Source organism: Eucyclogobius newberryi, unplaced genomic scaffold (genome assembly GCF_026437365.1).
Source record: "Eucyclogobius newberryi isolate DKJ021-1_F unplaced genomic scaffold, fEucNew1.0.hap1 SCAF_12, whole genome shotgun sequence".
NCBI classification, from domain to species: Eukaryota; Metazoa; Chordata; class Actinopteri; order Gobiiformes; family Gobiidae; genus Eucyclogobius; species Eucyclogobius newberryi.
In genome coordinates, this window is record NW_027315746.1 from 21,114,747 (window position 1) to 21,186,573 (window position 71,827).

Here is a 71,827-nt window from a genome sequence, read left to right on the forward strand (position 1 = left end):
TGTGTAGTATGTATGTTATATGTATGTTTGTATGTATGCATGTATGTAGTTGTAGTAAATGGTCACATTTATATAGCGCTTTTCTACCGTCAAGGTACTCAAAGCGCTTTACATCAAGGAACCAGTCACCCATTCACACATTCACACACACATTCACACCCCAGATGTACACAGACACTGGGGGGCAAGTTGGGTTAAGTGTCTTGCCCAAGGACACAACGGCAGTATTCACATGAGGCAGCTGCGATCGCACCGCCAACCTGCGGGCCAGTGGATCTGACCGCTCTGACTAAGCGGGGAGTCGAACCGCCGACCTTTGGATCAGAAGACGAGCACTCTACCACTGAGCTACTGCCGCCCAGTATGTATGTATGTATGTATGTAGTTGTAGTATGCATGTATGTAGTTGTAGTATGTATGCATGTATGTATGTATGTATGTATGTAGTTGTAGTATGCATGTATGTAGTTGTAGTATGTATGTATGTAGCTGTAGTATGTATGTATGTTTGTAGTTGTAGTATGTATGTATGTATGTATGTAGTCGTAGTATGTATGTATATAGTTGTAGTATGTATGTATGTAGTATGTATGTATGTAGTTGTAGTATGTATGTATGTAGCTGTAGTATGTATGTATGTTTGTAGTTGTAGTATGTATGTATGTATGTATGTATGTAGTCGTAGTATGTATGTATATAGTTGTAGTATGTATGTATGTATGTAGTATGCCGACACTGGGGTGACAATGACCTGTAGGAGCTGGGATCAGATCAGCAGCCTGTGGATCAGTCTCCGCTCTACCAAACAAAAGGGCCCCTGTTAAACCTTAAGGTTTCTTTTTACTAATGTATAGCTTAAAAAAAAGGTGCTTTCTCAATGAAGTCAGTAACATGCTAAATCACTCACTCTTCGAGATGTCACAATGTCAAATCCGAATGTTACGATTAGTGTGACATCATTTTTTTTACTATTTTTCATGATTACAGACACCATGATCAACAGTGAAATCCTCACTTTCGTTCATATTGTCTTAAAAAAAACATTCTTTTAGCTTCATGTAATTAATCTTTCGTGAAAAAAAACTAAAAAAGGCACAATTATGATATTGATATATTGATCATTTGAATTATCGTGACATCTCTCCTCACATTATAGATGCAATACTTATTCGTAATTAATTCTTAGTCTGCTGTCAAATTGTTGACAGCATATATATATATATATATATATATATATATATATATATATATATATATATATATATACATACACACACACACACACACATACACAAAACTTCTGAAGTCACACAGGTACAGCAGTAATAACTTTGAGCCAGACTTCAGTGGAAGTGGGGAGTGGTGGGTTTGAGTGGGGATTAGTGAGAACAAAAGGATCCTTCTCTGTCATCAAAGAGGATCTGCTCCCAACTCATCCACAGCTCTGTGGCGACAGCTTTTTATTTGTGAGGAGTGGGAGTGACGGCTGCAGGGAAGGAGGGAGCATAGCAGGAGGAGATGAGTTTAATGCAGATTTCAAAGTAATCTTTAACTTTAAGCCCTGCGGTCCCTCTCAGATGAAGCCCTTTGGTCCAAGCACACTGACGCCTATTGGCTCCTGCGTTGAGGCCCAACACCACAGATTTATTTTTTTCTCACAGGCTTTTCACTGGCATTTAAGGGGCATTACTGGCCAAGAGAAGATGGCGCAGTGAAGGAGTCACGATGGCAAAGGAAAAAGTGATTTATCTTACCTCATATTGAAAAATATCAGTCAGAATTTGGAGAACCTCTTTGGAGAATAGTGCTCATGTAAAAGAGTGTGTTTTAAAGTACTTGCAAACAATTTCTAGATTACTTCTTACAATTTCATTATAACTTGACTCAAAGTACAGAACAAACACACACCAAATCGTATTTGATACTGGTCGTATCGGTACAAGGTGATGTCAAAGTATTTATTGATATTACAGGTTTTTTTTTCTTGAACTTTCTGTGTTATAAATCCAAATCCACTTTATTAATATGGAACATATTATAAACAAAACAAACGCCACAGTACTGTACATACACACACAAAAAAGTTGTAATAAGTGCTCAATTAGATATTTCTAATCCTAAAACAATCAAACCAGTCAAAGCAAAGCAACAGCATATCATCTTGTAGGTATCAAATTGGTATTAATACAATAAGGCTTACTTAATTATATTCATATTGTGGGTCGTGTATTTCCCCCTCAGTTTTTATTGATCTTTGATTAATCTAACGCAGTGCCTCTTTTCACACAAGGACCCCTAAGAAAATATTTAGCCCTCCGAGTTCCACCAGATCCATACCAGGTCAAAAACAGGACTATTCTAGGTCCAAACTATGGCTTAAAGGGATTTAAAATGGGAGTACACAATTGCTTTACTTACTCTAAACGAGGACTAACCCAAAAAAGTACCAAGGAGCACCACCGTTTGAGAAACGCTGATCTAACGCCTTTAAAAATGGATGTGGTTGCAATCATTAATAGCGTGTATACACATTCTACATTATAACTTGGGAAAGTACACTTAAGTCCATCAGATGATTGAAAGCCTACAGGAGGTCATATGCACATCTATTGTCCCTAGTATTTTAGAGCAGCTCTTATTGGGACCCCCTACCTCCAAAGTTATTCCTCTCATCTCAAGTAAGCCCACTGTCCCCTCAGGGTCATTGGCCTGGGACCCCCTGCTGGCATGGCCCACTGCGGGGAGCCTGGAGGGAGCACACAGGGGAGGATATGGGGCAGGTAGTTTCTGTCATGGCCACAATGCAGTGACAGAAAGGTTGATTGAACAGGAAGTGTGTAGGTCATCAGTCAAATTCTAGAGGACGCACGCGGAGTCATTTTTAGTCTAGTGGGTGTAATCCCTCATTCGTCCAGGAGTGGCCCATGTATCAGAGGTCGTCATCTGGACAATGTTTTTCAATCTCAATAGATTGAAATATCTTTGAGCCTCGAACTTTGAAGATTAATATTCTGTAAGGTTAAAACGTCTATGTACGTATACACATCATACAAACAATAGTACAGGTGGTTCCAGCACTTCAGATTGATCAACTTTAAAATTATCAGTATTTGACACTTGAGAATCGCTAGATAAAGGCCCTAAGCTAAATGCGCCTCTAACAGTAAACTGTATAGCCAACTTTTATCTGGAATTATCCTTGCCCTATACAAACACATCATCTTCATCTTTTATCTTAGCCAGTTGACGTGCCATATGTACGTGATAAGGCCTATCAGATCTGTTAGCATATAATTCAGATTTATCGCTTGTGAGGGAAACGGTAGGCTCTGGTTTCAGCACCCTGGGACTGGACAGCGCTGAGGGCTCAAATGTTCTGCGAGTGCACAGACCACAAAGAAACTCTTCATCAGGTAAACTCTGGAAGTGACCGTTCTTCGGATAGACTGTAATAATGGAATACACTCACCACACAGTTCAATTTGAGCATGGATAATACTATTAAGCTATTAACCTTCGAGTCATGACTGTTTCATGACTATTGGCAACAGAAAAAATATCTTTATTGGATGTCACCAAAACAAGTGCAGCAGATATCTGACATTTTTTTGTTTACAAGTGCCCTCTAGTGGATGAATATTCAAAATACAACACATTTAAGTAAAAAAGAAAACTGCAAGACTCTTAACATTTAACAAACTGCACATTGTAAATATATGATAACACGTTTATATAGTTGATGTATTAATTATTGATTGATAACAAAAAGCACAATCATGGCATCGTTTGTAAGAGTTTGTACAACTTTACTAAATTGAATCTATAAATAGGCATATAAAGTGTATATGTTTTTATCACCAGAAAGAAAATACTGTGCTCAGAAACATGCTACTGTGATGACATCAATATTTATGATAGATATTTATGATTATTGAGACATAACATAGGTTGCCCTTACTCTATGTGAACAGCTTTATTGAATCAAACTTTCTGAATGCAAAAGTAAAGTCGCTGTGAAAAAAAAAAACTAGACATATTACACATTTATGTGTAACTTTTTGGAGTATAGATTGAATTGAAATTACTTAATTACTTTTTCCTTTTAAAGGTAAAAACAATTATATTTTTTTCGTTCTTACAATTAGTGTGACCTAAATAATCACAAATATTGATTAACCAAATAATCTTGACACTCTTACTTTAGTAAGAAGTTAAAGAAACAATATTTTCAGTTGCTTTAATTCAGATATATAACACCAAACAAAAGAAACAAAATCCCATGTCATCAATTACCACAGTAGTGGTGCTTGGTCCTATGACATTAAATGGGTTACATCTAATCATTACAACATAATCTCTATCTTAAGCACTGACCGTCAAACACAACAGTACATTCATGTAGTAGATGTAATCAGATAAGATACTGTTAGTCACACACACACCTGACAAACTGAAGCCTTGCGTTAGTGAGATAAAAATCAAGTACATCATGAGACCGCTGCAGTTCAGCCCGGTAATTCTAGTTCACTCGTCAGCCCCTCGAAGCTCTCCCTCCAGGTTTAGGGAAGGCCCCATTCCCAGAGGCTATGTGGTTTACAAATGCAACACTTCTCATTTATCTTTGTCCTGCTCACCTGGGTGCACCTGAGAGGGCTTTGTGATGGAAATTTGTCCTGGTTTGAGCCTAACTGGGGTGGTGTGCAGAGGAATAACTTCAAACACATAATACAAATGGTAGTTCTTTTGGTGGGACATTGTAGGAGCTAACATGGCCCTGGTATCATCACAGAGGAGATTTCCTCATTTTGAAATGCAACAATTGGCTGATGCTTATCTAAATATTAGTGTCAGATTCTGGTACGACCCAAAACAATGTGAACGTTGTGCTGATCAGGTGCTTTTAGCAGGCCTACAGCTTGTGTTAATTGGTGTGTAAAAACAAAAAAAACACCCTGTGATTTGGCAAGTTCTCCCACTTAGAAATTAAGGAGGGGTATGACATTTTCATCGTAGGTGCATTTCCATTGTATGACTTGTAAATAGTTTATTTGTATGTTATTCCTGAACCTTGATATTTCTCTTACAGAGCCTTGGTTATCCTGGCTGTGTACTTCGGGTCATTGTCATGTTGGAAGACCCAGCCACGCCCCATCTTCAATGCTCTGACTTAGGGACGGAGGTTATTGCCCAAAATCTCACAATCCATGGCCCAAATCATTCTCTCCTTAATACAGTGCAGTCGTCCTGTCCCCTGTGCAGAAAAGCACCCCCAAAGCATGATGTTTCCACCCCCAAGCTTCATGGTAGGGATGATGTTCTTGGGGTGGTACTCATCCATCTTCTTCCACCAAACAGTGGAGTGAGCGGAGTTTAAACCAAAAAGTTCTATTTTGGTCTCATCTGACCACATGACTTTCTCCCATGACTCCTCTGGCTCATCCAGATGGTCATTGGAAACTTCAGACACTCCTGGACTACCTTCTGTGCGATACATGATTTTTGAACCATGACGGCGTAGTGTATTACTGATAGTAACCTTTGAACTGTGGTTCCAGCTCTCTTCAGGTCATTGACCAGCTCCTCCTCTAGTTCTGTGCGGATTTCTCACCTTTCTTATCATCGTTGATCCCCCATGAGGTGAGATCTTGCATGGGGCCCCAGTCAGAGGGAGATTGACAGTAATCTTTAGCTTCTACCGTTTCCTTACTATTGCTCTAACAGTTGATTTACAGTTTTGTCTCTGGTGTCTTTTGACAGCTCTTTGGCCTTGCGCTTGGTAGTAGTTGGAGTTTGACTGATTTGGGGCGTCGACAGGTGTCTTTATGCAGCTAACAAGCTAAAACAAGCGCTACTAATTTAGAAGTGGAGAAGAGGTGGACTTTTTAAAGGCAGACTAACAGAGAGAGACAGAATTCTTGATGATTGGCAGGTGTTCAAATGCTTATTTGCAGCAATAACATCAAAAACATTATTTAAAATCATACAATTTGATTTCTGGATTTTCTTTTTAGATTCTGTCTGTCACATTGGAAATACACCTACAATAAAAATACCCCTCCATAATTTCTTGAGTGGGAGAACTTGCAAAATAGCAGAGTTCAAATAATGTATATGAAGCTGAAACCCAACTGAAAAGTATAACGGATTTGTATTTAGTGTACTAAAACTATTACTATATCTATTACTACTACTGTGTGTTGTCACTGACTAATAAATTACAGAACCCATATTATTTTAAATGTTTAATATTTGTGTATTGACGTTTTAATCTAAAAAATATTATTTTATTATTTTTATTTATTATTAGTTTATTATTTTTGGAGAGTAGATTAAGTTTATATCAGATATTGATGATTATAAAACAGTCAATCCAGAAAATGATATACTTCCAATTTACTGTGAAATTCGTAACTCATGACATCCCCAGCATTTGCATTGATTTACGATACTTTAAGTTGGAAATTTGTTGAAAAAAGGTGGAAAAAAAATAAGCACAGAACAAGAAACAAAACAAGACACACACAGAGCTTTCAAACTATTTGCAAATTCCTAAACAAGTAGTCTTACATAGGCAGTCCATTTGATCCAAAGTCTGTAAAGTTAGTCACATTTCAAATGTCATTTTCTAGATTTTTTATTGTCAATTGTCAGTCCAGTCTTTGATCGTCGGTACAATTTTTTTGTGATGGCCTATTTTGCTGTGGCCAGAAGTATGATCAGCGGTATCCTTTTACTATGTCCATTGCAGTGGCTTTGAGGCCAAAATACTTGGTATTTTTTTGCCTGCTCCTGTAGTTAGCATTTCCTTGTGAATAATATGCACTTTGATGTGATGTTTTTCAACGCATGTCATTTTGTTGTTCTCGTTGAGATGTACATACATTTTCCAATTCTTTGTCCGTCAAAAAAAAATGACCCTCTCTTTCCCATTTATTTTTAATGTTATAATTAATTACAGTACTTATTGATACAATGATCTAATTTAGACATTATACCCCTTGAAAGTTCAGATTTACCAGTATATACCTCTCAGGTATATGATTTGTTTATTTATTTTTATTTTTTGCTAACTCACTTATTACTATTATTATTTATAATAATAATTTAATAATAATAATAGTAGTAATTATATATATATAAATATATATATATATATAAATATATATATATATATATATATATATATATATATATATATATATATATATATATATATATATATATATATATATATATAAGACTATTATATAATATATAAGTTCTGTTTCTCCAAAGCAAAGGATTCCTTCAACATATCAAAGCTTTTCATTTGATTTTCTTTTACAATTATGTAAAAAAAAAAAAAAAAAAAAAAAATCTTATATTATCCTGACGTCAGATCTCAGGTTGGTGCTGTTTGGTGCAAAACCTTCATAAGCCAACCACCTTAAGATTTCAACATCTTTGTTTAGTCTGTATGTTTTGATAAGCGCTTCCTTGGTTGAAAGCACATATTTTTACACAGGCATTCTTAATTTCCTCTATTTGACCAAACATTTGTCATCTGCCAGTAAGGCAGGAACCTCCGGCACCCCATTACAAAGTCATGTTTCAATTAATAGATACGTTTCGGACATAGTAATCTGATCTAACTTTAAAAGACAAACTGAAGATAAAACCTCATAATTGACAATGAGACAGCAGACACAGTTTTCACAGAGATTGTAGTGCATTTCTATGTGCACAAACCACCTAAATTAAAAACATTTTTAAAAAACGTAGGCGGTTTGAGTTTTTGTCTGTGAAAATGTAAAATGTAAAAAAATATATTATTAATAATATGGCAAAAAATGTCTTATTAAGTGTAATAACAGATACTGTGTACTATGACCAGTAGTTTTACAGAGTTAATTGTCTTGAAAGCAAACATTGCATAAACTAAACATTTTGTCAAACCTCAATTTAACTTCTCTGCAGGCATCTGTAAGTATATAAACAGTTATTATTGCTCAAATCAATCACAACAGTGGCATTATTCTCTAAAGACCCGCCCCATAAAGGCACATGCTGTTTTATGGGCACTTGTTTGGCCATAAAAAGCCAATGACTGATGCTAATTAATTATCAAGGAATGCACTGGTTATCTTTTGGTCACAGTTCTGTCTGCATTTCAAGAAGTGGCATGTATTTTTGTTTTCATTTTGGGGTATTAATGAATCGAAACTCTATACGTTTGCAGTTTCTTTATGGTCAGATAATTCTATGATCATTTTACTGCATGTTTTGTCTATCTCTGATCTAATACTGGGCACCATTGTACAAATCAGTCTTATCTCACCACTGACAGCTTCATCTGCCTCTAGGTTATTATTTACCACAGCGCAAAAAAAAAGACTCTGTTTTATAATGAATTGCTAAAATGTGTTTGTGAAACCCCCTGGCATATTTAAAAACTATATTAGGGACTGTTTTGCTGGGTCCTTTGTCTACCACCAGCACTGTTGCACGTTTGGGACTCAGCTTACCACCCTAATTGATTTGACATGCTAGATCCAATATCCTTTTCATGATAGTCAGACTTTAGCATGATAACTTTCTTTCAGGCCATTGCAGTTTTTATGGACGTATAATGTTTCCATATGCTCTGTGTTAACTCCACGACGTTCCCCCTAAATACTGCTCTTGTTTAATAGAAGAATTAAAAGTTTAAAAGTTGGATCTTGCATGCAGAGTATAACATTTTCATGACTATGCTGTATAGAATTTAAAGAATTAAAAACTGTTTTTTTTGTTATTTTTTTGCATTTAAAAAAAAATAAAAAGACTAAGAAAAGATTGGAATAGGACAAGTATAAAAAGGTTTGAGACAATGAAGGAAATGTTTTGCTCAAACTTTCTTTCAACTTCTTCAAACTCTTTTGGAAGTCAGACATTCCGTTCTTTAATAATACATATTTTAAACTCTCTTATAAACTCTTTTATATAAAATTGTAAAGTATGATTAATTTACAAAAAATAAAAATTATAGTAATAAAAAGGCTGAAGGGTAATTTTGTTGACTACCTTCCTGAAAGATATGTCATTTTTATTTTAGATTCCTTCCACTTGTGATGAGAAAATGTATAAAATGTACAGCACAGGAGTAATGACAGTCCACGTCATGGGAACGTCGTGTTTGAGTGAGCGGCTCTGGAGCAGGTCATGACCAGGCAGTCATTCATGGAATGCGGCTGGAGTAGACAGCTCATCTCCTTATTAAATCGGACCGTATTATTCCTCAGGGACAAGAGTAAAAAAATGTATTGGTCTATTAAACACGCCTAATTATCATAATTATCACAAGAGTACGAGGCTTCGCAAAAGTCAAATGATCCCTCATGTGCTTCTTTGTGCGTAAAATCGCGCATTGGCACGGCTATGTTACACCGCCTTGTGGCCCGAGCACGGGGCCGAGCTGCACCATTGTTCATTTTGTGCAACAGCTTCTTATGGCCGTCAACAGTCTGTGTGAGGAATTGGACCGCATCTTCATGCATCAACTGTTATTTTACCTGCGTAAAAATAGGCATATATTTTAATGAAGTAAATATTTCTTTATTTTATTTATTATCGCCACAAAGCAAGAAATCAACACTAACTGTACAAAGACGAACACTTTTTTTTGTTTAGTTCAATAGAAGGAGCCAAATAACACACCTAGCACAATCAGCGATGATCAATTTCTTACTCATGAAATAAAATTAGTTTTGTCTACTTTATATTAGTGTCAATGCAAATTGTTGTGGCACCTGTTGCAGATGTGAAATGTAAATAAAACAATGCCTAGAATGACGTTGGATTAAATTGGATTGGATTTTATACATACAAACATTTCCAAATCTATTTTGCCGAGATTATAATTTAAATAATAAACGCATATGTCCAATTGTTTTAATAAATATAAACTAGAGAAACAGTGTTGCAACGCAGAGAACAGCAGGCGAATAGAAATAAGCAAACAAAAATCAAGATAAATTGCAATGCCTATTTAAAACAGACCTAAAATCTAAATATGAAATATACTTTGAATAAAGTTCATTGTAATATGAGTAAGAAATAAATACATTATACAATACAACACTGTTCAACTACGAGAAGTGGCTATGAGTCTATGTGCAGCATGGACAGAAAATAACAGGTAAAGTTACTCCAGTGATTCACATCATGTTACAGTATTGATTATTCCTGGATGACACATGTACAGTGTTAGCAGTGTTCACAGTATAAGCTGGCAGCAGCCGGAAGGAAAGACTTGGGGAAACCTATTCTTCTTACAGAAAAATAATAAGCTTTAGTAAGGGTAACTGAAGATGTGTGAACACGAAGGCTTAAGTGATTGATAAGCAAAGATAGAAAGTTGTTTTTTTCCCTAGATTATTTTTAGACTATTTCCAAAACCACACATCATTTATGGTGGTGTCTAAGCAATTCATTTGAATTCAGGTCCACAAATCACAGTCAATAGGCGCACTTTCTTTGTCTTTCTTCTTATAAATCAAACTCATTATCGTTATGATTACTGTCCTATGGTGTATATTTGTTTATTTACCGCCTGTGTCAAAAGTTGAGTCAAAACTTGTCTGTAGCGTGCGACTCGAGAAGCTGACCTCGTGAGGTCAACCCCAAAGCCCACTGTTGTCCAATCACAGCGCAGGACGCTTTCCTACCCGGACCAATCAGCGCGCTTAGCTGTGGATTCGGAGGGGACACGGGGTGCAGATAAAATGTTTGACTTCAAGCCGTCGTCTCAAACATCCCCAGAGTGCAATCCTGTGTGTGCAGTGCACCTTCTGGAGAGACAGACAGAAAGCAGCTTTCACAGGGATTCTCACGCGTGCTCATTCTTCACGCGTTACATCGACCAAAAACTTTTGAGTGAGCCTTGAATACTTCTTGGACTTATACTTCGGCTTTCCGTTACCTGGTGCTGGAGTCAGGCATCATGACAGCTCTTGCCGGAGGTTTGCCCAGAATGATGAGACCAGCTCCCCACCAGAACTACCCACGAGGAGCATATTCCCTGGAAGGTAAATCCATGCGTCAATGTTTTGTTTTTATTTATTTTTTTAATTTAATTTTTTTTAACTCGAGTCTTTTCTCGGTAGACTACTGCATGAACCACCTGTTATGTAACTTACACAAAATTATAAACATTAGGTTTATTATATATTTTTTCATCCCACCAACGATTTGGGCTAATTTCAGCTCACAATAGCAGGCCTAAATTAACTGTAAACATGAATACATATCAAATTAAATTAAAAACAATAGTATTAGACGGTTTTAGATGGTTATGGATATTTCCCTGCGCTTGTTTTACTTTATACTAATTAATACCAAGTTATTTGCCTCTTCTTAGTAGCTGCGTAAAGTTTGAATTTGCCCGTATTTGACGTGTGTTTAACGGTGGCTTCTTTTCTCTGGTACAGTGTCCACTCCTTTAGGCCAAGGCCGGGTAAACCAGCTCGGTGGAGTCTTCATAAACGGCAGACCGCTTCCCAACCACATTCGTCACAAAATTGTTGAAATGGCGCACCACGGCATTCGACCGTGCGTCATATCGAGACAGTTGCGCGTGTCCCATGGCTGCGTGTCCAAAATCCTGTGCCGCTACCAGGAGACAGGCTCCATCAGGCCGGGAGCCATCGGAGGCAGCAAACCCAAGGTAACATCCTCTGACCGGTCATCTGCTTGAAACTTACTGAAACTTTTCATTAGGGCTATTAATAAGACAAGACAATGTTTAAACCCTGTTGCACATTATGGTACAATTTTAAACAGGCTTATTGACATGTCACACAAATATCATGTTAGCCTGGATGCAAAATAAAATGATAAACAGTAATCTGATTGTTTTTTCCTCCACAGCAAATAACTACCCCGGAAGTTGACAAGAAAATCGAAGAGTACAAGAGGGAAAACCCGGGCATGTTCAGCTGGGAGATTCGGGACAAGTTACTCAAAGATGGAGTCTGCGATAGAAACAACGTCCCTTCAGGTGAACGAGCGTTTCACGTTTTATAACCTCACTTTCCCCAAACCTTATATGTCTTTACTTAAATCTTGCAAAACACAAATATCAGGATGCAAAAAGTTTTGGAGGCCACGTGTGATTCTTATGGTTTACACCACATTTACGCATCGTTTCCCCCTGTACAGTGAGCGCGATAAGCCGCATCATGAGGTCCAAGTTTGGCGGCAGTGGAGAAGATGAAGAGGAGGATGATGAGACAGTGAAAAGGGAGCTGGAGGAGAGCGAACCGCGCACCAAACACAGCATTGACGGCATCCTCGGAGGCACCTGTAAGTACAACAAAAAATAATCATAAGTCATATAAATACTAGGCTAATAGTAGTAGTAGCAGCAGCAGCAGTTGTAGTAGTGATGATAATAATAATAATAATAATAATACTAATAATAATAATGATGATAATAATAATAATACAATAATAATAATAATAATAATAATAAGAGTTAATGTGTTGAGTAGAAAGTTCGTGTGTCAAAGTTCGTTTGTCGCGCGCTCTCGCTTAGTTTTGAACAAATTTGCAAAGATCATTTGGATCAAGTGGATAATCAAACATTTGTCTAAGTTCCAAGCCTGAGAACCCATTTTAAACTCAATTGGACACTTGAGGATGAACTTCAGGGAACAAAGCAGAGCGAGTCTATTGAGTTCCACACCTCACTTTGACGCGCACAAAAGCCAAAGTGCAGTGAGCGGCTCAGTGGTGTACAAAAAGAATTCGGGGCCTTTTCACAACGCCCCAAAAGAAAAGGGAGAAAAAAGTCCGCGCACAAAAGACCGGGAGAAGACATTATGAACCCGCAATGAGCGATGAATTATTCAGGGACAGCAATGGGCCCAGTGCGCCCTGGTTTATAGACTCCTAAAAACGTGCTGCTGCTTTTTCGAGAGGCTTTTCCCACTGTTTACAGTTTTGAGAGAAAAGATGTGGCTCGCGGGCAAAAACAGAAAAGACTGGAGGCAAACACCTGTTGATTTACGACCTGTTGGAGCACAAGAGAACTCCGTATTCATGAAGTCCTCTTAATGCAGTGTCGGGTTAATTATTAATGACAAAAACACAAATGCGCAAATGTTTTGATTGTGGCGCTGTGTCGCGTTCAACGGTTTAGCGAACTTAATATGTGCTTAGAATGATGTGAATTTAATGTGCTGGATGTGTGTGTTTTCTGTGCTTTTATTTTATGCATGAAAAAGTCAATAGGGGTAGCTATTTTTGTGTCTTACGCGTGAGATTTGGTCTTATTTTTGCGCAGGGACGCATGATGCCGAGTCCCTTTATTTTCCCACAGATAAAGTCCACCCCTTTCTTTATACTTCATTCACACACATTCATGCTTGCGTGGGCACTCTTCTCTCTTCAGCAACAGCATTTTTTTTAATTACTTAAAATAATGAATATGCACAGCTACAAGTGGTCGTCAGATATATTTTTGTTTCAAAGGTCTTTTTAGTTTTCATCTGATCGTCTATTTGCTTTTCCTCCTGGTCATGTTTATGAATTTAAGGGTCTTGTTGTTAGTTATTTTACCTCAGTTGGGTGACATCCTCCAGCTCAGAGCTACTTTCCTCTATTCTTATACAGAGCAGGCCACTATTTCATTCTTTGTGGAAGTAGTTGTTGTTTTTCTCTTTTATAGCTCTTCATTAGAATGTGAAAGGGGTGCTTTGGGGACTTGAGAGAGTGTCTTCTGGCCAAATATTGATTAAGTAGGTGTTTGCAGAGGCTATTGTTGTGGCAGAGAGAGGCCTGTTGCTCTCTGCCCCTTTCTCTCCCTGCACTATTGTTGGCTTCCCTTAAGTGCTAAGATCAAAGCTGACTCATTTAGATTTATTTGTCTGGGAAAAAGGACAGCAAAGGTTTGTGGGATAAAGTACAGAGTGTCTTGCCTCGGGGCTCATGGCATTAGCAAATGCAGTGGGAAAGGAGTGATGGAGGAAGTTGTTTACATGTTGTGGAGAAGTCACTGTATGTTTTTTTTTTTTTTTTTTACTGACCGGTGTTGAAATACAAAGAACCTCCAAGTGTGTGTCAGTCAGTGGCATATGATTTATTGTTATCCACAGAACAAATCGATACCTAAATGTACACAATATTGGGAATTGTTGCGATATATATGATAGGACTGCTTATTGCTGCAATATCAGTATCTTTGTGATATTTTAATATACTTTTTAAAATACTGCTTCAGTTATAGTCAAACAAATATCGTCATCCCTCAATGAATCAGTAAAACTGCATCAAAATAAAAAAAAACAGACACAAAAACGAGACTAATCAAGGATCAGTTAAACTGATAAAGGACAATCATGAATAAAATAAATGTTGTAGGTTTTCATTTAAAAACTCAGGGAGAACACTATGCAATATCGATTATTGCGTCAGCCAAAATTTCAATATTGATTTGCAATATGTTGAGCAGCCCTACTTTTTATAAAGTAGAAAGAAAAGCAATGAAATAAAAATATAATTTGCAACACAAATATTTACTTACAAAACATTTCATTTTTATTTTTGTGAGGGAGTATAGAATGGTAAGCATTATATTTTATCTTGCAAAATACAATCTGGATGTGTGCATACTTCTAATCTAAATCCAGTTACTTCCCACCTCTGCCTATTTATTACAGTTAGCAATTTAGCCCCATTCAAACACTGAAAGGAGCACTGGGTCGCCTCTCTTGCAGAATCCATTTATGGCAATGGGGTGCTAGCTTGAGAGTAGAAGAAAAACCTCTGAAATACAAATAGTGAAAGGGATAACTTTTCTTTAAAGGGGGATCCTGCAGTGCCAAGCTGAATGAGGCCACTGCTTTCCAATGTGCCATGGTGAACGCAGTCAACATGTAATAATTGGTTTCATTGAGGTGCATTCCAACAATCTGCTGCCATTCTCCTGCCTCTATTGTGTGGAGCCAGGCAAATAGCCAGAGGGACAAGAGGAATCAAGTGCTGACAAAACATGAAAGATTTAGCTGCTTTTGTCCAAAGGAGCTGAGTAGAAACTTTGTTTGTGTAAATAAACCCGAGTTACTGGCTGCTAGAGTGGATTTAGCGCTGAGGAAATTTAGCGAGTTAGCAGAACAAACAGATCATTTTCATAACTGAGGTATTGTTTTTCAAAGTGAATGGCAAAGCGATAAAGGTGGCAAACACGCACGCCTCCATCTAACTAATCCAATTTGGCGGTTTCAATGTTTATATTTTCACAAGAAGGAAGATGTATTTGTTTGGTGGAAAAAGAAAAAAAGATTTTTGGTACAAGGGCAGTAACCGTAACAGGGAGGTTGTGTTTGTTGATTACAGTGCTCCCATTTCTAAATACATTCAGTAAAAATGGCTACACAGAGACAGTTAACATTCACAAAACCTTGGTGCAACCAGAAGAATGTCTGCTACTTTTCCCCAATTTACACGAGGGCCCCTCTCAGCTAAAACTGCTTACCATGCCATTTAGTAACTCTAGAATAATGAAACAAACAGGACTAAATATTTCCATACAGAGATACAGTGTTTTCCAAATACATTTTTAATTATTTCTGCACAAGTCCCAAGTATTTGCTTTCTGAAGAAACACTAGCTGATCTGCAACTCAATGCACCTCTATGCTTCATTAAAGCCCCTTTCTCTGTTGGCATCCACATTGTGATCCTCCGATATTAATTCAAAGGACAATTAATGAATGCAGGCCAACTTTGAAGTAACGGGCCGGGGTCTTGCCCTGGACCGGCCCCTTTGGCGCTGATGTACTCTCTCCTCATTCTCTCGGCTAACCCCAAAGACACTGTGAACGGGCAGCAAAAGGAGCAGCCAGCAATAGAAGGTCAACAAGAGCGAGGCCGTTAGAATAGGACTTCTCTATTTCCTTGGAAGTATTAGCCGAGCAAAACTCTGTGATGGGGAGGATAAAGAAGGCAGAGGAGAAAAGGGTCGGGGCGAGGGGACGAAGCAAAGAGGGCCACAATGGGAGCGTTAATTGAGTAAAGCCAGACAGTGTTGTCAATCACTTAACTTTGTTTAGCCTCTCGCTGCGGCCTTCTGCACACTGGACATTATAGACTCTTCAGCTTTTTGATTGATTCCCTTTTCTTTCAGTAAAATATATAACATCAAATTATAATGACATTTTGTAGATGTTTATCGTGGCAAATGCAGTGCTTTTATTATTTTGTCATTTGACATAAAATGTTTTAGCAAACCAAATTTAATAATGTAATCTTTGCTAAGTTTTTTTTTTAAAATTTGTATCTCCAACAGAACCGAAACAGATTTTATGCTTCTTATGTCTGATGTTCAATTATTTGCAATCTTTTATATACTTAATGCATCGGACCAGTTTTTTCTAACATGTAACTCTTTTCTGCTATTCATGCATTTCTGAATGAGGAAAATTAGCATCTATGAACCAAAACAAATAGCAATCATTCATTCAAAACAAAGTATCATATCTTTTGAATGGTGCTCAAAATATCGCCTTTAAACAGGAAGCTGAAAGCCATGAATAGCAAACAGAAAGATAGCATACAGAAAGAAGCTTTAAAGGTGCATAAAAGTGCAATGAACGTGCATACGAGGTGTTGTAAATGACTGCAGCAGTAGAAGGAATGTAATGATGCTTCGGCCCCTGTCTGAGCTGTGCCTGTGAAGTTTAGTGGAGGGTCAGTCGTGAGGCTGTTTTCTCTGCAGTAGCTGTGAAAGGTCAGGGGCTAACCTCGGGTCACTTGACTGTTAAAACCATCAGGCCTGCAAGTAGAAGAAAAAAAACCTGCAGGTTACGATAATGTTTGGGAAAAAGTGACGTCTCGTAGGGAGTTCATACTATGGGGATGGTTGTAAGTGCTAGTCTACTTGTTAGTCTCGCGTAAACAAGCTGGGGAGCTCTGGGCTTGGCTGGAGTGTGCAGAAGGAGCGGCCTGTTGCTTGCTGCCCCGTGTGCATGAGTCCCCCCTTGCTGTAGCTTTGTCCGCGGACCCTGGGGGTGTACTAGCACCGTGAAACTGTCACCTAACTGCCCCGGAGTGGAACTAAATAATAACCACCGCACACTGGGCCGACACAAAAGCTACGCCAGAGCCATTTGTGCCGTTTTTGTCTCTAATGAACTCAAATACATCTTTCAAAGTCATATCTGTGGTCCAGTTCTTTCTTGTCGATCACATCATCATCTAACCCCCTGCCTTTTCCCCAAGCAGCTGCAGGTTCCTGGAGGGGGAGTTCTCTTTAGCAAGTCAAGTGAGCAACCCTCTCACTCGCTGCCCATTTTTTGTAACTGTTAACCCCAGCTGAGCCCATAAGCTGTCAGTTAACCATTCTTTTGCCTCCTGTGCATCTGCTCACATTGTTGGCAGTTTTTTTTCTTCTTTTCTTTTTAATTCAGAGTCTGCAACTTCTCTTACACACACATCATCATGCATTTCTGGTCGTGAAAAGAGCAGATCTACTTCCCTGGGTAAATAGCTAGTTCATTTGTCTCTTCTGCCTTTTGTTTTGTTGCTGCTAACACATGTCACAGACTCAATTAGCTTCTCTATTAACTGCCTCAGATGGGAGGACTAGACTGCCCCTAGCTCAGCCATAAAACAGGCCCATATGCTACTTGGATAGTTAGTGCGTTACCATGCTAACCAAAGTAACCAACACTTTGGTTAACTTACATTTTTGCTATTTCAAGGTGCATGTCTGATTTTCTACCCATATGCAGCTTACATTTGTTCACAGTGCATGTCTCTTCGCATTAACGTCTTGGAGGCTAGAAGGGAAGGGGGGTAAAGGGGTAAATGCTTGGCAAAGGCTGATGCGGGCTGTAGTCTATAGCAGTAAACAAGAGCAGCTTTTATACTTCTGCTTGGAAGCCCCCATCATAGCTTTTTTGGGGGGTAACTTTGAGGCTCTTCTGCGGCAGGTGAAGCTAATAGATCTGGACGTTCCCCAAGTTCACATGTGTGACCTTTTGGGGAGTTTATCTTTCCTGCCTGTCAGTCTCATCTTTGGATCAATACAAGGTTCTGTTTACCAGAAGCTGCAGGGTCAAAGCACTGTCTAAAGCTTGAACACACACACACACACACACACACACACACACACACACACACACACACACACACACTTTATTCTGTTATTGATAAAACATTTACCTGTTGCTTTTATCAAGAGAACACACGCACATTTTAACAATCCACTTTGATATTGTTATTGGGGTTTTCAGTGGTTTCAGTTTTCCTAAAATTTGCTGCACAGTCAACTTATTTGCACAAAGGCCCCAATGTAAACCTAAAATTCTACCAGTCTAAATATAAATGAGCCTTTCTGCTTGTTAAGTTTTTTAATCATATATGTATTACAGCGACCAATATCCGTTTGCAGGATAATCATACATCTTTTCTTTAAGATTCTTGTCCGAGCCTGTGCAAAACTGTGGGCTGCTATGCAGGACTTTGAGCTCCCCAGCGCTTTAGCAGCAGCGTAAAATTTGATTTGGGTGTTTAAGTGAGGAGGTCGAGGCCTCCTTTTGTGTGTTTAGGATCCTCTTCTGGCATTTGTCGTGTGGGATATGTGGGAACAGGACCTCAAAGTCCATGGCTCCATTTTCTTTTTTTTTTGTTTTTAGATATTGCTTAGATTTCAAAAAGAGATAAAAAAAAAAAAAAGAAAGTATCACTTTTTAGACTCTCTCCTAGCATCTTCCTCAGGTGCCCCTCCATGCAGGGCGTCCCCTTGCCCTCCCCCAGCTGCACTACAGAGGGAGGGATGGCCTGCTCCCTGCTGTGGCCCTGCTTTGGCCCTCTTTGTCCCCCTTCCTCCAGCCTTCATTCCCCCACAGCCCACTCCCCCCCGGCCCGTCTCCCCTGCTGGGCAGGTGACAGGCCCCTGAATGCGGGCCTGGCCGTCCCTGATGGCTACTACAGATGGAGCGTGGTAATCGGCCCAATAGAGCCCTGCCACAGGCTTTTCCCTGTGAACATACAAAGGCCCGGCCACATCACTTCCAAAAAAAAAAAAAAGTGAGAGAGGAAGAGCGCAGAAAGAAAGCCTCGGCCAGTGGATGACAAAAGCAACACTGTCATTTGGTATGAATGAGATCTGTGACGGAGCGTTTTGTCTGTGGATACTAATAATAAAAACACAGGAGAAAAAGGAGAGGGAAAGTGGAATAAAGGAGCAGATCCACCCCCAGCCGTAGTTAACATGAGTTACTGTGCCAGTGAGGGCTGCAGTTTTATGAGCTATCCTCCCACCGCAATACACCGGCCAATATACTTTCCTTTTATCACCTTATATTTCCAAACACTTTGCATGTGCTGATTATTAAAACTGTACAGAGTAATCAATGCTACAGTTCTGAGTAAAAGGAAAATGTGACTTTTTCTGGTGTGTGGTTTGGGTTTGGGCCTTACCTAAACAAACCACATCCCTTCTTCAGTTGTATGGAAGCATTGGACCAATCCTCCATGAGCCTCCATGTCAGCGTGGCGCCCTCAGCTCCAATGTAATAAAGAGCTCCTCTCAGCATCCGAATCTCCCGTGCTGGCGGTCCGGCAGCATTCCCAGGGACCAAATCCGTGTGTAATGCCTGGTCAGACGCACACTGGCAACCGGCACAAACATTTCCTGCTTGGCTCCAGTGAGGGGAGATCTGCGTATCCCCCTCCACGTCTGACTTGGCACTTTTTAATTAAAGGTTTAAATCCAGAAGAGAGAAAAGGAAAATTCTGTGAAAGAAATACTTACTTTAGAAATTTTCACATCACTTGCCTGCTTAGTATTTTTTGTTTGAATGCCCAAAGAAAATCAAATCACCAGTTTTTCTTGAACTATGCGCACAGCCATAGACTAAGTGCCACTGTGTCAAATTGGTGCAGTGAACCCTTGTCTTAAGGGGTCTCCTTTGGGTGGATTTGGGAGTAGATTTTCACTCTCTTCGCCTTTTAGTCCATCTGCGTTTGACACATTGTCATAGAGCAGTGAAAGCCCTTGGCCGAGATGGAGCAGATGCATGTTTGTGAGTTTGTATGACGGAGAGAGATGGGGGCTCTGAGACATGTAATGGTCCACAATGGCGGGCTGTCACGCTAGTTTGTGCTGCCTAATCATTATTTAATAGACGGGTAACCTCCCCCTGAAACGCAGCAATAGCCTGTGTCTCAAGCCTCGAGACTTCATTGATTCTCTTCTTCTGCTGAATTAGATCCCAATAGATGTCTCGCAGTCACCCAGTCTCTCCCTTATGACTCAACTGAACAAACAGATTAAAAAGCACCTGCAAAGGGCCTGCAAGGTTTTCACGGCGGGACCCTATATCGGCGTCGCGCTCAGCATGTCCCGGGACAGGGGACAGAGACACAGGCTCGATGCCCCAGAGAGATCTAGTCTTTTCTAATCCATGTTCAAGCAGCCTTTTGCCTTTTGATCACCTCAGGAGCTACTCAGAGCTTCAAGAGAACACTGGGACACCATCTAAAGTAGCCTTGCTGTCAGCATATTGTATTGTTTTAATTTCATTGTATTTCCAAGGTTTAATCTAACTCTGTAGTAAAAAATCAGTTTGTTTTGTGATTTCTTTTTTTATTAGCGAGTCATTCGGATGAAGCCTCAGATGTGGACTCGGAGCCAGGGTTGCCTTTGAAGAGAAAGCAGCGTCGCAGTCGGACCACCTTCACCGCGGAGCAACTGGAGGAGCTCGAGAGGGCTTTCGAGCGCACGCACTACCCCGATATTTACACCAGAGAGGAGCTAGCGCAGCGGGCCAAGCTGACAGAAGCGCGAGTCCAGGTCAGACCCAGATTCAAGGCTATCATTTTGACAACTCCAGCAATAATGTTCATCACGTGTCTGTAAAAGGCCAAAGGATGTTGTCACACATTCCTTAAAATATTAGCCTCCTCAAACACTGCACCCACTGTGCTCCAAAAGTGGACTATTTTTGTCTCTTAAAATGGCCGGTGTAAAGGTCCCAAAATAGATTGATTTAGATAGTCTGCCAATGTAGCCCTAAACAACCCTTGTGCATTTGAACCAGTGACTCCACAGTTTAATTATTTAAACACTAAGGGTCAAAAGGTGCTAAGCAATAAACAATTAAAAGACAAATAGACACTTATGTGTGGATGAATTACACACTGATGAAGTAGCCCATTCTAGATTGCATGAAAACATTTTAAATCTTGTGTATTCTCAGGTGTGGTTCAGCAACAGAAGAGCGCGCTGGAGGAAGCAGGCTGGAGCCAATCAGCTAATGGCATTCAACCATCTTATTCCTGGTGGTTTTCCCCCATCCGCTATGACTGGTCTGCAGCCGTACCAGCTTTCTGATAGCCCCTACCCTCCAACCTCGATTGCTCAAAGTAGGTATACAAACAAATATAATGTAATATTCACAGATATGTTGATTAATTCAGTTTTTTCGTCAGCAGTGTCTGAGCAGCCAAGTACGGTGCACCGGCCCCAGCCTCTGCCCCCCACCTCAGTGCACCAGAGTGGCCTCACCTCCTCAGTCAGCAGCCAGGACACAGGCTCGGCGTACTGCTTGTCTTCTGGACGCCATGGTTTCTCCGGGTACTCTGACAGCTTTGTGACTTCAACGGCACACGGCAACCCGAGCGTGAACCCTGCCATCAGCAACAGCCTCTCCCCACAGGTCAGTGCAGTCCGCCTGTTCTGTCAGAGACACAGAGAGTTCATTATCGGGAAACACAGACAAATTGTTCTTCATGGTGTTTATGAAGGCTACATATTGAGGCTGAATGACTCCCACAAACACACCAGCTCCCGTGGGTGACCCTGGAGTGAGCTTGATGAAAACCTTGTTAGGGGGGAAACATGGTCGCTTTTCATTTTTGTTTACACTGATGGGTTGTTTGATGAATTTAAAATGCGGTGGACGTCAGTCTTTGGGGAGGGGACGACCAGACAGAGGGAGATGTATGGCTGTCGCATGATGACACAAATCAAAACTGAAAAGACAATTATGGTCGATTACACAGTCATCACTGTCCATCAGTGGCTCCCTACCAGCCTCGAAGATGGCCTAACAGGCGTAAAACGAGCTTTTAACCACCACAAAGGGTGCCTTGCCCACTTGCAAAGCATGCTGGGTACTAATGCCCATGAGAGAATCCTGGGCTCCTGTTAAGGGACGATAAAAAACAGCCTTGGGCAGGTTTGCTTGTTTGAATGCCTGAGGATGACTATATATTGATAAAAGAGCTCTTTGTTCCTGCTGAACTCTGAGAAGACACATATTTGCAAAAGAAGTTGACTCTCTGTTTATCATTAGTAAGCTTCTAAGATTTAATTGTATTTTATTACCACCATATACAACTATGAAAACAGTGTAGGGGGATAGAGGGGGCAATGTGAGTGGTGAAGTAATAGATAAATGGTATCTAAATACAAAAAGCCCTTTACCTTGGCTGCTGTAACAGTGGTGAGTGGTGGCAGGAGTTCACACAGCCACAGGGTCACTCCACCGACTTGAACTCCAATAAAAAGGCCAAGGGTGGTGGGGCCGCGACTGGTTTGAGGGTTGACCTCACCGGGCAGCTCCGTACAGGACGGACACAGGGACAGCATGCCTCAAATGTTTGCACAGTCTGGAAATGTAATTATGAATGTTCCAGCGTCTTAATTGATTGGAATGAAGTAATTTATCTCCTCATAACAAAGTGTGTAATTTATGCAAATGACTCACTTTGTTGGATAATTTATTTTAATTTGTGTATTCATTCCAGCTGTTTGAATATATATATATATTGCAATACAGATTTTTCCATTTCAGATGAGGAAAGAATTAATTTCCTGATTTTAGTTTAATCAGAAAGGGGAAATGAGAACTGATTGAATTTACTGACATTGATAGTTAATAGAGTAAGACCTCTTTGCTCTTTGGAAAGTTTGGATGTCTATTTTTAAAACAAATTCATGTCTTTAACATTATTGCAGCTTGAGTCTTTAAGCCACCACCGTGTGTATGTGAGATCGCGTGGTTCAGACAGTAGTAAGATGTGTCCCATTAGAGTAACATTTGGCAGTAGACTGGGGTTTATTTTAGATAGGTGATAGTCTTGTCTGCACAGTTGTAGCCAGCACTGGGAGCACGATCATACCACCCTTACATTTCCAGTGGTGGCTAGTCTCTGGCGTCTCATAGCTGATCTGGTGCATACCAAAGGAATCCTTTCTCACCAAGGAAGCAAGCGGCCGGGATTTGCACCCCCCTGAGACTTAATCCCCGGAACAACCTCAAAACAGACTCACCGTCAGGGAGCGCTGCTGTTTCAGACTAGGTGGAATTTCACTAAAATAAATAACACATTTCAGTTTGTGTTAGTAGACATCTTCAAGTTTCTCTGCTTTGGTATCTGCATAGTGAAAATGTTAGTATTTGAATTATTGCAATGATTTTACCATGTGTGGGGTCAGATCAGAATTTAAAGTCAAAAGATGTTTCCGTTTGTCTTGAATATATCTGTGCCAGTTGGCTGCCACTTGCTTTTAAGCTACCATGTTTTCCATTCTAAATCTTACGTACTTTTTTGGCTAAAGAATTTAACTTTGGTACATTCCTTTTGTTCATTCACCTTTTTAGACTTTCATTACTTACTCTCACGCCAACCATCGTGCAGCTGTTCACAATGTATCATATAACCGCCCACAACTGCGGCGTAGGTAGACCTCACAGAGATAAAACAGGGGCACGCAAACGTTGACCTTTCTCAGTGGACAATAACACATATTTGTAATTTATATAACGGTCTTTTTTTTTTTTTACATACCGTGTATTTCTTCTTCTAATTAACAAATGTTTTGTCTTTATTCAGGTGATGGGTTTGCTGAATCCAAGTGCAGTGCCACATCAGAGCCAGAGTGACTACGCCATCTCTCCCTTGACTGGAGGTCTGGACGCTAACGGAGGAATGGCCACCACCTGCCACAGCTCCCAGCGACTGGAGGGTCTCTCAGGGCTCGCCAGCATGCCAACTCTGCCCAGTAGCCAGTCTTACTGCCCCCCATCATACACGTCGCCAGCATATGCCGTGGACCACCATCCGTCTTATCAGTATGGACAATACAGCCAGAGCAAGGTGTGTATTATAGAAAATATGTATTTTAATTATTAGATTTTTTTCCTAAGCACATTGCAAGACTAGGGCTTCGGTAGTTCAGTTCAAAATAATGTTTTATAGTTGCTACTGATTACATATTACATAAACTATTGGGCAAAAAGCAGTCCAGGCTCAAACCCAGGCTAATTGTACAACCCTTTCTGATGAGCTCGCCTCTCCAGTCCCCCTGTCACTAGTACATTTACATGTGTGCTAGTGGCCAGTTTAAATTACCATCAGTGTGGTGTCCACGTGGCTTAATGCAGAGGCATCTTGAGGTCATGGCCCAAACACACATTCTCACTCACTGTCCTTTCCTGACCCCATGTGATGGGACAAGCCTCAAACCAACCTCATCTACCCATGTAACGACCTCTACGTAGCACAGATAGCCCAAATGAAAGGAGCCACTTTACTAAGCATGTTTGACAAGAGGGAGGGGGGCAGGGGGCTAGGCCTGTGTGTTGTTATAGGCCTGATCTGAGGTACACTACCACATGTTGACTTGCCCATCAGTGGCAACATCTTGATGTCGTTAATTTGGCCCTTTCCTGGGAGAGCATATAGCTTTCAGGGGATTGCTCTACAAGTGTGTGTGTGTGTGTGTGTGTGTGCGCGCGCACAAAAGGGAAGGTAAGGGTCTCCTTAACATGCCCGATTATGGCCCTTGGCAGGGTCGGATTAGAACCAGGTGTCCCACTGGAGGTCAGATTTAGAGTTGTTATTGATCATCTGAGCAGAAGAAAAGCTCAATCTCTTGCCTTTTTTATTTATTTCTGGAATACGATTTTCATATGTTTCACTAAGAAGAAAATATGTGTAATGTTTCTGATTGTTTACCCCTTGACAATTTGATAAGAGTGTTTGTTTGGAGCCTCATGACGGCCTTTCCAATGGAGTTCATTTACGCGGGCCTAGGAGTTTAACACACTTTTTTCTAAAATACTATATTCCTTTTAGAGTGAGAATACTTTATTCACACCTGCTCAACCACTTGCATTTCCCTCATCATTCTTGTCAGCACTGGGATTTAACCTTTCACTTTGTGTCACACATTTTGCTGTTAAAACACTGATGGATTAAAGCAGCTGCTCCTGAACACACTCTGTCATGTACTAACCTTTATAAACTCTCTTTTGTGTCTTGGCAGGTGCCATTCATTATCTGAGTCCACCCTCTTGGCCTGGGCAGGATGCTTCCTCTGGCTGGTCTGGAGAACAGAACATCCCCAAACTCTTCGACCACCTATTGGACTGGACAACAGACATAGGGCTAGTCAAAACTATAAAGGACTGGATTAATCAGGACCAAAAGGCTGTTTCCTGTTAACTGGAACTCGCTGCTTTGTGTGTCATGCTCCAAGGACCAAGCCTGGATCTCTGAACACACAAAGAGAGAAGAGTTAGCAGCGGTGCCGGGTGAACACACTAAATACATTCAAGATTGTGTGTTTGAGTTTTGTAATACGAGGCAGTGGACTTTGTAAGTCTTAATGCAATGTGGATGGATTTGTATCACTGATTGATCTGGTGATAAGATATTATTTCTAAACACGTTTTAGGAATAATGAGATTCATGTAATGTTTATGTGAGACATTGAAGATAAGAATGTGAGTGTAGGGCACACCGTGCAGCTGTATGGATTCGGAGCGCAACCACTGCAACCCAAAGAAAGTGCAATACATTCATACCTCATGTGGAAGAACACAGCCTTTGAATATGCTCAAAATAGACTTCTTTTGTCACCCGTCATCAGGGAATAATGTAAATTGTTAAAAATGTAGTTATGTTATTATTAAGCCAAAAATGTTTGCCCATTCACATTCATTTTGACTCCAATTTTTGCATGTTTTCCCCCATTTTTTTTCTTTTTCAGGAGCTTGCCAAGTATAGTTCCGTTTCTTATTTATTTAGTGTTGTTCCAGTGTTGTGTCTCCTCTGTATGTCCAGGCACTGCCGAGTGCCAAAGTAAGTCTTACACCTTTGTGTGTTATTTGTTGCATTTTTTGTATTCTTACTTTACATTTGCAATAATTAATTTTGTTGCAAGACATTTTTGTGTATAATACAGCACTATTTACTATTTATAATAAACTTTATAAAAATGATCAACTTGTGTGAAAAGTCTGATTTAAAATAATCCAGATGTGACTTGAGTTTATATTGATAGTACCTAAAACGTGTACTTGGTTCTCACACCTCCAGCTCTTAGTAAATCATAAATATATTCCGTTTCATAAACACTTCTTTTGAACAAATTCCTACTCCCTGGGGGCTCCTTCACACGCCTTAATGTTTAAAGCAGAGCTGCTGTAAATTATATAAGCGCAGAGGTTCACAGACTCTAGGACATCAGTCACTGACACGGCTGGACAGGGTGCCAAACCGGAATGACCGCTCACCCAGTTGGCAAGTCTCTCAAAAGATTACTGCTGCATTATCAAGCTCCTGTCCTTTAAATCTTCCCTCAGGATCAGGTACGCAGCTGCCTATGCCAGTCATAATCCCCTCTATAAATGATAAGTTACGTTTACTTTAACGCAAACATAACCAGAACGAGGATCACGTTGCACTCCACAAACTTGTAGGACACAAAGAGTGATAAAAGCCGAAAAGGTTGCTTTGGAGAGGAGTGTCAGTCAAGCAGCAACACACTGGAGACAACTTAACCTCTGACCCCAACACTCTTTGAAATGAGGAGACTACTTGACCGGGGCTGACAACAATCCATGCGTTTCTGCCGCTTCCAAGCTCCCAAATTGGAAGTGAAGGAAGGCGGACAAAGAGAACAGGCGGAGAAGGAAGAGAAAGACCCACGCTAGAAAAATGGGTTAAAAGAGTTTTTTGTTAGAATATTGGACTGATTCAAGGCAATGTATTGTGCAGGGTAAGTCTGGACTGCACTGCTTCATTCCAAATGCCATTGTTTTCTCCACCTATATCCCATGTACTTGATCATTCATTCTTTCCTTCAAACTAAAAGAAAACACCCCCTTCAAATGCTTATTTTGATTTTGCGAATTACAATTGCTGATCAGAACTATATGTTTAATCTAAATATGAATAAATGTGCGTGCTCTATTGAAGAAGCCTTTACAAAGTTTAGTGTGGGGACAGAAAGTGGGGTTTATCTGCAGCACATAGCACCTTATCACAGCTTCTGAAGAGTGGCAGAGTGATTCTTAGATGCCATTCCTAAAAGGGTCTTGCGTCTGCCTTTCATAATTCCAGGCAGGCAAATAGACCACTCGGTGCCCCGGATTTTTCTTTCTTGTTTGGGTTTTTCTTCCACGCTTTGTTGTCTCTTCCACCGCCGCCATGAAACACATGAACCGGACTCTTCTCCTGTCATTGCTCTCCTGTTGCCAAAAGCTACTCGAGGACACAGATTTCGAGTTAAATGGATGCCATGTCAACACTGCAGAGAGCTCGTCCACTTCTGCAGCAACCAGCATCCCTGGTTTGGGAAAAAACAACGACAATGCTTACGTTTATGTTCTGTTTGTGTTTTTCGTCTACACCTTTCTAGCAATTACTCTTTTTAGATGTGTTTTGAGTGAGGGAAAAAATGACCCGTGTAAGAATTCCATCAATAGGCAGCGGTCCTCTGGGCAAAAATTCAACGTTGACAAGCTTGATGTCGAAGAAGAGGGCAGCTTATGAGCCACAATCTTTCTAATAAGAAGAAAGCAGGGTAAGTGAATGCATGAGGAGATGTTTTGACAATCACCAAGTTAGGTACTCAGGCAAAGACCTGCTAGTGATTTAGTTAACTCTTCGAGAAACTTAATTTTTCCCCCCCTCCCTTTCCACATGACAATCAGAAATCTCACGCGAGCCGGGCAGACAGGGAGCAGCGGCGGCTTCTTGATGATCTGAAAGAAGGGTGGAAACATGGAAAAGTGCGGGTCAAAGCCAGGCCGGAATCTCCTCCTGTGAGGCCCAATCAGGATCAATAACAGTGGGGCCTTCGACATCCAAACACCGCAGGGAACCACGGATACCTCTGCAGCCTGATGGTGCGGACAGCATGGACATGGGGAGGAGGAGGAGGAGGAGGAAGAGCTGACCCACAATTTAAGAGAAAATGACTTGACATGTGTGTAATCTACTGCTTAAATGTCACATCATATTATCATAAAATACATCTGATACAGTGGAGGTGCTCAATATGTATATGTTTGCATTAACGTTATGGTCAGAATCATTGCTCAATGAATGCGACTGAAATTGTTCCAAGTAAATATATAAAAATGATATTATTAATGATTATTTGAGCTGGATGATATTGGCAAAAGTTTGAGCCTTTTAATTGTTGGCTTAAATATTCTTAATACATAGATCAATTTCTGATTTGATCCAACAGTATTTTGACAAAATGTTGGCATCATTAGATTTTCCCCATTTCACGCAACCCAAAAAGGCCTTTGCATATATATATTGTAATAGATGCCAAGTATACAAAAAATAGAAAACGTCATCTATCATTTAAATTTATTCTCGCTAGATTCAAGCTCCAAGTAGTAATACGTTTGTCAAGAGTAGGCGACATTCCTTTGCGATTACATTGTAACTGATATTTGGAGAGTGGACGCAGAGAGGGCTGCAGGGAGGTACAGGGCTGCTTCAACTCCGGCTGACCCCACATGATCTAAGTTTACAAAGCTGTGGCGAAACGTGAACCCCAGTCTTGGTCTATGAATTAACTTCAATTGCACATCAGGATTGAGGAGAAGAGTTTAAAGGGGAACACACGCTTCTGATTTGCACCATACACTGTCGCTGACGTTACTGCTGTGGACACTGGGAGAAAGTCTCAAATTAACAATGACACCAGATAACTATGGACGACATGCACTCAACTCCAGTGGCCAAACAAAGTCACAGAAAAGCAGTGGGCACGGCTCTGTCCAATTAGATCCTAGGGCCAAAGGTGGGTCTGAACTGACAATCCGGTCTAATTTGAACTATCCGCTCCAAAAGGTTACACCGGCCCCTCAGGCTGTGGGGACCTGTTTCCTCTTGTGCCCTCTTAATTAAATTTTTGTCTCATCCTCCTGCCTTGAAGTGATGGGGCGACTGTTGAGACCAACGAAGCCAAACACCACTTCCTTGATGTTATGGACTGCCCTCAAGTTATCCTTTGATATATATATATATATATATATATATATATATATATATATATATATATATATATATATATATATATATATATATATATATATATATTATATTTTATATAATATATATATATATATATATTATATATATATATATATATATATAAATAATAACTTCTTAAAAACAAAAAGACAGCAATAATGATAAATGTAGTCGGTAAACTCCATGAAATCCCACGTGACATGTGCTGCCGGTGGTCGCAGCTGCCCATACACAGGGTCTGTGCAGTCTGTGATCATTTGCTAAATTGCTAAATGTCCTCCCAGCTCTTCTCCAAATAGGTGATTTTGTTGTTGTAACATAGCATAAGTAACTAACGGGACTAATTCAAGTACAACATACTAATTTATTTTAGCTGCTTGATAAACTAGAACAGGTTGTGCGTTACTGGTCATAGGCTGTTTTATCAGTTTTCTTTAACCTGTGGCCGGCGTTTATTTTACAGATGAAAGTCCTGATGTTGATTTGCATAGCAGATTCAGAGGTAAAAATTAGAAACAAAAAATACAGGATAGGCTGCAGGACCGCCGGGATATTAGCTATGGCTACAATCTGGTGTGGAACATCTCTGTTTTTACGAGTCTCTGCACATTGTTCCTTCAAACAAAGGCTTGGTTACCTTGGTCAACTACACTATAAATCATATATCAAAAGCCATTGTAAAATGCAGTAACTTGTTGGCTACATTATTTTTGCATTCGAAATGGGATCGAGACCGATCTAACAAGGAAGACTAGACTACTGTAAGTAACAGTGTAAATGACGCCCTCTACTGGTGGTGGAGGGGAATCAGTGGCAGGTTTTGTGACAACTTTGGTTTGAACACCAGAACTTGAAATAAAAGACAAGCAAAGAACATAAGGGACAGAAATAGCCTATGCATACTTTTATTGAACTTAATAAGATAAGTCATTTTTAACAAAAATAATTAGGGTTCATTATACATATATAAACGTATAACCTTAAACAATTTTACAAACTAACACCCCTAATAATAATTTTGCGCTTTATAGCCATTTTAAGAAAGAATGCAGTCATATAACATTTCAATAATTGTATTCATTAACAGCCTACAGCAGGGTGTGGTAGGGTTTCCTTGTGTTGTTATTCTTATGTTTCCTTCACACGTGTTGGTCTCAGTGAATAAGTGCAGCCGCTACAATTCTTGAGAAGTTGCTTGGAAACAAACTGTGGAAAGAGAAAGGCCCAATGAAATGGAACGACAAATCACATTTGCACATAACTTTCTTGGAATAGGCCTACACTTACGTTAGATACACCGTTGAGAATGGTGGATTGATTTTCCCCTGAAGCGGTTTTGACATTTAATGTGAGGTGAAAAATTATTGTTTTGCCGTCTAGGAAAAGGAATAAAGTAAATGTAGCTTTGTCAGGTATGTAATTTGGTGTCAGTGTGATTTTAGTGACCAGTGAATGCACCTGTACCTGGTCTTCTGGCAGGAGAGGTTGTGGAAGTGCTGCCCTCTGCTGGTGGAAAGGTTGTATTGCCTGGGGTGTCTGTGGCGTAAATGTGTAAATTACAGATCTGTGGTGATATATTACTACTGTTACACATAAAACATAACCACAACTATATCATTTTTTTTTTTTGTAATTTATCTAACAAATTAAAAGTGGTCACGCTTGTGCCTTGTGGTGCTAGCTTATTATAGGTAAAACACAATTGTAGTGCACGCTAAATATAATGGATGAGAAATTAAATGGTGTAATCAAAGTGGTTCAATCCAGGGTTCATTAGTTGTAAATCAAGTGGAAATCGACTCGTAGTAGTGCCGTCTTCCGGTAATGCAGGCCAAACTAACTGCTTCCTCTTGTTGCAGAAACACAGGGAAGAGGACCACAATGCAGTGAACATTATTATTGAGTAACTATTAATCCTAGAAGATCTTTATTATTCTAGAAACATGTTTTTTGGATAGTCATTCAAGGTTCTTTCTGTAAATATTTCTTGTATGATTCCTGCTGTTACTTTTGATATTCCTTTGTCTTTTAGTACTTTCGGGATTTGTTGTCAAAGCTGCAATGTTTCCTATATTCTAGAGTAGTGGAATAGTGGTAGTAGTGGTGGAATATAGTATTAGTAGTTAGTAGTTGTAGAACTAACTACACTACTATTGCTACTTGCAATCACGCAATGATGGCAACTCCCCAGAATAATACTGTTTTTTTTTCCTTTTCCCCCCCAATATAGCATAAAACACATACTTTTAATATGTACAACTACCGAAGACGTACAAAATAGGTGGCGGTAAATGCACCTTTTCAGTTGGCTGCCAACCGCCATTCAAAGTAACAACAATACTACTACTTTGTAGTTCTTGTGGCGTAAAGTAGCGTATGCATCCCCTTAATAGAGAAACCTTAACACCGATCTGCAACGATCATGGCACATATAACTACTGGAACTACAACGTAGTTACAAAGTAGTTCTAGTATATGTCGCGTATGCAGTGTTTTCATCAATCAGTGATCATGATTTATTTTTCAGAGTAACAAGTTAATAATTTCTCTATTAGTTTACAGTTTGAGTTTGTCAGTTAGACTTCAGTGATCGCTGTGACGAAACAGTATGAGCGAGTGAGCGAGAGAGAGAGAGAGAGAGAGAGAGAGAAGGTTTATGTTTATTTGTCTTCAAAGCCCGTGGAATCAAAGGGGAAAGGAATTGAATGCTTACCTGGCCAGGATAGAGGGAGGCAAAGATGTGGTAAATGTGCAGGAGATCACGAGTATGGGAAGTGTGACGTGGGAGCAAAACTGAAGTGCTGTAACTGTGGGGAAGAACATAGCTCTGCCTACGGGGGATGCAGGTTTAGCAAAAGAGCTGCTGAGGTGCATAAAATAAAGGTCTCTCAAGGTATATCCTATGCAGATGCAGTCAAGAAAGTTTCAAGTAACGAGTTTAGAGTAAATACAGAGAGAGGAGCCAGCGCTGCTCCCAGCCAGGGCGAAATGAGAAAGGCCAGCGTGGCTCCCAAGAAGTGTGAAGGTTTCAAGAGTGGAGGTCCCAAGTGTGCAGGTTCCAGAATTAATGAGAATACCCTGGTTGTAGATAGAGGATTTTGTACTCTTTATGGTGGATGTTCTAAACTGTGCTGCTCAGACTCAAAGTAGAACTGAAAGGATCAGGATCATTGCTAAAGCTGCAGGGAGATTCCTTGGAACAAAGGAGCTTGATTGGGCAGATATAGAAAACAGGCTAAAGGCGCTAAATGGGAGTCGGAGTGATGGGGGTCTGCTTTTGGGGAGTCAGAGTGATCAGAGTGACGAGATGGGGGTGGTCTCCTGTCCTCGTCCAGTCTCGTAGACGCACGGCTGCCAAGCAGCGACATCAGTGGAAATATTAAAGCCTATAGAATGAAGCCTAAAGAATAAAGCTGTACGGTGGAAGCACCGAACGTCAAAGAAGGAGAGGAAGATGAAGAAGAGTCTCCCTGGAATAAAGCCGGTTGGTCTCTGAAACTACAACAACTATTCTAGTCACAAAGACATATTCTCCTTAACTTCATCCACAGACGTCGCCGTAGGGACACCTAGGATAACTCCTCTGACCGTGTTTCTTTCAGCATTAGACACAAGAATGTCCTTTCCACCCAGACGTTTAGTTCCAATCGCCTTCCGTTGCTGAGCCGCGTCCTTGCACACGACCAGCAGCGAGCCATCTCTAAGGACACTCGCACTCTTGATCACTCCCACAGCTACAGTTAGGCTCTTTGACAATGCCACTGAATTCCACTCCTTAAAGGATGCACTATCCTGTGCAAGCTTTATGATCACCTTACAGTCTCTGCTCTCACCCCGGATATCAATAGCTTCAGCCTCATCCTGCTGCTCATTCCCAGAACCCTCGGACGAGCTAAGGAACTTTTTACGTTTCCGGGCACGTGCAGGCAGAAAAGGCTGCTCCTCCACGCCGTCCAGAACGTCTTCCATCCCCTCTCCAGACCGGGTGTTGTTGTTGTTGTTGTTGTTGTTTTATGGCGGTTGGCATCCAATTGTTGCATTACCGCCAGACTTTATTCCTCAGACTTTTCGTAGTCCTCAGACTGTCGTAGTCCGTAAAAGAACTCCTTCCATTGCTTTGGTGTTACAAAGCCCATGAGGTCATGATATGTCTTTGTGACTAGAATAGTTGTTGTTGTTTCAGAGACCAACCGGCTTCTTGTCCTAAACAACAACAACAACAACAACAACAACAACAACAACAACAACAACCTTGCTCAACACCCGGTCTGGAGAGACGGGAGATGGCGGAGGAGAGTGGATCGGGGATGGAAGACGTTCGGCGTGGAGGAGCAGCCTTTTCTGCCTGCACGTGCCCGGAAACGTAAAAAGTCCCTTAGCTCGTCCGAGGGTTCTGGGAATGAGCAGCAGGATGAGGCTGAAGCTATTGATGTCCGGGGTGAGAGCAGAGACTGTAAGGTGATCATAAATCTTGCACAGGATAGTGCATCCTTTAAGGAGTGGAATTCAGTGGCATTGTCAAAGAGCCTAACTGTAGCTGTGGGAGTGATCAAGAGTGCGAGTGTCCTTAGAGATGGCTCGCTGCTGGTCGTGTGCAAGGACGCGGCTCAGCAACGGAAGGCGTTTGGAACTAAACGTCTGGGTGGAAAGGACATTCTTGTGTCTAATGCTGAAAGAAACACGGTCAGAGGAGTTATCGTAGGTGTCCCTACGGCGACGTCTGTGGATGAAGTTAAGGAGAATTTGACGGGAGTTACGGTGGTGGACGCTAAGCGTTTGAAGGTGACCCGGTTTGGGGTAAGATGTGACAGCTTGTCGGTAATGGTAACACTTGAAGGGAGGTGCCTGCCTAGTAAGGTGTTCATTGGGTACATGTGCTATAGCGTCAGGCCATATGTTCCGCCGCCCCTGCGTTGCTTTAAGTGCCAGCGCTTTGGGCATATTGCAGCGGTCTGTAGAGGGAGGCAAAGGTGTGGTAAATGTGCAGGAGATCATGAGTATGGGAAGTGTGACGTGGGTGCAAAACTGAAGTGCTGTAACTGTGGGGAAGAACATAGCTCTGCCTACGGGGGATGCAGGTTTAGCAAAAGAGCTGCTGAGGTGCAGAAAATAAAGGTCTCTCAAGGTATATCCTATGCAGATGCAGTCAAGAAAGTTTCAAGTAACGAGTTTAGAGTAAATACAGAGAGGAGCCAGCGCTGCTCCCAGCCAGGGCGAAATGAGAGAGGCCAGCGTGGCTCCCAAGAAGTGTGAAGGTTTCAAGAGTGGAGGTCCCAAGTGTGCAGGTTCCAGAATTGATGAGAATACCCTGGTTGTGGATAGAGAGGATTTTGTACTCTTTATGGTGGATGTTGTAAACTGTGCTGCTCAGACTCAAAGCAGAACTGAAAGGATCAGGATCATTGCTAAAGCTGCAGGGAGATTCCTTGGAACAAAGGAGCTTGATTGGGCAGATATAGAAAACAGGCTAAAGGCGCTAAATGGGAGTCGGAGTGATGGGGGTCTGCTTTTGGGGAGTCAGAGTGATCAGAGTGACGAGATGGGGGTGGGGGTGGTCTCCTGTCCTCGCCCAGTCTCGTAGACGCACGGCTACCAAGCGGCGACATCAGTGGACATATTAAAGCCTATAGAATGAAGCCTGAAGAATAAAGCTGTACGGTGGAAGCGCCGAACGTCAAAGAAGGAGAGGAAGGTGAAGAAGAGTCTCCCTGGAATAAAGCCGGTCACAAAGACATATCATGACCTCATGGGCTTTGTAACACCAAAGCAATGGAAGGAGTACTTTTACGGACTACGACAGAGTCTGAGGACTACGACAAAGTCTGAGGAATAAAGTCTGGCGGTAATGCAACACTTGGATGCCAACCGCCATAAAACAACAACAACAACAACAACAACAACCACCGGCTTTATTCCAGGGAGACTCTTCTTCATCTTCCTCTCCTTCTTTGATGTTCGGTGCCTCCACCGTACAGCTTTATTCTTTAGGCTTCATTCTATAGGCTTTAATATGTCCACTGATGTCGCTGCTTGGTAGCCGTGCGTCTACGAGACTGGACGAGGACAGGAGACCACCCCCACCCCCGTTTGGTCTCTGAAACAACAACAACTATTCTAGTCACAAAGACATATCATGACCTCATGGGCTTTGTAACACCAAAGCAATGGAAGGAGTACTTTTACGGACTACGACAGTCTGAGGACTACAAAAAGTCTGAGGAATAAAGTCTGGCGGTAATGCAACAATTGGATGCCAACCGCCATAAAACAACAACAACAACAGGACTGGGGAGCTAGCAGAAGGTCGCTCCTGAATATTTAATGGGCTATTATGAGAGCAACTATTGATTATGGCTGCATTGCTTACATGTCTTCAGCTGAAACTAACTTAAAGGAATAATAGGGGATGTTTTGCCGATTGTAGAACTCAAACGTCTGCGCAGATTTCCGTCTTTTCTAAGCCGGCTCAAACACAGTCTTTCTCTGGTGTCATTTTTCTACTGTCCACTGAAGGAATTCGATAAACACACACCGACATATCAACCACACATGCGCAGCCAGGAAACATGCTGCTATGCTGGGAACGAGCCAGAACGAGCAGGTATGACTTGGCTGTCAACGCCATGAGGAAATGAGACTCAGATTACTTACCAAAAATGCTCTATTATTCCTTTAAGTAAACTTGATGTAGAGCCAGCCCAAGCCTTGTGTATCTGTTGTAAGACTTTTAGGACTTCCCCTGTCTCTGCAATGCAGGTTGAATTGGGAGAAATGCCACTACGGATCCGCCGGAGGTTGAAGCTTATGTAAGCTTACTGGGTAAATGTGCAAGGACATAGAAGCACACACCTAGTGAAGGACAATTTTAGAGGATGTGGGGAACATCATGAGGCTGACGATCGGGGTTTTAGCTGGGTAGGAAATTCAAAAGCACGACTTGCTTAAGTAATCTTAACTTGAACCCTTTGGTGGCTTTGTCAACCATAGCTCCTTGGAAGTTTATCCGGCTCCTGTTAATACTAGTCTGCATCGCAAACTTAAAGGAAACACTAAAAAGGAACCAAAGCTTATTGTGCAAGAGCTCATCGATAAGCATCCAGATGATGTGTTTATTTATACCGATGGATCTAAGGATACTATAAGTGGGTGAACAGGCACTTTTTTCACACCTGACCTGGGGATAACGGTCAAGAAGAGGTTAACTGATCATCTTCACCATAGTAATCCTAGCAATACGATTAGCAATGGAATGGGCTGAATCGCAACATTTTGGTAATCTCTGACAGCCTCTCCGCACTGCAAAGCTCTAGCTCTAAAGTTCTATATAGCATCTTCTATCTGATACTCCCTCTGTCCAGGAAGGATGCGAAGGTTTCCTTCATTTGGGTTCCTGCACATGTGGGGGTGGACAAAATAACATCAAGGTGTAATTTTGTTCACGCGAGCTTTGATGGTCAGTTCTCACAGCTGGTTCTCGGCACATCAGCTGAGCGGGAGTTTGTTCGGCAGGGCTGTTGTCAACTAGGCTCTTTGGTTGTCAACCATTGACAAATTTACAAATATAACACCATCTTATTCTCAAAACTGTTAATGCTGAAAGTCTTTTTGTGAGTGATAAGACCAGCCACATTTCCATGAATGTGCATTCGCTCGACAAAATGAGCTCTGCTGCGCCCACGTCAACACTACCTTTGGGGGCAAAATATGGCCCTCAATGTCTGGGCAGCTTGCCTTGACCTAAATATTTCATCCACATCTTGATAATTGATTTGTCCCATTTGAGCCTAATTACAATGATGTTGAAGTTGAAGAAATTGGAAAGTAATACCTGTAGTGGTGTATGGTGTAGTTGTGTTTTGACGTTGTCCTGATGTGATATTTGCTGCAGTGTAAAGAAAACAAGTTTAATGTTTTCACTCACAAACACCATGACATTTGCTCAGATTAAATGACATGACATACTCTGCACACAGGAGGAGTTATAATCAGAGCAGCAGTCTCTTAAGGTCAGGCAAATTTGGTCACAAAAACAGCCTCTGTAGCAGCTATTGTTCTGCCCAGAGCAACAGAGCAGTGGTGGACCTGCACAGGCTGCATGTGGCACATGACAAAGGAATAAGCCAGATAAGGTAAATCACTTCAAATCACCTGAATTATACGGAAATGCTGGGCTGAATAGTGATAATGCTTATATTCTTACCTAAAGGTACAGCAGTTTGACCTGGAACAATAATCAACATAGATTTACTAAACTTAGAAAAACATGAAATAATTCAAGTGTCATTTTTTCTTGTCCAGGTGGGATCCATCATTGAAAACGTTTCAAAGGTTTTTAAAAAGCTTTTTAAAAATAAATAAAATCCATTTGATAGTAACTACAATGTCATCATCAATGACTGTCACCGTTTTAGATAAATGTAATGCAAGATTTAGATGCTTTTCAACAGGTTGTAAATATATGAAAATATACTTACTGGTACATTTGGTAACGATGGTTGCGAGGATAGTGATCCAAAACATAGTCCCATCCATGATGCCGTCTGTGCCACTGACTATGCTCTTCTGAACTGAACACTGCTTTGTTCGTTTAACAAAAGGTCTTGTTGCATAAACAATTTTCCACTTGCTTGGCCGGTTCATGACAATTATGTGTGGAATGCAGACTCAACTATAATGTCTACACCGTGTGACACCTCAAAGAAAACTTTATCAGTGATCAGACACTTTTTATTATGTGCTTATTATGTGTTCAATCCACAACCTCCTTTTTGGGAGACAAGAGCCCTAACCGCTCTGCCACCGCGCACCCTATATCAACTTATTTTATTGATGTTATACATTTTAGGAGAAGCTCACAAGAAAGCTAATAATCTAAAACCACAATAGAAACTGACAAAAATATAAAGACACAAATTAAATGTGATCCTCTGAATCCCATAGTGCTGTAAAATGGGTTTAGAGAGAATAATTAAATCGCCTGTTTATTAGATCATTAGGTACTACACACTACATTGTAACACATTAAATACATTAGTGAATGGTGACTCGGACACAGTTCCAACTACAGTTCATTACTGTGGCAAAGGATATATAGTAAGTTGTAGTATATGTTATGTATAATTTAAACCAGTTTTTGAAACACAACTGCCAGATTGGTGCATTTTACACTCTCCAGCTTTCTCCAAACTCTTGTACACTTGTTGTCTGTGTCCCGTCTGGCTTCATGAAGTCATTGCGTTTGTTACCATCAAAGTTGCCACAAAGGCCTCCCACCTTCCCTTTGTACACGTCGGGTAAAATTATTTCTGTGGATTGTAAATACATAGTAAACCACATGTTTACATATAGAACAAAACCAAAACATATTTCAAACATACCTGCTTTGTCATGGGCATCAAACTCCACTGAAAGCCCAAAGTCAGTTTGCAAGTAGAGGAGAGATGAATGCTCTCGAATCTTTAGACCAGGAGATAGTGAGAGTGGTGTGTCAACTTTACTTCCATCCACCTGAAGTCAAAGGACATTTCACTTATTTTCAGCCAAAAAAACAAAACTATATTCTACTGCTCTTTACAGTAATACATATATTTTCAGTACTTACATCCAGCCTCCTGCGTGGCTTGAACACCACAGTGTGATTGTACACTATGATCTTCATTGCTGTCAGTACGTTCGCCTTATCTTCTTCACTGTCTTCCTCACTACTATCATCATCGTCATCATCATCATCATCATCATCACGAGCTTGCCGACTTTCTTCGCTGCTGTCTTCATCCTCTTCTATGTCTCCATTAATGCATTCTATGTAAATGCTCTGAAGATTATTTGGTAAGTTGCTGGTCTGCACCAACACATATGAGCGTTTGCCCACAAAATGATGCTTCTGGTGGTCAAAAGTTCTGTACTCGGGGTCTTCGTTGATGCTACAGGCTCTGAAATCTGTAATGTGACAGGTATAAGTCCTACAGTGTTCCTGCAGTACAGTGATACAGTATGAATTGCTTGCGTTTGTCTACATTACCTGTTTTCTCACAATAATAATCCCCATTGTTGTTCTGAAGACAAACAGCTTTTCCTTTGCATTCCTCTTGCTCTTCACATTCGATTCTACCAACACCTCTACGTTTTTCACATTCACACTTGTCGCTGCAATGGCTTGAATACCAGGCATCACCAAACTAAAAAATGGCAAGGACACCAAGTTAAAGTAATACAATTAAGTGATGCGCATGTGATTTATACATACGTGGTATTTCTTTCCACTGGAATCCATGCAACCACACTGTTGGATAGGCACGCAGACCCTCCGTTTTAGCACATATCCTTCATCACAAACACACCCCGCCACACAGTCACTTTCACTGCAGCCAGATGGGCCGTAGAGATGATTGCATGTAGGTGCACAAGCCGAGACACAAGAGCTGTAATGACTGTTAGCTGGACATGATGGAGCTAAGAGAAAAAAACAAAACCATTTACCACATCAAAATTCTACGTTTCAAAACTTCAATTATTCAGTCATACTTGGACTGGGAGTTTGTGGAGGAAGAGTCGTGGCTATAGTAGTTGAAGATAGTGGCCTTGCTGTTGTAGTGGTCTGAGTTGGAGCAGTTGTTGGTCGGGGTCCCACGGTTGTATGAGGTGTAGTCGTGCTCAGAGTTGGAGGCGTTGCTGAGGAAACGTCAGTGGGTGGATGACTTGGAGCGGCAGTCTCTGAAGGTGCTGAAGTTCCGTGAGTTGTTGTAGTGGTCTGAGTTGGAGCAGTTGTTGGTCTGGGTCCCACGGTTGTATGAGGTGTAGTCGTGCTCAGAGTTGGAGGCAATGCTGAGGAAATGTCAGTGGGCGGATGACTTGGAGCGGCAGTCTCTGAAGGTGCTGAAGTTCCGTGAGTTGTTGTAGTGGTCTGAGTTGGAGCAGTTGTTGGTCGGGGTCCCACGGTTGTATGAGGTGTAGTCATGCTCAGAGTTGGAGGCAATGCTGAGGAAATGTCAGTGGGCGGATGACTTGGAGCGGCAGTCTCTGAAGGTGCTGAAGTTCCGTGAGTTGTTGTAGTGGTCTGAGTTGGAGCAGTTGTTGGTCGGGGTCCCACGGTTGTATGAGGTGTAGTCGTGCTCAGAGTTGGAGGCAATGCTGAGGAAATGTCAGTGGGCGGATGACTTGGAGCGGCAGTCTCTGAAGGTGCTGAAGTTCCATGGGTTGTTGTAGGAACCTTAGCAGTTGTGATCGGTGCACTTGTTACAGGCTGTGGTCTTTCTGTAGTTCCTCCTGTCTCTGGTCTTGCTACAGTTGTTGGTTGCGCTGATGGTACGGTTGAACTTTGACTTTCTCCTGTTGTTTGCTGTGGTCTTCCAGAAGTGACTGACGGTTCCTGATTAGCTGTTGTCTCCCCTTCTGTTGGCCTGGTCGGTTCTTCTGAGAAACCTGTTGTAGCGGCCTGTGTTGGTGTTGTCTGAAGGTCTTCTGGAGTAGTTGGTTGTGGTCCGTCAGTTGTTACCGCTGTATTGGGTTCAGCCTCAGTTGTTGGCTCGGGTGCAGTAGTTTCCGGGTCTGTCTGCTCTTCAGTAGTTTCAGGTTCTTGTCCAGCTGTTGTAGATTGAGGTTCAAGGTGTTCAGTAGATGGAGACTCTGAGCTGTGGACTGTTGTTGTTTCAGGTTTGAATGTTGTTGAAATGGGATCAGCCGAAGTGGCAGGTTTACTTGTCGATGGTTTTATTATACCTGCCATAAAATATTTTATTACATCGTACGATCTGGTGATAAAATATTCAGGATTTCAAAATAAGATGTTATGATATTCGCAATTTTAGTTTAAAATGTTGATGATCTTAACATTAACAATAACATTTTATATTGAAATGTAATTATAATGTCCCTTTCAAATCTCTTGAGAAAATGTTAAAAGCCATACCTGAACATGGTCCATAATGAAGTGATACATCATCTAAGGCTACATCAGACTCGTCATTAGATCCCCTTCTTCCCTCAAAAATGATCTGAAGTGTACATAAAATGAAGCTTTAACAGGCATAATAAGCAGATGTCGTCAAAAACGAAAGTATGTTTTTCATTAGTACACATTTTCCAGAACAGGGTTGGTTTACCTGAAAAGCTCCTGTAGTTGTGAGGTCCACTTGTGCCAAGTGCCACATATTTCCTTGGTCATTTCTTTGGCGCCAAACTGAGCGAGCGTTTCTGCCCTCCACCACATAGACATGAAGGCCCATGGTGTCTGCAGACCCGTACATGTGATACCAGAACTGTAGACACTGGGCTCCATAGTTTGAGCACTCTGAACTGATCAGACGAGCTGTGTCTCCATATGTCACACTGCTGGCCTCAATGTAAAGGTAATGACCACCTATCAGATTGAAAAGGAGCTGTATGTTGATAATTGCGCATCATTTATTTTATTATTTAAATGAAACATTTATCTTACCACCAGTGTGGTCATCAGAAGGCCCAGTCATCAGAGTTGGTGTAGAACTACTGTACCAAGTCCAGTCAAACGCATCGGTCACCATCTGATTCCAGTTGCAAAGGCTTTGGTCGAAGTTACAGCCAAGATTACAGACTGCAAATGAAAAAGATAACATATGAATAATTTAAATGTCACAATAAAATGATCTGTTAACAAAATGCATTTTAAAGATGGATTGTAATTGATACAAGTTTATATTTACCTTGTGTGGGAATCACTTGAGTGGTTTTAGGAGGTTTGGTTCCACTGGCCAGATCAGGAAAGCTGTCTAAAATAAAACAAAGTTGATAATTACCAGAAATGTTACATTACAGGTCTCTAGGTAAGATCATGAATAACCCTTTTTATTTTTTTTAAAGATTGACCTTTATTTACCCAGGAAAGTGAGATTTAGAATATTTTTTTCAGGGGAGTCCTGGGTACAAAGGGGAGGAGCCTATTGTACAGGTTTTTAGTGGTTGGGGAAACCGGAGCACCCGAAGGAAACCGGAAGAAAAGAACATGCAAACTCCATACGAAAAGGCCCACGCCACCGGGGAGTCGAAGCCCAGGACCTTCTCGTTTCACAGTCTTACCTGAACATGAGCCAAAGTGAATAGATATGTCATCAATAGCCACATCTGATTCCTCAGAAGAGCCTCGAATTCCTTCTAAAATTATCTGAAATAATTGTTTGGATGTTAATTCTTTCTGCATTCACTATGGTAGCGTGGAAGATACTTCAGAAATGCAGTGCTGAACATACCTGATATGGCCCAGAGGCTGGGATGTCCGCTTGTCCTAGTTTCCATTCATCCCCCTGGTTATCCTGCTTGGACCAGATCTTTGTGGCTTTATTGTCTTGGAGCAGGTAGATATTGAGAGCCATAGCTGTGGCTGACCCATACATGTGGTACCAGAAATGCAGACACATGGGCCGTTCATACTGGCACCGAGCACTCAACATGCGTGCAGAGTCACCATGGGTTACGTCGCTTCCCTCAATGTATATGTAGAACCCAACTAATGCAAGTAAAAGGTACAATAAGAAGCAATCCTATCAGATTATATGTGTGGCATAACAAATTTACCCCCACTGGTGTGGTCATTGCTTGGTCCTGATTGGCTTGATGGCGTGGCGTCTGAATGCCTTGTCCAGTCAAAACTGTCTTGTACCAGCTGCTCCCACCCACACAGATTATTTTCAAAGTCACAGTTCAGTGGACACACTAAATGCACAAATACAAATATTATGGAGTTTCGTTTTAAAACCTTGAGTATTCTGCTATATTCGTTTCTGATCAGTTACTGTTTTCTTACATGTCTGGTCTGGTACTGGCAATGCTGTTAACGTAGTCACAGGGCTAACAGTGGTTTGTTGGACAGCTGCAACAACAGTAATACATCATGAGAAAGAGTTTTGTAATAGTGATAGTGAAAATGAAAAAAATGTGGATGGCATTGTATTTGTGTGATGAGAAAAAAGACAACAAACTGTGTATGTATTCTTTACTTGGGCCTTGCACTCTTACTATTCATATAGATAAATATTGATAATACCTTTGGCTTTAACCATATAAAATGAATGTAGCCAATGCCATGTATTATGACCAGTGTCTGAAACACTCACCACAGACGGTTCCATCCTGCCACTGGCCCAGCTCCACTCCGGCCACAGCACATGCTGCAGCGTAGGACTTGAGAGACTCACAAAGTGTGATGAGATTACCCTGGTCGGCACAGTAGTCATACACACAGCTGGTGATATAGATCTCTGGGTGGATAGTTTCATGGCACAACTTGAAGCCTTCTCCCAGCAGAGTATAACAGTGATTATAGGCCTGGTCCAACTCGTTTGAATTACACTTTCTGGGATCATTTGGATGAGAAACACACCTACAAAACCATTTTAGATTGTAGTTAAACCTTAACAATAACATGTATGTAGTTGGGAATTAATACATTTAGTTAATTAATAATGTAACTCACGCATTACTGTCTTTAATCCTCCAGCTATCGGCAAACTGAAATGTACTTGTTGCATTTTGACCTCCAGGCATCACTAGATCGTCGCCCTGCCGATCGGAATAAGTGCCACACAATCCACACAACTCATATTTGTAGTGCTCATTCACTTGCAGGAACAGTCTGTTTTGCTCCATCATCATCCTCAGGCCAAAGGTTGTTTCCAGGACAGTATACCCAGATTCCTCATAGGCTCGGACCTGGCCGTATGTCCCACTGGTGAAATAGGGCAGCAGCACCTGGCTGTTATGTTCCTGAAAATTGTACAGGCTTGGTAAAATTATTCTACAAACTGAGCAGAGCTAGTTGCCAAACCCTGGTTGTTCAGAGACAATCCCAAGCTTTTAAGTATTCACATACTGTACCTCCCAAAAGGCAAACAAATGACATCATTCACTGCCCAAACAATGACCACTATAGTTTTACGGAAGTATCATCAGTAGATATACAGCGTTGTAAAACTCAAACCTGCACCAAAGCAAATGGCAATGTGGTAACCACTATTGGACAAAGCCAAAAATGTAATAGTGACAATAATTATACAGTTCTTTTTTACTGGCATTGTCTTACATCAAAACTGATGTTTTCAGATTGTTTTAGAACCATCTTGCAGACAGTTGCAGAACAAATAAAAATAAAATAAAAAAAATTACAATTCAATATCAACCTTAAAATAATCCAGGATTCAGACCCCTAAAACTATATACTGAAATAGCTTGATAATGCTTACATGCACATGGCCTTTCTGGTTAATGGTTATCTTCAGATCCTCGACCTCCAGAGTCACAGCCTCCAGTTTGGATTGAGTGAGGTTGTTATGAGGTGGGTGCATGTTGTGCCCTAGGACCGTGAACTCCACTGAGCTCTGTCCACCACAGGTGGTTGTTAGTACATAACTGCAGCCCCCATTGAAGTCATATGCGAAGCCATCAAAAGTAATGTAGTGTGGGTCTCCGTAAACACTGCATGTGGCTGGACTGAACGCGAAGCATCCTTTGACCCCATTTTGAACACTGCAGACCTCACTGGCAGAGCAATGTGATGATCTGCACTGTATGTTATTGTTGCCTACACACAGGCACTGCTGATCACACACTCCTTCCATGAACGCTTCCCCTTTCTGCAGAAAACATGAACCAAGATCATTGTGGAACATCCTACTATATTACAATGTAGTTTATTAGTAGCTACCTCATATTGTTGTCCTTTATGCCAGCATCCACAGTCTTCTGCTTGGACACACTTGCCGCCGCTCAGCTTGAAGCCTGGAGCACACTCACATCTTTCCTCACAGCTGTCACATGATGAGACCTGGTCCATTGGTGAGCAGACTTCAGGACAGCCTTCAGCACATGAGTTGTAGTGGCTGTTCTCCCCACACTGAGGGGCTGAAAGCACAATAATGTATGTCCAGCTAATGTTCTATTTTAGAGGGGACATTCATTCATTCAATCATTTTCTACCACTTTTTCCCATTAGGGGTCGCGGGTGACTGGAGCCTACCCCAGTGACTTTGGGCCTTAGGCGGGGTACACCCTGGACAGTGGCCAACTTGTCGCAGGGCCATATTATAGAGGGGACATATTATGCTAAATCAGCCGTTGATCTTTAAGATATGTTACATCATGAATGTACTTAGAGTTGTATTTAAATGGATTCAATTTATGTATGTTACAGTTTATTACTACGAAAAAATGTGTGTTAAGTTTTTCTTACCACTGCACCGCTCACTTACTGCAAAATGAAGAGTTTCTCCATAATGGCACGTTGATTCCAGCCTTTTTGCACAAATCTGCATACACGTGGAGTGTATTACAGAGCACTGCAGGGTCTCCGTGAGAAGTACACATGCCATACACACAGCCTCTGAAGTAGCTATCGGCCCCTAACACCTCCTGGCACGCTGCAAAGGGGCCAGTGTCTGAGCCCAAAACTCCACAATAGGCTTCGCTGGCATACTCCGTCTCTTCTAGTGGGTCACAGTAAAGTGGTACCAGAATGGCTTCACAGGCTGAGGCGTTTTCCCCTGTCTGCCAGCTGTCAACCAGATCTGTGGTGTTTTGGGCCTCTGTGCCATCGGGCCTCTGGAGGTCGTCCGATTTGTTGTGGTTGTAGTTCCCACACAAGCCGCAGACTTTATCTGAGTAGCTCGATGGGAGGGTGACGTGAAGTCCTCCGGTGTAGTCAAACGACACAAAGAGGCCAAAGCTGCTTTTTAGGACAACAGCTGCAGAGTTACTGGTAACTGTCACTGTGCCTCTGGCCAGAGTCTGTGGAAGTGTTCTCCAGATTCCATTAACCTGAAATACAACTTTGATTTATTACATTAAACAAGGCAGGTTTGAGGATATTTTGTCTTCAAATATAAATGTTCATAGTCCACCTGCTTCAAAGAGCAGCATGTTTTGAAAAAGTATTAAATATCAGTGCGTGCAGTGACTTTTATGGATGGGAAAGCAGACTTGGGGTGTTCAGCAATATTTAGTGGATAACGTTGAAACCCTCCCCCCAAAAAACATGCAAATGTCACTCTCGAACCCTATTTTAATGAGCTAAACTATCATAGCTAGTAAACTTACTGGATGTATAAAATACTGCCTGTATTTCTAACTAATGTCTAATCATTAGAAATGTGAACAGACCCTTAGCTATACAAAAACACTTTGTCACTTCTTGAAACTGGGAGCTGCTGTTGCTGCACTTCTCCTCTGCACCTATGCAATTAGGGCACAACCTGCAAACATCTAAGATTCCAACACAGGTTTATTCAGCGTGGTTTGAGGTTGTGTTGTCCTCAGAGCGCATGCGCAGACCTCTAAAAGAAGCAGCTGTCCGCTCTGGTTGTAAAAGCACATGTAAGATAGTGGAACATGATTGGGCCTCTGAACACGGTCAGAGTTTCCAAGCTTCCCGCAGTAATGCTCAGTGGCTTGTAGAAGCCACTAAAAGACACTGTGACTTCCACCCAAGCTTCAGCAGCAGAATTGAAAGTAGAGGCCTGGGCAGGCTTATTTGGATATATTTTGGAACATTTTAAATATAGTTGTGACACACTGTAATGATAGATTTTATTGGTCACTGCTTGCCTTAACCACTGTTAAATTTACAGAAACACTAAACAAGCACTTCACATTTGTATTGATGTTTTTGAATGATAAAGATATATTCATAATATGGCTCTATATTTTCTAAACAGATCAATAAAGTGAAGTAGATCCATGGTTCAAATATATAAATACAATCTTACAGCATTATAGAGTTTATGATTAAGTACTTTTCAACTGTTTTGTAAACGAACTACTGGACTGTCTTAAATACATACCACCACTCTATGAGTTTGCCTCCTGAAAAAGGACATCCTGAAGTTATTGATGTTCACATCGACCTGCTCCACACTTGGCAGAGAGGAGTTGTCGTGCTGTCCATTCACCACGTCCACGCTGAACTGGGGTGAGCCTGGAGTCCCAGAGCAGGTCTTAGCCAGTGTGTAGGTGCACGGCGCCATAAAGCGGAAGAGCGCTCCATCAAAAGTGCTGCAGTCTGTGTGACTATGGACAGTGCACATTCCTGTGCTGGGAGCACGAGAGCAGGAGAGCTGGCCCTCGGAGCAGAGGCAGCGTGTGGAATTGTCGGGCCAGAGCTGTGTGCTGGCTTCACACTGGACTCCTGTGGATAACAATCATGACAAACAATCATTTCTCTTCAAAGACTTTTGTGATGCTTGAATAGAATGGCATACTGACCACATGAACCATTTCTTATACCAACACGATTTACAATGACTTGCTCCCCTTGAGACATTGGACGGATTGTTTTAAACACCACCTAATATAAAGCAATAAAATAAAATTAACACTGGCCATATACTGTATATTGTAACGCAAATAGTGTATGTTCCAGTTTACCTCAGTCCCAGGTCTGACATTGCTGAGTGGTACAAATACTTGAGACCATGTGGTTGCTCCACTCCTGGACTGGGCTGTTTTGGACCAGATGTTCTGCAGACCATTTTTGTCTTTGAGGTACACTGTGAGCCTGAAGAGGTTTGGCAGGACAGGGGACAAGTACCAAAACTCAAGGCAGGCCTCACCGTTCACTGTGAGAGGCCCTATTTTTAAAAAAGTCACTGCAACACAAAGCAAATCATAGCAAAACACTAAACGCCATATAGCTATACGCGTAATCTCTCTCAGTGCCTTGTGCAGACTGGCATTGTAATAAAGATAATTGACCTTCCACTGAACATTGCTGATATGCAGAAGACCGTGCCCTAAATTCAACTGTGGACATGTGTCGGCTTCTCTAAAGGCTGGCACAAAGGGAACAGCTGCATTTGTTACTTCTCTTTTTTGCGTCACAGTGAAATTTGAGCCGATCAAATACCCTTATGACTAACACAATTTATATTGCACCAATAAAGAATGCAAATTTAGAACTTTTTCTAGACTACTGTGTACGGTTTGGGAAAAATATTTACCTTTTCCGTGCTGGGCCACTGTCATGTCACACAGTGTCCCTGGTTGTCTATTAGTCAGACATTGTGTAACATATTCTAGAGGGGGAAAATACATAATTCATTCCATGTTAATTTGTTTGGGTAACATTTATTCTCAAATTCTTTGCGTTCATGCAATTAAAGAAGTTTCACCAACCTGCATCACTCTTCCACCCTGGTAGAGAAATCTCATCTTGTGCACTGAAATAGCAGAATAAATCAAAACGTACTTTAAGTCAGAGGAAATCTGTATCACTTTTTAATATTTTCTTGTAATGATAAGATATTTTACCCACCTGCCCAGGCTGACTGTCAGAAGAAGAAGAGGTACAGTCAATTTGACCATGTAACGCCCGCAAAAGCCTCCAAGCATAGTTGGTCCTAAACAGCCTCCAGTGAGCTGCTCTCTTTTGGTTGAAACTTAGCTCCAACGACAGGTGACTCGTTTGCGCTGTGCGGTGTTGCTCTGAGCACAAAGCCCACGATTAGTGCCCTTTATAACCCTCGCCTCTCCTTACGCAGGTAACCGCGTGAGTGGGCAGGGCAGGAAGACCTCAGAGGTGGTCCCAAGACGTTACCAAAAGTGACGCACAGTTACCGTCAGTAGATAAAGGTAAGGTCGGGGTGTAGTCTTGCAAGGCAGTAAACTTATCAACTGTATATCAATGACACACTGAACAATACAACTACAAGGAGTTGCTCTGTCACTGAAGAACTGTAAAACCATTTAAACAAACAGGGAATTCCTCATTTAACATTAAAGTCAACACATCTATTTGCGTTGTTTTATTTGGATTAATTTGTTTCAACATAAAGCTACAATAGAATAATTAAAATAAAGAAATTAAAACGTTTTGCAGCCCTCCTTATGCATCTAAACATGTGTACATTCTGGCCTGAAGACTGTAGTTTTCTAGGTATATATCTACTCTATGTCACAGTGATAGCACTAAGAATAGTGATAAGAAAGACACTTTGTAAGACTGTGGTCATCCATGTAGTGTTGTACTGGTGTGTCAACAGAACAAGGCCTTGAGCAAATATTGAATGTCTTTAAATCTGTCTGAACTAAGTGGGTCTTTGTTAAGCTTCTACAAATCATTGTGTATCTAAATAGCCCATAGAAAGCCTGAGACTGGTGTGAGCAATTCACCAACCATTCAAGGGAAGGAACCATATTCACTTATCTCAAGACACTGTACTGATCTCAGAAAAAGATAGCTCTGTTTTATCTCCATGTGATGTTGGTTTCAAGGGCAGAACAAGTGTAAATGAATTAAACAACTGATATTGAATAGATAGTAATTGATTGAGCTCGTCTGGACAAAAGTGTATTTAAGGGGCAGGCACTCCATAAAGACAAGGAGCGAATCCATCAGAAACATTCCATAGTTTGTACTGTATCCGTCTGAAATGTACATGCAAGACATCATTTAGTTAATATGTGAGCTAGCAGTGTTATTTATAACCTTTATGTAGCCGTTATGCCTCACTGAGCTCTCTACAGCTAATTATTGACGAAAAAGTAAAGAGTGTTGGAATATTGGGGGAAAAAATACTTTTGATTGTAATATAGTTAAATTAATACAGGTAAGGCTGCGGGACTGCAACTGGAATCCAGCTATCTGGATTCTGGTGTGGAACATCTCTGTTTTGACGCGTCTCTGTACATTGTCCCTTCAAATAAAGACTGAACTAAACAACTAGAAGACTAGATTACTGTACCTAGTAGTTTTAAGGTTTGATGGGTTTGACGCTTGAAGAATATTGTGACAGTTTCTGACTACTCCCGATATTTTCTGGACTGTTCAATGCACTACAAGTAAGTAAGGCATGCTACTCTGAAAACACAAAGGCCTAATCACATTCTAAACCCACAGATGTAATGTCTATGTAAAGTAAACAGTGGAAATGATGCCCTCTACTGGTGGTCAAATTTGGGCTTGAACTAGAAACAAGAGAATAAAAATTTAAATAAGATTAAAACACATTTTGAAAATTCATTATACAAATACAAACATAACTTTACTATTTATTTTACCCCAAGTTATCATGTGGAGATGCCTTCTTAAACGTTCTACTCAGATGGGCTTCCTGCCTCTGCAAAACAAAACTTTAAAGTGTACAATTTTACAAACAGCTGAAACATATACTGTTCAAACCATTTAGACTGCTCAAATAATGAGCTATATATATATATATATATATATATATATATATATATATATATATATATATATATGGGCTGTCCAGTTCCTGTATGACCGGAGCAGGAGCTGTGATTGCTTTGCCTGCAGTATTAGTGGAGCGGTTAACCTCAATATTTTAAAGGAATTGTGCACTTTTTAAAGAAGCATGAGACTTTCAGGACAGGATCATTACACCCCTAAGGTAAATATTTGATGTGGAAGCACTTTGGATCCGACCCGTGACGGCCTGGAAAAAGGATTTTCCAAAATGGCCGCCAGTAAATTAACCATACATAGTTATTTAACTTGTAGGACACATAGGAACATGAACTTGGTGTCTAAACATAGGTTTTGAGGTACTGTGAGTCTGCTGACATATAATACAAGGTCCTTAGTATGTCAGCCATCTTGATTTTTCAAATTGCTGCCTTTAAAATGACAAAATCACTCATTTTAGCATGGAGATATGATAGCAGGGTAATTTTTGTGTCTAAACTTAGGTGTTTGAATATAGTGCCTGCTGGGTATGCATGCTTCCATTCAAATACTAGTTTAATAAGTTAATAGGAAAATACATGAATACAAAGTAAAAATCAAATTCAATGAAACAAAATATGCCACTTTACTTCCAACCAAAATGTTCACTTAATAAACACTATTCATAATGTACTCTTAAATCTTGTTAAAATAAATGCTATATTTCAGGGCTTCTCCAAGGTTCTCCTCAAATGTGATGAGTGTGTCTCTCCCATGTGTATGTGATATAAGGCCTGGGACTGTCAAGAGAAGTCTGTTCTTAAGTCTAGTGGTATGGATGCGGTTCTCCGCAGGGGCACCCAACTGATTGAGACGAACCTTGTAGAGTTCTGCCAATTCTGCTAACCTGAACACTTGTGCACAGAGGAACTCATGAAACTGAGGGGGAAACCATCGTCTTACCAGTAGATCGTCACGTTATTCTGGTGGACATCTTAATTTTTCACCTCCATCCCTTGTTGGGAAATGGGAGGTTTTGTCTATAGGAGTTTTTGTTTATAAGAATTCTTCTATTAAGAGTGTTAAACTTCCTATAATCTGCTATCTGTCCTTTTCCTCTGTATCTACCTGCGTTGTATCAATGAAATTTCCCCATGTGTGGACAATAAAGGAATATCTTATCTTATCTTAATCCATATCTCTCCTTTCCTCCATAAAGGCCACAAGTTCAGCAAATGCAATTCCTTCCAGACAGGCTTCTTCTTGTGTGTCCTGTTGCATTGCTCTCCTGGCCCTATTATAGAGTTTATTCATACAGTTGTGGTGGTACTTAGCCACAATGGCTATCATGTCTCCAGGCGCAAGCTTGGCCATAAGCTTTGTGTCATTTAGTTGTGTGGCACACTGTCTAACTGTTTAGTCATGACCTCATGGAAGCCTTTGGGACCCGCAGGATCGTCACAGAAGAAACACAAAGATTCTTCAACTTGTGGCATTGAGCCAATTGAAGAACGTGTGTGTATGCCTGATGTCTTCTGCTTTTCTGACTGCTGTTTTAGATACCTATTTAGCATGCTTTGGTTGAACATCACCCTACATCTTTTGTGCCACACGGCCTCATTAACAACTTGGGCTGACTCTATTCCTTTTCCTTCATCTAGTTTTGTGAGATCAAGAGGCAATGGAAAGCACTCTGCTTCTTTGCATAGGAGTAAATCTTTTGCAAGTGATACAAAGCCAGCACCAACTGGTTTCTTTGTGGACCGGATGGGACATTGTATGTCTGGGTCATCACTTGATCCTTCTTGGCACAAAGCACAAAATGTCCAGTTTGTTGTACATGGCATCTTTGGCTGTTTGGGCTCCTGTGGTAAAGAAGTATCTACAAGCAAAGGTCGTTTTGACATGTTCACAGTTTCTTGATAGTAAAACTGATGAAGAGAAGCAGATGTGTTGAGCATTTCTAAAGTTTCTACTCTACATTTGACCACCACCATATATCAAAGCACCTTACATGCACCCTGAAATGATATAAAATATGAGTTAGTGTGACCCATGCATGATAAGTAATAGGTAAATGGCTTTATACATGAATCACTCCTTATCATAAGGAATTTTGGGTGCACCATTATATATGCATTGGCATATGCATATATAAAGGACAGAGTATTAATCAGTATCTGATAATTTTATACATTGCAACTAAAGTGATTTTGGTATATTAAACACATAATCGATGACGAAAGTAATTGACACAGCAAATTACCAACTAAATATTATATGTGATTTAGCAAAGACACAACATCATTCTTTTATATAAACAAAGAAATTCATAGCTTATAGATATATTTTGCAGTCAGTATGACTATTTAAGCAAAAGCAAGCATTACTTGACACATTTGGTGAATCCTAATGAGCTACCCATAGCCAAAAGGCTAAGTTCAGAAACCATAATAATGCCTCTATCATGTCTACATGCTAAACATGTGTATTTTGGTCATTTTGGAGGCAGCAATTTTGAAAATCCAAGATAGCTGACATACATGGAACATTCTAGTGCAAGGCTCACTGTACCCCAAAACTCATGTTTAGACATCAAAATTGTGCTTCAATCTTATCCAGGGGTGTCAATCATACGGCCCGCGGGCCGAATCTGACCCGCCAAACGTTTCAATCCGGCCCGCCAAACATTTTGAATTAATATTAAAAATAAATAAATAATAATAATATTTTGTTTTTGTACATAGAACCGTTTTTAGCGCTAACACTACACGTCCCACAATGCCGCTGGTGGCCGCCCCTCCCGCTCGGCTCTTCACTGCCCTGTGTACTGCCGAGGGAGATTTACAGCACTTACGCTCCTCAGAGCAGAGGTCTGAGCTACGTGTGGTTTGGGAAACACGTGGAAGAAAGAAAGAAGACGGTTTTGTGAATGTTAGAGTTAAAAGTGGAGCTAACAACAAGAAAACTAACTTCTGTGATGATGCTCTGTGAAGAAAACTTCCAAACCTCTACAAACCTGAACAGATCAGCAGCCACAGGTAAAAACACAGGTCAGAGTGTAATAAAGTCTGAACATGACTGTCCACACAAATGTGACTGTGAACACAAACACAATGACCTCATTTGAGTCACTACATGAATAATTTTGTCGCTGAGATCAGCTTAAACTAAGAAAATAGCGAGCAGAAACATGTCTGTGATATTAACATCAGAAATCACATCAAAAGTCCATGTTCCTGTTCCTGCAAGAATATGAACTCAGTCTTTCACCTGCTGCACATTTGTGCAACAGTTTCCACGACTATTACTAGACTGTAAAAAAGCTATTTATTTCTTATATTTTTTATTGTTTTATTTTGTACATAATATTTGGCCCATGATTTGACAAAAGAGTTTGGTTTGATGGAACACTGTGGCTCATGCACTTATTCTATATTGTCAAGGCCAGAGGGGTAACTTAATCTCCTTACTTAAACGCTCCACGTGTTTGTATTTAGTGGTGTATCAGTTCAGGTGTACAGATAACTACACAGATGTGGAAATGTTAGTTAGTACATTTAAAAGGTTTTTTAGATCTTGAGAAGTTTATTTTGTTAAAGGTGGTATGGACGATTTTTTTCAGCAAATGTTTTTATCATATTTCCTCGTGGCGTGGATAAATCATTTGTCCTGCCACATATCAATCATAAAACGCACCTACCGCTCACCTGCAGCCGCGTGCGGTTCGTGCCCACGTTTCCGCGTGCCTAAGCGCATGGATCTATCATAATATAGTTCCCTCAGTGTACGGGGCAAAATGAAGACGGAGAAAGACAGTTCGAGCTGACGCAGAAGTGGACAGAAATCTATGGGAGTCGAGAGATGCGATGCGCTCCGTTGCGCTAATAAACAAACGCATGTGTGTGTTGTATCAGTCCGCACGGGGGAGTGCGCATGTTCACTTCCGCCTGCGTTCTCAAATCGCCGAAAAATCGTCCATTGCGCCTTTAAGTCAAATACAATATTTTTCTGTTCAAAATACCTATTTAACAATATTTAACAACAGACTAAATGTTTTGCTCTGTAGATCAACTGTGATCTGAAGTTGTAATGCACATAAACTGAAGCACAGTGTTTTAATTTAGTGGTGAAATTACGCTTGTTTTTCTAAATACATTTCAGTTTATGAGAACAAACGTGTTTGTAATTGCTTTTAATTGATCCAGTAATTGCTTCAAAAACAGCGTAGGCTATATAAAGCTCTTTTTTTCTCATATTTTTTTATTGTTTTATGTTTTACGTTATGTTCGGCCCGCGACCCAGCCTGAGCGTCGAAATTCGGCCAAAATGAGTTTGACACCCCTGATCTTATCTATATGCTGATATATGAAGTTTTGTCACTTTGGTGTCGGACATTTTGAAAATCCAAGATGGCTGACATACTTGGGACCTTGTATTTTATGCCTCACAGTACCTCAAAACCTATGTTTAGACACCAAGTTCATGTTCCTATGTGTCCTACAAGTGAAATAACTATGTATGGTTAATTTGCTGGTGGCCATGTTGGAACATCCTGTTTCCAGGCCGTCACGGGTCGGATCCAGAGTGCTTCTACATTAAATATTTACCTTAGGGGTGTAATGGTCCTGTCCTGAAAGTCTCATGCTTCTTTCAAAAAGTGCACAATTCATCAGCTTAACCGCTCCACTATATGTCCAACCTGTTCCCAGTTTGTGTTGGACTGCACCAGGGCTGCCCTTTGTCACTGGTTCTGTTCATTGTTTTTATGGATAGAATTTCTAGGCGTAGTAAGGGGTCGGAGGGTTTGGGGACCACAGGATCTCATCTCATCAAGTGAGTGAGCGAGAACATTTTATTTGTATAGCACCTTTCACAGACAGAAGTCACAAAGTGCTTCACAAAAAGGGCCACTCCTGAAGACCTTCTATGACTCTGTGGTGGCATCAGCTCCTGTATGGTGTGGCCTGCTGGAGCAGCAGCATCACAGAGAGGGAGAGGAAGAAGCTGGACAAAGTCATCAAGAAGTCCAGCTCCGTCCTGGGCTGTGCTCTGGACTCGATGCAGGAGGTGGGGGACAGAAGGGTCCTGGCTAAACTCAGATCTATGCTGGACCGTGAGTGTCACCCCCTGCAGGACACTCTGTCCGCTCTGGAGAGCAGCTTCAGTGAGAGACTGATCCACCCTCGCTGTGTGATGGAGAGGTTTGCTGCCAGACTCTACAACAAACACTGTTAGCCCTGAACATGTGTAACTGTCATACCATGTGCAATACTGACACAATCATGTGCAATACTGACTTAATCATGTGCAATACTTTCATATTCTTGTGCAATTACTGTCATACTCATACGCAATAATGTCATTCATGTGCATATAACTGCTGTAAATGAGAGTGTTTACTTTGCCACTATCATTATTATTATAATTATTTTGTCTTATGTTATCTTATTTTTATTTTATGTTATCTTTTTATTTCTTATTTTTTCTCTCTATTCCTTAAAATTATGAGAGGTTCTGTCTATAGGAGTTTTGTTTATAAGAGTTTTTCTATTAAGAGTGTTTTTTATCTGTTATCTGTTCTCTTGCTTCTGTATCTACTTGCGTTGCAACACCAAAATTTCCCCATTGTGTGGACAAATAAAGGCTATCTTATCCTATCTAAAAACACAGAACAAAATAATAAAAATACAAAAAAACTTACAGTGAGCAATACACATACAACAATATACAGTCAAATTAGTCCCTAAAGCAACTGTAATTAAAAGGCCTGACTGAATAAAAGGAGCTGAGTCAAAAGACAAAGCTCTGGATTTACTGGTCGATCTACATTCCTACCCTCACCTATGGTCATGAGCTTTGGGTAATGACCGAAAGGACAAGATTGCGGATAGGGTGAGGAGCTCAGTCACATAGGAGGAGCTTGGAGTAGAGCCGCTGGTCCTCCACATCGAGAGGAGCCAGCTGAGGTGGCTCGAGCATCTGTTCCAGATGCTTTCTCGGCGCCTCCCTAGGCGGTGTTTTGGGCATGTCCCACCGAGAGCCCCGGGGAAGACTCGGGAAGACCTGTCGAACATGGGTTGCTGGGACATTGCCAAGTCCCTATGAGCATTGTTTTCGCCCTCCGAGGCAACTGCTGTTGTGATTTTGGGCGTTACATAAATTGAATTGAAAAATGTAAGGTCTCTCGGCTGTGGGGAGTGGGATGACCAAAGAGTCCCTGCTTAGACTGCTGCCCCGCGATTTGGCCCCGGATAAGTAGAAGAAGATGGATGGATGTAGATCTATATGTCTCGTCCCTTTTTTCTAAGCTTGGGTCCTCGGGCCTGAAAGTCTAAGGGTTCTGCGCAGTGCCTTTGTTGTTCCTAGTAATGCACTTTTCTGCACTGAGATGTCTGATGTTTTTCCAGGGATCTGCTGTAACCACCCTTGAATGGTTGGTGAATTGCTCACACCAGTCTCAGGCTTTCTATGGGCTATTTAGATACTACTATTTAGGATATAGCGGCAATTTTTACCTATTAATGGGTCATGGACTTTTTCTAATTTTAAGATTCTTCAGTTGTCTTTAAAACGCATTTTAAGCTGTTAGCTTCGGCTACGTTCAAGCGCGCCGCTCTAGCCCAGCTCGTGACCGTCTAGACCAATCAGAGCACGTGTAGGTGATGTGAACGGGCCGAGATGCCTTGAAAGAGCCCAAATGCCACGACTAAGCTACAGGCGTAAAACTATGATCTATAAGTTTAATAACTGAACAAATCATGGAACTAATGACCACCACGGATCTGAGAGCCGTGGATCTACTACTCAGAAGTGATGTCTTGAAATTGTTATGCCTGAAAAACTAAATAACGTAATGAACGCTAAGAAAATGGAATGTTTTGCCGGATATAAACTAATCGATGTGTCCATCAGTGTTGTTATCTGTATTACACAGACAAGAAACCTTAATACGGACTTGATCATGACTTTCTGCATGTTTTACATGTAGATAAACATGTCATCTGAATACATTTGACATTTTGTAGAATGATATGATTAAAAATACGTAATTTAATAAATCAATTTTAGATCATACACACTCCATGTACTTAATAAGGACCAGAATTATTAACTAACTAGACATTTTTAGTTTCATATGGTTTTATATTTTATTTTTTGATGAACCACAAAACACTGAAAAATAACTCTATTGAAAAATAAACTATTGAGCCATGGCAACAAATAGATTTATTTTCCGGTTCAAAATCCTTCAGTTTAAATATTTGGCTTTATCTCACACTGGGCTCTGCGCTGCTCTAGTAACTCTCTCTGATTGGTCAGTACGATCACATGGTACGCTAACCGGACGCAGACCTACGTCACTTCTGGGCTGCAGTGTCCAAAGAGTCTAAAGGCTAACTGGCGCCACTGAGCAGCTCTCATTGACTTGAATGGGCGGCCATCTTGGCTGCTGGGGGCTGGGTTGACACATACCAGTACAACACTACATGGATGACCACAGTCTTAGAAAGTCTTTTTCTTATCACTATTTTTAGTGCTATCACTATGACATAGAATAGATATGACCATGGGCACCACTTTCGCCTTCACTTTCCACGTCTTCTCCAGCTCCTTTCTGAGTCTTTGGTTTTTCTTCAGTTTCTTCCTTTTTCCTGATATTGCAAAATTCAACCACAATGGCTTTCCACTGCTGTTTATCCACAACTGAAATGTCGAGTTGGTTTGCCATTACCATTCTGTCAATCTATATATAGAAGTCCCACAGGATTTTGGCTCGTCATTCGCTACCACCTTTGGAGGTGTTTACAATTTTGACCTTGGGGTTTCCAGTCCATATTCCGCACAGATGTCCTGTACACTATGCCAACCACTTTGTTATGGCGCTCCATGTATGCTTTCCCTGCCAGCATATTATACCCTGCAGTTATGTGCTGGATTGTCTCAGGGGCCTCTACACCTTGGGTCTTGTCTGGTGTGGTAGATCTGGTCAACTATTCCTCTGGTACTCAGGGCCTGTTCCTGTGCAGCCATGATGAGTGTGCTATTCGTCAGTTCTGCCCGCTCAATTGGCCCGATTTCTTGATATCAGCCACTTCAGTTATGTCCCAGTGGTACATCCCATGTAGGGGCTTGTCCTCCCATGATTGTCCCTCCTCCATTACCTCTTCCTCTGTTCCCCATTTTCTGAGACATTCACTGAGAACGTCATCTGTCTCGTCCTTGATGTACTTGTATGTTTCATGGATAGTGGCTCTCACACTGGATAGTGGCTCTCACACTCACTAGTCCACTGCTTCCTTCCTTACGGCTAGTGTACAGTCTCAGGATGCTGGATTGGGGTAGAACACTCCATGTACAGTGAGGAGCTTTCATGTCTTAACATCTGTTGTCTGTATCCCTTCCTTTGGCCACCTTATTTTCCTGCAGGGTATCTGATAACTGTTTATTGCCCTGGACTTATTCTTGCCATTGAGCTGGCTTCTTAGCACCTACTCATTATAGGTATTGGCTGTTATTGCTTTCCTTTTCACAGCTTCGAGGTTGCCAAATGCCATATGTAACCATTCTCAAAGCCTGAAGCTTTCTTGTAATCAATCCAGGCAGTGCTCAGGTTGGTTTTGGGTTCTACAGTCTTGGACGTCTGTTCCGTCAACCTGGAGTCAGGTGCCTTTGCAGATGCCCTTCTGTGCTTTGCTCATGTATTGATCCATCTGCCCATTTATCTTAGCCACAATGATGCCTGACATGAGCTTCCATGTTGTGGAGAGACAGGTTATTGGCCGATAGACCCCTGTTCTTTGATCTCGCCCATTTCCATCTCGTTTCAGTAGTTCAGAGTGTACATGTCTTACACACATGCAGTACTTTCACACAAATGCAGTACCTTTTCCACAAATGTTGCACATTACCACTTCTTTACACAACTAAACTACATGTTGTTGTTGTTGTTGTTGTTGGTTGTTTTATGACGGTTGGTATACAAGCGTTACATTACCGCCAGACTTTATTCTTCAGACGTTGTTGTTGTTGTTGACTTTATTCCACGCCAGACGGTTGTTTTATCTCCTAACATTAGTTGTTGTTGTTGTTGTTGTTGTTTTATGGCGGTTGGCATCCGAGTGTTGCATTACCGCCAGACTTTATTCCTCAGACTTTTTTCAGACGTTGTTGTTGTTGTTGTTGTTGTATTCTTTAGAAGTTCTTCTTCCATTACTTTGGTGTTTCAAAGCCCATGAGTTCAAAGCACGTTAGAACATCCTCTTCCTCCTCATCCTCGGCACGTTCTTCAACACACCCCAACTCTATTACTAACTAAACTACATTACACAACTTCAGCTTAAAGAAACTAGTACTGGAGCTAAAGAGACTTTAAAGATTAAAGTCTGAAGAATATATAAAAAAAAAAGTATTCTTGGATCCACGCGGCAAGTTCCATTTTATTCGAGTTTGGGTCGAGCCGATCGCGTCTATGTCCCCATGTGTGACTTTTATCAATGTTCAGGGGGTCAAAAAATCAAAATGCCAAAGTATGAACATGAAGAATAGGAATAATAGGAATAAGAAACCAGGGGAAGAACAATAGACTCGAGCATTCCATGGAATGAACATTCCATTCCATTGCTCGAGCCTAACAGTCTTTACTATACACATGTAGTGCTACAGTCTGAGGAAGAACAAGCCCTGGACTAAAACTGTGAGGAGACCTTGCTCAACACCCGGTCTGGAGAGACGGGAGATGGCGGAGGAGAGTGGATCGGGGATGGAAGACGTTCTGGACGGCGTGGAGGAGCAGCCTTTTCTGCCTGCACGTGCCCGGAAACGTAAAAAGTCCCTTAGCTCGTCCGAGGGTTCTGGGAATGAGCAGCAGGATGAGGCTGAAGCTATTGATATCCGGGGTGAGAGCAGAGACTGTAAGGTGATCATAAAGCTTGCACAGGATAGTGCATCCTTTAAGGAGTGGAATTCAGTGGCATTGTCAAAGAGCCTAACTGTAGCTGTGGGAGTGATCAAGAGTGCGAGTGTCCTTAGAGATGGCTCGCTGCTGGTCGTGTGCAAGGACGCGGCTCAGCAGCGGAAGGCGATTGGAACTAAACGTCTGGGTGGAAAGGACATTCTTGTGTCTGATGCTGAAAGAAACACGGTCAGAGGAGTTATCGTAGGTGTCCCTACGGCGACGTCTGTGGATGAAGTTAAGGAGAATTTGACTGGAGTTACGGTGGTGGACGCTAGGCGGTTGAAGGTGACCCGGTTTGGGGTCAGATGTGACAGCTTGTCGGTAATGGTAACACTTGAAGGGAAGTGCCTGCCTAGTAAGGTGTTCATTGGGTACATGTGCTATAGCGTCAGGCCATATGTTCCGCCGCCCCTGCGTTGCTTTAAGTGCCAGCGCTTTGGGCATATTGCAGCGGTCTGTAGAGGGAAGCAAAGATGTGGTAAATGTGCAGGAGACCACGAGTATGGGAAGTGTGACGTGGGTGCAAAACTGAAGTGCTGTAACTGTGGGGAAGAACATAGTTCTGCCTTCGGGGACGCAGGTTTAGCAAAAGAGCTGCTGAGGTGCAGAAAATAAAGGTCTCTCAAGGTATATCCTATGCAGATGCAGTCAAGAAAGTTTCAAGTAACGAGTTTAGAGTAAATACAGAGAGGGGAGCCAGCGCTGCTCCCAGCCAGGGCGAAATGAGAAAGGCCAGCGTGGCTCCCAAGAAGTGTGAAGGTTTCAAGAGTGGAGGTCCCAAGTGTGCAGGTTCCAGAATTAATGAGAATACCCTGGTTGTGGATAGAGAGGATTTTGTACTCTTTATGGTGGATGTTGTAAACTGTGCTGCTCAGACTCAAAGCAGAACTGAAAGGATCAGGATCATTGCTAAAGCTGCAGGGAGATTCCTTGGAACAAAGGAGCTTGCTTGGGCAGATATAGAAAACAGGCTAAAGGCGCTAAATGGGAGTCGGAGTGATGGGGGTCTGCTTTTGGGGAGTCAGAGTGATCAGAGTGACGAGATGGGGGTGGGGGTGGTCTCCTGTCCTCGCCCAGTCTCGTAGACGCACGGCTACCAAGCGGCGACATCAGTGGACATATTAAAGCCTATAGAATGAAGCCTGAAGAATAAAGCTGTACGGTGGAAGCGCCGAACGTCAAAGAAGGAGAGGAAGGTGAAGAAGAGTCTCCCTGGAATAAAGCCGGTTGTTGTTGTTGTTGTTGTTGTTTTATGGCGGTTGGCATCCAAGTGTTGCATTACCGCCAGACTTTATTCCTCAGACTTTGTCGTAGTCCTCAGACTCTGTCGTAGTCCGTAAAAGTACTTCCATTGCTTTGGTGTTACAAAGCCCATGAGGTCATGATATGTCTTTGTGACTAGAATAGTTGTTGTTGTTTCAGAGACCAACCGGCTTTAGATGGCGGAGGAGAGTGGATCGGGGATGGAAGACGTTCTAGACGGCGTGGAGGAGCAGCCTTTTCTGCCTGCACGTGCCCGGAAACGTAAAAAGTCCCTTAGCTCGTCCGAGGGTTCTGGGAATGAGCAGCAGGATGAGGCTGAAGCTATTGATGTCCGGGGTGAGAGCAGAGACTGTAAGGTGATCATAAAGCTTGCACAGGATAGTGCATCCTTTAAGGAGTGGAATTCAGTGGCATTGTCAAAGAGCCTAACTGTAGCTGTGGGAGTGATCAAGAGTGCGAGTGTCCTTAGAGATGGCTCGCTGCTGGTCGTGTGCAAGGACGCGGCTCAGCAACGGAAGGCGATTGGAACTAAACGTCTGGGTGGAAAGGACATTCTTGTGTCTAATGCTGAAAGAAACACGGTCAGAGGAGTTATCGTAGGTGTACCTACGGCGACGTCTGTGGATGAAGTTAAGGAGAATTTGACGGGAGTTACGGTGGTGGACGCTAGGCGTTTGAAGGTGACCCGGTTTGGGGTAGGATGTGACAGCTTGTCGGTAATGGTAACACTTGAAGGGAGGTGCCTGCCTAGTAAGGTGTTCATTGGGTACATGTGCTATAGCGTCAGGCCATATGTTCCGCCGCCCCTGCGTTGCTTTAAGTGCCAGCGCTTTGGGCATATTGCAGCGGTCTGTAGAGGGAGGCAAAGGTGTGGTAAATGTGCAGGAGATCATGAGTATGGGAAGTGTGACGTGGGTGCAAAACTGAAGTGCTGTAACTGTGGGGAAGAACATAGCTCTGCCTACGGGGATGCAGGTTTAGCAAAAGAGCTGCTGAGGTGCAGAAAATAAAGGTCTCTCAAGGTATATCCTATGCAGATGCAGTCAAGAAAGTTTCAAGTAACGAGTTTAGAGTAAATACAGAGAGAGGAGCCAGCGCTGCTCCCAGCCAGGGCGAAATGAGAGAGGCCAGCGTGGCTCCCAAGAAGTGTGAAGGTTTCAAGAGTGGAGGTCCCAAGTGTGCAGGTTCCAGAATTAATGAGAATACCCTGGTTGTGGATAGAGAGGATTTTGTACTCTTTATGGTGGATGTTGTAAACTGTGCTGCTCAGACTCAAAGCAGAACTGAAAGGATCAGGATCATTGCTAAAGCTGCAGGGAGATTCCTTGGAACAAAGGAGCTTGATTGGGCAGATATAGAAAACAGGCTAAAGGCGCTAAATGGGAGTCGGAGTGATGGGGGTCTGCTTGTGGGGAGTCAGAGTGATCAGAGTGACGAGATGGGGGTGGGGGTGGTCTCCTGTCCTCGCCCAGTCTCGTAGATGCACGGCTACCAAGCGGCGACATCAGTGGACATATTAAAGCCTATAGAATGAAGCCTGAAGAATAAAGCTGTACGGTGGAAGCACCGAACGTCAAAGAAGGAGAGGAAGATGAAGAAGAGTCTCCCTGGAATAAAGCCGGTCACAAAGACATATCATGACCTCATGGGCTTTGTAACGCCAAAGCAATGGAAGGAGTACTTTTACGGACTACGACAGAGTCTGAGGACTACGACAAAGTCTGAGGAATAAAGTCTGGCGGTAATGCAACACTTGGATGCCAACCGCCATAAAACAACAACAACAACAACAACAACAACAACAACCGGCTTTATTCCAGGGAGACTCTTCTTCATCTTCCTCTCCTTCTTTGACGTTCGGCGCTTCCACCGTACAGCTTTATTCTTTAGGCTTCATTCTATAGGCTTTAATATGTCCACTGATGTCGCCGCTTGGTAGCCGTGCGTCTACGAGACTGGGCGAGGACAGGAGACCACCCCCACCCCATAAAGCCGGTTGGTCTCTGAAACAACAACAACTATTCTAGTCACAAAGACATATCATGACCTCATGGGCTTTGTAACACCAAAGCAATGGAAGGAGTACTTTTACGGACTACGACAGAGTCTGAGGACTACGACAAAGTCTGAGGAATAAAGTCTGGCGGTAATGCAACACTTGGATGCCAACCGCCATAAAACAACAACAACAACAACAACAACAACAACAACAACAACAACAACAACAAAGCATCCAGTTTACAATCAAGTCTAAAGATTAAAGTCTGGCGGTAATGCAACACTTGGATGCCAACTGCCATAAAACAACGTATGGTACCTTTTAGGACTACGACAAAGTCTAAGGAATAAAGTCTGGCGGTAATGCAACACTCGGATGTCAACCGCCATAAAACAACAACAACAACAACAACAACATGTAGTGCTTTTACGCAAGAACGCAGACACTTGCAATGGCTTCAGCCATTGCACATTATCTAGCTGTTTATGATGTAGTTATGTTTTGACTTGGTCCTCCCGATGTGATCCTTGCTGCAGCTTAAAGAAAACATTTAACTTTAACCATTTTCATACTCAAACACCATGACTTACATTCAAGTTGAATGACATGACATACTCTGCACACAGGAGGAGTTATAATCAGAGCAGCAGCCTCTGTAGGTCAGGCAAATTTGGTCACCAAAACCGCCTCTGTTGCAGCTATTGTTCTGCCCAGAGCAACAGAGCAGTGGTGGCACATGACAAAGTAATAAGCCAGATAAGGTAAATGAAATAAAACCACCTGAATGACACTCATTATACGGAAATGTTGGGCTGAATAGTGAAATGGCGTAGCTTAAATTCATATCTGTAGGTGCAGCAGTTTGACCAGGAACAATAATCAACATGCATTTACTAAACTTAATTCAAGTAAAAAATTTTCAAAGGTTTTTAAAAAGCTTTGAAACAAAACAAAACAATCCTTCTGATAGAGAGACTCTCCGTTAAAATGACTCAACTCTCTATACAACTATAATGTCATCATCACCGACTACCACTGTTTTAGATATATGTAATGCAATATTTAAATGTTTTTTAAACATATTGGGATTTTATCTAAAATATACTTTCTGGCACATTTGGTAAAGATTATCCGCGTGGATAATGATCCAAAACATAGTCCCATCCATGATGCCGTCTGTGCCACTGACTCTTTTCTGGTCCTATTTATAAGGTGTATTTGGGTGATCCATTCGGGACAATAGTCGAAGCTTACTTGTTTGCTCTTTTACCAAAAGTTCATGTTATGGAAAATGATAATTTTTTTTGTGTTTTTTCCCCTTGATGCTTGGCCGGTTTGTGAAAGGTTCAGCCTCCAGTTATGTGTGGAATGCAGATGTTGCTATAATGATGACACCAATGATTAGTCTGAGTACCACTGAGCACCAACATATTTTATTGATAAAACTGGCTTCAACTACAACAATAACAAAGACAATTCATATAACAATTGCTGTCACAAAAAAGCTAATAATCTGAATCCCATAGTGCTGTAAAATGGGTTTAGAGAGAATAATTAAATCGCCTGTTTATTAGATCATTAGGTACTACACCGTACATTGTAACACATTAAATACATTAGTGAATGGTGACTCGGACACAGTTCCAACTACAGTTCATTACCGTGGCAAAAGATATATAGTAAGTTGTAGTATATGTTATGTATAATTTAAACCAGTTTTTTAATCATTAAGTGCCAGATTGGTGCATTTTACACTCTCCAGCTTTCTCCAAACTCTTGTACACTTGTTGTCTGTGTCCCGTCTGGCTTCATGAGGTCATTGCGTTTGTTACCATCAAAGTTGCCACAAAGGCCTCCCACCTTCCCTTTGTACACGTCGGGTAAAACGATTTCTGTGGATTTTAAATACATAGTAAACCACATGTTTGCATATTGAAAAATGTATTTCAAACATACTTGCTTTGCCGTGGCCATCAAACTCGACCGCAAGGCCAAAGTCAGTTTGCAAGTTGAAGCGAGACGAACGCTTTTTAATCTTTAGACCAGGACATGGTGAGAGTGGCGTTTCAACTTTAGTTCCATCCACCTGAAGTCAAACAACATTTCACTTGTTTTCACCCAAAAGCAAAGCCATATTCTACTGCTCTTTTATGACAGTAATAAATATATTTTCAATACTTACATTACATTGCCTTTTGAGTTTCTCGAACACCACAGTGTGATTATACGCTACGATCTTCAGTGCTGTCAGTACAGGCACAACTTCTTCGTCTTCTTCACTGCTTTCTTCACTGCTTTGTTTAACAACTTTTGGTTGTCCATAGATGCCTTCTATGTAAATGCTCAGAAGACCATGTGTTGTGAAGTTGGTCTGCACCAACACATGCGATTGATTGCCCACAAACTCATACTCCAGGTTGTCAAAAGTTGTGTACTCTTCGTCGATGTGACAATCTGTAATGTGACAGATATAAGTCTTAGTGTTCCTGCTGTACAGTGATACCGTACGAATTGCTTGTGTTTGTGTTTTTCAAATAGTTTTACCAACCTGTTGTATTTCCCTTGAATTTCTTAACTTGTGCACTGAAAAAACAAATTAAATTAAACTGTAAGTGAACTTTGTGTACTTTAAAAAGGATTTTTAATGTTTTCTTTTAATTATAAAGTATTTTACTCACTTGCCCAGGCTGATAGACAGAGCAAGAAGAAGCACAGTCAATTTGACCATATCAGGCATGCAAAAACCTCCAAGCATAGTTTGTTCTAAACAGCTTCCAATCTTGAAGCTCCAATGACAGGTGACTTTGTTTGCTCTGTGCGGTCTTGCTCTGAGCCGTTATAACCCGTGCTTCTCTGCCCGCAGGTAAGTGCAAGAGTGGGCGGGGCAGGAAGACCTCAGAACGCCAGTAGCTAAATTAAGGAAAATGTATCAACTGTTTATCAATTACACACTGAACAACACAAATAAAAAGGAGTTGCTCTGCCACTGAAGAACTGTAAAACCCGTCAAACAAACAGGGAATTTAACATTAAAGTCTACATACATATTTGCATTGTTTATGTTAGATTCATATTTTACATAAAGCTTCAATAGAAGAATAAAAATAAATAAATGAGGAAGTTTTGTCTCGATCCTTCTCAATGTGAAGTTGACACATGTGCGCTGAACCGCAGCAGTTCACCTCATATGTGAATGAAGATGTGGCCTAAATGTAACTAAAACAAAAGAGAGCCTATATTAAGCCCTATATGAAATAAAAACAAATGCCATGAACTCAATTTGGCTACACTTGTGCTATTCACATATTATTTATAATTACAATAATCAAAAGGCAACAAAAATGACATGAAAATGTCATATTAACAACAGAATCATGATGAATCGTAGGCCCTGAATCGTGACTCGAACTGAATCGTGAGATTCCTGAATCGTTACACCCCTAGCATTTTTGTTAACCTATAATGTCTGAGTAAGCTAATTATTGACGGAAAGTGAAGTCTACAGCACTAATCAGACGGTCTACTAATAATCAACTTTGTATGTAATAATACACCAAGTCCTTTCCCAGTAGAAACACTGTGGACTTAGGATAGGGCCGTCTGTTGTTAAGTATTCAACCAGTTTAGGTATAAATAAAAATAGACTTAGATGTGAAAAGTATTCTATTAAGACTGGAAATACACATAAATGTCACTTTTAATATAAAAAGACTGTGTTTTTTTTTCTGGTACTTGATTGGAAGTTGATCATCTTTATACATTTTCTTCATTGAACTAAAGTGGAGCAAATTACATCATATTAAGTGTTCAAAATCTCTGACCATAGCAAACACCAGATTTTCATTGATGTACTTTAATGTTTTTTTTTTGTTTTTAATGACTATTTATGAACTTTATGTGTTTTTTCCAAATAATCACAAGGTCACAGGTATTCAGGTGCATGGAGACAGGTAAAAACTAAAATGCATTTAAATACAACTTTGATAATTCTAATGATGATGAGGGAAAGCCATTATAGCATGGTCGACAGCTATGATGGGATTTTTGCATAATAGTGTATGCAAAGTTTTGTTGATTTGTATTTATTAATTAAAAGGTATGACAACAGAAACAAATAATTGATCTATTTAGAATATCTTAATTACAAATGTACCTTAATCTCCGGCTTGTTTCGTAACCAACAGAGTAGCCAAAATTACTCTCATATTGGACTATAACTGACGCTTGTTATTGAGAGTGTGTTCTGAGCCTGCTTTTGTCTGATAATCTTCAAAAACAAAACACCAAATCTTTCTGTATAACTATTCAAGCATTTCTTTGGCTGTTCTCGCACCCAAAGCCTTAACCCAAAGGTCACCTCTCTTGAAAGAAAAACACAAAATCAATTCTCATGCAGCCTCTCATCTGTGAATAGGTCATTGGATGGCATATGGAAATGGTGCCCACCTTGCGTCGTCTGGTCAGGGCAAGGTCAGAGTTGGACAGCACGTGCCAGTAAAGAATCATGGCAACATTACCTTTAAAAAAAAAATCTGAAATGTTCTCTTTAGGTGTGGAAATAATAAGTCTGTTCATTTCATCGATGTACAGTTCAGACGTCATTCACTGATTACAACACAGAGATATCTGTTGGTAATGAGATTGTGTGCAGCAGGATAACGGATGTTCATCAAATGCAACATTCATTCATTCATTCATTCATTCATTTTCTACCGCTTTTTCCCATTAGGGGTCGTGGGTGACTGGAGCCTATCCCAGTGACTTTGGGCCTCAAGTGCAATATTGGTGCAGTGTGAAATGTGTGTTGCAAAGCTGCAAGGTAATTTGTACTTATTTTATGTATTAATCATGCGTTTGTTGGATGCGTGTGCTTGTTTTGAGATTCGGGTTCAGATCTGTAGTAGATTCGTTTCTGCTTCTCCTTAGATGTTTTTCCTGTTTGATGATTTGACCCTTCTCAACCAAAATGCTAAAAAATCAAATACATAGCCTACATAAGATTAAAATCAATCAATCATATATTTAGAAAATAAAATTGAGTGAGAGCACTCACTGTTTTTCAATATCGTGCAGCCTTAGTAGATATATATATAGTTGTTTTTTCGATATATGCAACATTTGAATATCGAGTATATCGTATATATTTGAAAGTGAAAGCGAAACATCTAATGATGAAGGATGGATACAAAATTATATCTCTGTACTTTTGTGGTCAATGGATGGATGGATGGATGGATGGATGGACCTGAACCATAACAAAGTTTTTTACTGACACATTTGATCATATTCCTGATGCATTGTTAGTGCATATACAAGCACCTAATTTGAAAGTCTGAAATTGTAACATTTTGAAATCGAAAAACAATTAATTGCACTGGAACACCTTTGGGCATCCACTTGAGCTCTGCTAAAAAAATAGATTCTGAAATATGTCGGTGTAATCCCTCATTCGTCCAGGAGTCTTCAGAAACACAACCCAAACCTCTAGTTTGATAGAAAACAAAGAGGTTTAGTTTCTGTTGAAACCAACAACACCTTTTCATCAGGAAAGAGTAGGATGAATATCTGAGTTCCCGGTCCAAAAGACTACAAATTAATCTTTTTCTACAAAGATTCTGAAATAGATCGTGTCTTTGAAACTGAGCTGCATGAACTGACGAGCTGAAAAAAAGACAGAAAAAAGGTTATTTATGTTTTATTTATGATATTAAGGCATTGGCGACATGCAATTCCAATGGATTTTGTTATTCAGCACAATAAAAGCATACCTTTGGTCAACTTTGAAGACTCTTTTGTGTAATGTGCATGTATAAGATAGGTATTGCATTGCGACGTTCTTGGCAATACCCAGTCCTTTTGTGATGGAATAAAATCAGTGTGTATTGAGTAGATGGTACCTTAACAGCTTATTAAGGGTGTACTCTATTGCTTTGTAAATTTCCCAGCAAGCCTTGAACTATACTTGTTAACCTATTTTCGGATTTTAGTAATATTACATACATGACATACAAGTGGCCCTGTAACACTGCTGCCTCTTGATGGGCCCGGACATGCACACGTGTTGCCATTTATAGTACACATGTAAGAAAATGACCTATTTTCAATACGAAAGCGAGCGGAGAAGAATAACAGACAGCAGCGTGCATGGAGCAGTGCTGAATTTTAAGTGGGTAAGCTGTAGGTTAAAACCATCCCTTTGTTCTTCTAACATAAACCCAGTCTATGAAAACAAATTAGGCTGCAATATGCCGTGCCTGTTTGATGTTCATTGAATCATTCGAGTTGCCAATGAACTCAGAATTTTCCCCTTCCACTTTAAAGTGTTTGTGTTGTGCTAAATAACCTTTGGCTTTTGCCATTATAATCACATATGTATTTTAAAAGAGTTCAGTTGTATTGTTTTTCTCTACCAAACAACAAGGTCACGTTCTTGCTTCCTCTCTGTTCCTTCCTCTTGGTCACGCTCCATTGAGAGGTGCAATCTTGCAGGTGCTCATGTTATGTGGTGCTTGCTTTGCCAAGTAGGTTTGCTAAATAGGAAGGTAATAAAATACAGGTGCGGGGGTTCTGCTCTGCCTATCAGCCCGACATAATCAATACAACCGGCACCTGGCTTAATTGTCTTTGTCGACAGACTGTTATTCATGTGTTTGTCTTTGAACCAGTTTAATAAGGAAACAGCGTTTCTCCCAGGTTTGTTTAGAGGTTTAGCCGGGGGGGGGGTGGCCCTATAGTATTTGGATGGGAGACCGTTGTAACACCAAGTGTGTGTATTTGCAAAATAATACTGGAAATTAGCCCATGGCTAAAATCATGTTTGTTCATTAACATGCAATGTCCCAGCCAAAATAAACAAATAATATATAATGGTACATTTTCATTCTTATTTTAAACTTTCCATGTTATGTAAAGCTTTTTATAAAAATACTTATAACTATATGTTAGGGCGTTTGGGCTTTTCTAAGTACCGGTACTTTGTTTCATTTCATATTTCATATTTCATATTATATGCTCATTTTATATTCAAGCCTTTTCTGCATGATTGAAACTCAAGTACTCAATGAAAATACAGTAACAAATGAATTATTTTTTGCACAACCTCTCTTCTTAAACACTGATGCAATAAAATGCACTTTTCATCCACTCACTGCTTTATATTAGCCCATGCACAACAATTCATACGTGAAACAAATGATACTTTATCTAAACTGCTAGATTTTACTTGCATTTTGTCAACCACAAATTACCAGTAAGAAATCATACTGATTTTAATCCCATCCACTCACTCTAGTTTAACTTACTCTTGAGCTGCAGGACAGGCGTGACCACCTCTTAAAGTCTCAAAAGTGGAAATGTCATGGGATTTGGTGGGACATGGTGTGGGGCAGATGCAACTTGATATATTAAGTCACTCAGAAATAAAATGTATAGTCTACTGTCTTTTAATAGTATAGCCCTACAATTGGTCTACACTATGAAGATAAATAAAATAAATAAATAAACAATGATATATACCGCGGGTTAATTACGTTGGTCAGATCATGTCCTTAGTATATCCTTCGCCCTCTCGCTTTTTGCCAGTGGCTGCTGTGTGTGTGTGTTTGTGTTGTATATGTTGTGCCTGTGTGCGTGTTGTACGTGTTTTCTCTGTGTGCGTGAGTGTGTGTGTGTGCGTGTTGTGCGTGTGTGCGTGCGTGAGTGTGTGCGTGTTGTACGTGTTTTCTCTGTGTGCGTGAGTGTGTGTGTTGTGCGTGTGTGCGTGCGTGAGTGTGTGTGTGCGTGTTGTACGTGTTTTCTCTGTGTGCGTGTTGTGCGTGTGTGTGTGCGTGTTGTGCGTGAGTGTGTGTGTGTGTGCGTGTTGTGCGTGAGTGTGTGTGTGTGTCCGTGTTGTGCGTGAGTGTGTGTGTCCGTGCTGTGCGTGAGTGTGTGTGTGTTGTGCGTGAGTGTGTGTTGTGTGTGTGTTGTGCGTGAGTGTGTGTGTGTTGTGCGTGAGTGTGTGTGTTGTGTGTGTGCGTGTGTGTGTTGTGTGTGTGTGTTGTGCGTGAGTGTGTGTGTTGTGTGTGTGTGTGTGTGTGTTGTGCTTGAGTGTGTGTGTGTTGTGTGTGTTGTGCGTGAGTGTGTGTGTGTGTGTTGTGTGTTGTGCGTGAGTG

At 41.1% G+C, this 71,827-nt stretch overlaps 3 protein-coding genes and 1 long non-coding RNA gene across 5 annotated transcripts; 2 read left to right on the forward strand and 2 right to left on the reverse strand.

The window, feature by feature from the left end:
* The first annotated feature begins 10,747 nt into the window (after positions 1-10,747).
* On the forward strand, positions 10,748-26,254 carry pax3a (paired box 3a). 2 transcript variants are annotated; one of them, XM_072441423.1, is made up of 9 exons: positions 10,748-11,045; positions 11,448-11,683; positions 11,887-12,016; positions 12,178-12,321; positions 20,618-20,817; positions 21,224-21,389; positions 21,456-21,682; positions 23,865-24,128; positions 25,300-26,254. In XM_072441423.1, the coding sequence occupies exons 1-9, from the start codon at positions 10,961-10,963 to the stop codon at positions 25,315-25,317; spliced, it is 1,470 nt and encodes a 489-aa protein (XP_072297524.1). In that variant the 5' UTR covers positions 10,748-10,960; the 3' UTR covers positions 25,318-26,254. The 2 variants fall into 2 exon arrangements, with proteins under 2 accessions (XP_072297524.1, XP_072297525.1); XM_072441424.1 differs by having other exon boundaries at positions 21,459-21,682.
* Positions 26,255-27,442: 1,188 nt separating this feature from the next.
* On the forward strand, positions 27,443-28,321 carry LOC140355738 (uncharacterized). Its single transcript, XR_011926017.1, has 2 exons — positions 27,443-27,843; positions 27,974-28,321. It is a non-coding gene; the product is annotated as an uncharacterized lncRNA (long non-coding RNA).
* A 9,895-nt stretch (positions 28,322-38,216) lies between these two features.
* Positions 38,217-48,746, reverse strand: LOC140356468 (uncharacterized). Its single transcript, XM_072441425.1, has 25 exons — positions 48,589-48,746; positions 48,450-48,493; positions 48,275-48,349; positions 47,703-47,923; positions 47,541-47,622; positions 47,120-47,463; positions 45,533-46,097; positions 44,989-45,185; positions 44,528-44,917; positions 43,762-44,051; positions 43,403-43,668; positions 43,093-43,158; positions 42,864-43,001; positions 42,539-42,795; positions 42,369-42,453; positions 41,996-42,061; positions 41,752-41,886; positions 41,417-41,673; positions 41,224-41,308; positions 39,840-41,033; positions 39,562-39,767; positions 39,337-39,493; positions 38,917-39,254; positions 38,693-38,822; positions 38,217-38,620 (listed from the first exon to the last, which is right to left on the reverse strand). The coding sequence occupies exons 1-25, from the start codon at positions 48,663-48,665 to the stop codon at positions 38,478-38,480; spliced, it is 5,808 nt and encodes a 1,935-aa protein (XP_072297526.1). The 5' UTR covers positions 48,666-48,746; the 3' UTR covers positions 38,217-38,477.
* A 16,443-nt stretch (positions 48,747-65,189) lies between these two features.
* On the reverse strand, positions 65,190-66,405 carry LOC140355837 (zonadhesin-like). Its single transcript, XM_072440480.1, has 4 exons — positions 66,356-66,405; positions 65,870-66,166; positions 65,634-65,770; positions 65,190-65,569 (listed from the first exon to the last, which is right to left on the reverse strand). Exons 1-4 carry the CDS (start codon positions 66,403-66,405, stop codon positions 65,427-65,429), a joined length of 627 nt encoding a protein of 208 aa, XP_072296581.1. The 3' UTR covers positions 65,190-65,426.
* Between the last annotated feature and the right edge of the window lie 5,422 nt (positions 66,406-71,827).

Excerpts from the sequence above, each read along its gene's own strand:
- pax3a (XM_072441423.1), top strand. The coding sequence starts at position 10,961 with ATGACAGCTCTTGCCGGAGGTTTGCCCAGAATGATGAGACCAGCTCCC. Across the intron at positions 12,322-20,617 it reads CGGCATCCTCGGAGGCACCT|CGAGTCATTCGGATGAAGCC; the intron begins GTAAGTACAACA and ends TTTTTTTATTAG. Across the intron at positions 21,683-23,864 it reads GCAACAGCCTCTCCCCACAG|GTGATGGGTTTGCTGAATCC; the intron begins GTCAGTGCAGTC and ends GTCTTTATTCAG.
- LOC140356468 (XM_072441425.1), bottom strand. The coding sequence starts at position 48,665 with ATGCTTGGAGGCTTTTGCGGGCGTTACATGGTCAAATTGACTGTACCT. Across the intron at positions 43,002-43,092 it reads GCCAGTACCAGACCAGACAT|TGTGTCCACTGAACTGTGAC; the intron begins GTAAGAAAACAG and ends TTGTGCATTTAG. Across the intron at positions 38,621-38,692 it reads TGATGCCCATGACAAAGCAG|AAATAATTTTACCCGACGTG; the intron begins GTATGTTTGAAA and ends TACAATCCACAG.
- LOC140355837 (XM_072440480.1), bottom strand. The coding sequence starts at position 66,405 with ATGGTCAAATTGACTGTGCTTCTTCTTGCTCTGTCTATCAGCCTGGGC. Across the intron at positions 66,167-66,355 it reads CTGTCTATCAGCCTGGGCAA|CAGGAACACTAAGACTTATA; the intron begins GTGAGTAAAATA and ends ATCACTGTACAG. Across the intron at positions 65,570-65,633 it reads TGATGGCCACGGCAAAGCAA|AAATCGTTTTACCCGACGTG; the intron begins GTATGTTTGAAA and ends TAAAATCCACAG.